Source organism: Sceloporus undulatus, chromosome 1 (assembly GCF_019175285.1).
Source record: "Sceloporus undulatus isolate JIND9_A2432 ecotype Alabama chromosome 1, SceUnd_v1.1, whole genome shotgun sequence".
NCBI classification, from domain to species: Eukaryota; Metazoa; Chordata; class Lepidosauria; order Squamata; family Phrynosomatidae; genus Sceloporus; species Sceloporus undulatus.
In genome coordinates, this window is record NC_056522.1 from 40,160,570 (window position 1) to 40,232,321 (window position 71,752).

A 71,752-nucleotide genomic window follows, 5' to 3' on the forward strand; every position below is an offset into this window, starting at 1 on the left:
CATTCTGAGGCTGAGAGAGTGTGACTTGCCCAAGGCCACCAAGTGGATTTCCATGGCCAAGCTGGGATTCAAACTCTGGTCTCCAGAGTTATAGTCTGATATTCAAACCAGTACATCATGCTGACTTCTCTAATATTATTAATAGTCTAACTCAATGTTAACATTTACATTTTGCATGTTTTTAACTATGTTCTAATCATTTTAATTTGTAAGCAGACTTGAGTCCAGTTTGGGAGAAAAGTGAGATATAATCAGCTCACAGAAGTATAGATTCTTGGAGGGGTCACAAAGATCATCCGATCCAACCCCCTGCCATGCAAGAATACACAATCAAACAACTCTTGACAGATGGTCATCCAGCCTCTGTTTAAAAACCTCCAAGGATGGAACATCCACCATCTTTCAAGGCAATCTGATAGTTGCTCAGGTCTTCTGTCTCTCTTTTTTTATACTTCCTTTTTTGAAGATGGGGACAACATTTGCTGGGATCCCTTCTGTCCTCCAAGAATTCATAAAGCGTATTCAAGGTGGTGGTCATCACCATCATCATCATCGTCATCTATACAACTGGTCCAGGACTCTCTAAACTGGGCTTTGCCATAGCTGTAGTGAAAATTGTTGTCTCCCATTGTCAGCAGTGAAGGAAGAGTCAACTGCCAGCCTTGTCATTTTTTGTAAGTGGATTAGGGAGTTATTGGCAGGAAGGGAATCTTCTCCTTCATCTCAGGCAGTAAAATCTCTTGGTTTTGACTATTTCAGATAACTCTGCCCAGCTATTTGAACCATAAAGTTCTCCATAATAAGTGTAATGGGATGGAACCTGATGAGCAATCCTATGCACGACTGTTTATTTTTTTAAAAAAATAATGAGGCTCAGGGCTTATTAGGAGGAGTAAAGCAGTCACCTCAGGTGAATTTCATGTGCACCTAACTTCTTTGTTTTCTAAAACTATTAAAGAAGTGTTAAGAGAAGCCTCCCACAGGCATGAGTTACACAGTCTTGATGCTGCCACTGACCCTGTCTCAAGTCACTAATGTTGGCTGGTGGCTCCTGTGTCGATGCAACAGTGAATCTGCTCTGGCTTTTAGTCCAAATTTGAAAGGCGCCATCCAAGGTGCTAAACTATTCTCTCTAAACAGATCCAGCAATTTGGGTAGTTTCTTTAAAGTTTTGATTAAAATTTGTAGTAGATTCACCACACCCACTAATGTGGGAACCATTAACCTCCACTGCAAGTCACTAACTCTGATGGAGTATGAAATCTAATGGAAGAGAAAGTTGGACCAAGGAGAAGGGCCATGGAATGCTGAAGTCCCATCTTTTTGCTTTCTTTTCTCTTTCACTTTCTCTGCCCACAGAGTCGTATTGCTCTGGCCAGACATCTTAACTGTTAGGCTCCATTCACACTCACGGCTTTGCACTGGATCGGTTTGAATCACTCCATCAATTCAATATCAAATAGATGTTCAAACTATGCTTGCCATGATCAAAGCTCTCCATAGCAATTTAACCCACTTCATGTTCACATTTAATTTGGAACTGATTCAAAATGCCAATCAGAGCTAGCATTTTTAAAAAACTATCATTCAAGTGACGTGCATCTTTGTCACTGTGATGTATCACAGATCTTGTTCAACAATAAGCAGAAATTGCACAATTTTTTAAAAAAAGCATTGTTCTGCAAAATCCATGCATGCTAGGGAAGAATCCCCCATGGCATCCACAAATCCATCCATGCCAGGGAAGAATCCTCCATGGCATCTACAAATCCATGCATGCCAGGGAAGAATCCCCCATGACAGCCACAAATCCATTCATGCCAGGAAAGAATTCCCCATGCAACCCATGAATCCTCCCCACAAAGCCATGCAAATGCAATGGTGCACAAAAAACCATCAAAGTTATTTTTTAAATCACACAACACCATGCCCCCCCCCCACCAGGAACCCTCTTCCTGACTTCCCTGACCTCTGGTCAACAGGGAAAAGGGAACCAAATCACCAGCAGAAGCGGAAAACAGCTGCACAGAGATTTAAAGGGACCATTTGACATCACGGGAAATTTGAATTCACAGGATTTAAAGAGCCATATCTTTCCGCACAGAACCACAAGCGCTGAGAGGGGAAAAACAAGACTGTGGGGTGGGTATGTTCCGCCCCTCTGCCCACCCTTTGCTCATTGCCCCTCTCTCCTGGATGCCCCAAATAGGATCGGCAGTGTGTTCCCATTGGTGGCTCCCTAAAATAACCTGGTTCTTTTGAAAAGATGTGGCAAATGCCTCAAAAGAACTGGGTTAAGGGGGATTTGCACCCCCCCCCAAAAAAAAAATTGGGTAGGGAAAAACTGGTGCAAGTATGAACCACATCCTTTTTAAACCAGTTTCCAAATTGGTTCAAAATGTAGTGTGAATGAAGCCTTAGAGAGCTTTGGACAAGGAATACATGTGGCTCCAGGACAGGGGTGGAAGTCATGCCCTCAAGATGCCATTGGACTGCCACTCCCAACAGCCTTAGCCAGCATAGCCAGTGGTAAGGAAAGATTCAAACTGAATACTCCAACATCAATGGGAGAGATGTATTGTTCCCATCTGAATTCCAGGGCCACAGGTTGTCCAACTGCACATTTAATCAGAGTTGGAAACGAGTTGGTGTGGTAACTCCCAAAATCCCATGGCCAGGCTGGATGATTCTACAAAATGTAATAAGGACATAACTTCTCCAGTCAATTGATTTTACTAACAAGAATTTCAGGGGCTTATCACATTGGCTTTGCTCCCACAATAGATACATTCTTGAAAAGTTGCTGCGGGAGGAGCCCAGAGAAGCTCAGGTTGCAAACAGGGAAAATGCAAAAAGATCTGCCTTCTTAAAGTTACATCCTACGTCTATCATGGGAGCAAAGTTGACAACTTCATTTTGATCCAGCTTCTGTTTACAAGAGTAGCCACATGTAGAGAATACTATTAACCTTCCCTCTCAGTGGACATTGTAAGAGAATTTGGCTGATAATGCTGGATAAAGTGAAAGGCAGTAGGAAAAGAGGGAGACCGCACTACCAGGGGATAGACTCAAACAAGAAAACCACAGCCTTGAGTTTGCAAGACCTGAGCAGGGCAGTTCATGATTGCAGCTCTTGGAGACCTCTCATTCATAGGGCTGCCATGAGCCAGAGCTAATCGGACAGCAATTAACAATAACAAATCATGTTCCAAATTCCTTTTCAAGTGAGGATAAGCAGCAAGTGATTTTGTACCCAGGACCTTCTGAAGGGCCAGAGGAATCTTTTTTTTATATAGGCCAGGAAGGAGAGAAGAGAGAAGGGGGCTTTCCCACAAAGTCAGCCTCCTCCAAGCTCAGCTGCTTCCTCCTGTTCTTCCTCAGCTCTTTCTTGATACAATTAATTTGGGCCAGAGGACTCTATAGCAGTTGAGCTGATGTAGAATATGCTGTGTTTTGTTTTTAGAGGGGAAATTATCTCTTGCTTTAAGAAATTCTTTAAAATAAATTTTCAAAATTTCAAAAGAAAATCTGATTTATCACAATATTTCTTCAGTGGTGCAGCTTCCTCTGTTAAGTTTGCTTCTTTGTCTCTCCATAAATTGTGTGCTGGCAAAATGGGTGCCTGCAAGAGGATTTAGGATTAGCCCTAATTCTGGTTCTTGGTCATAGCAGTGGGCTGGAAGATTAGGGACAAGTGTGTGTGTGTGCGTGCATGCGCGTGCGCGTGCGCGCACACACACACACACTTCCCACCATCCTTAGTTAATGATTGTCTTAGAAATTATTAGTAGATTTCATGATACATTCATCTTTATTTATTTATTTTTAGAAGGACTTATTAGTATGGATTCTCCCCCTCCCATCCTCTTTCAGTGTCCTATTTTCCTTGCTGTCTGCCCTTAGGTTCTGTGAAATATGAACAGCTACAGCTCCTGGAAGCAAACGGCTGCCTCATCCATCGCCTACTACCTATAGCAGGAGTGATACATTGAGACTAGCCTCTCCACTGACATTTCAAATCCCAGCTTTGCCACGTCTATATGCAACAGGATCAAGTGATAGCTTCAGGGGGTGCATTAAAACAGTAAACAGGTATATGGGCTCTCCAGAGCAGATGCTAACTAGCTACTCCAGGAAAGTCATATGAAACATCCTTTGTCTTTCAAGCTTAACTTCACAACATATATGTTCTTTATTATCAGATAAAATAGCAACAACCGCAAGCAATACATTTTAGATTTATAAATCATTCATGCTGTCCCTTAGCATTTCAGAGATGGAACAGTAAGTAGTACTTGCAGACTTCTTTGTTTTCAGAACCTGTTCATGCTTATCAGGTGGAGTGGCAAGATGTTGAGAAAATGGCACCTGCTTCACTAAAAAGACACAAACACTCCACTACACTGCTATTTTTAGGGATACTTCTTTCATGAATAAGCAGCTATTGTACTGGATTTTAACTTTAAACTGAGGTGAGCAACTTGTAGTACTTAGCCTAATTCCAAAAGTCCTCTACAAACAAGCAGTTCAGACATGTGGCAAAAATCACATCTTCCCCATTAGGTGAGGTTGGAGAGACAGAGAGAACAGATGACAGAAAAGAGAGGGAGGAAAAATGGAAGGCAAAAAGGAGAGGGAGGGAGAAAGAAGAGATAATATGTCTACTTCATATTAGTATGAATGGAGTGTGGCTCTCCACAAATCATTGAATCTTAGAGTTGGAAGGGACAGCTAGTCCAAGCTTCTGTCATACAGGAATATACAACTAAAGTACTCCTGAAAGATGCCCATCCAACCTCTTTTTAAAGACCTCCAAAGAAGGAGAACCCACCATACTATGAGGTAGTCTATTCCACTGTCAGACAGTTCTCACAGTAAAGAGGTTCTACTTAATGTTAAGGTGGAATCTCTTTTATTCTGAATCCATTGGCTCATGTTCTAGTCTTTGGAGGATCAGAAAACAAGTTAGCCTCATCTTCTACATAACTTAACTTCAGAGATCATGGTTATCATGTCACCCCTCAGTCTCCTCTTCTTCAAGCCAAATGTATCGAGTTCCCTAAGATGTTCCTCATAAGGATTGGTCATCCTTCTCTGGACATGTTCCAACTTGTCAGTATCCTTCTTTAACTGTGGTTTCCAGGATGGGATACAGTATTCTAGATGACATCTGACCAAAGCAGAATAGATGGTGCTACTACTTCCCTTGATGTGGACGGCATACTCTTGTTCATGCAGCCTAGAATTGCATTTGTTTTGTGTTTTGTTTTGTTTTTGTTTCTGCACCACACTGCTGACTCCTGTTTAGCTTATGATCTACTAAACCACAGTTCACCAAAGTTCACAGAGTTCAGCATGTTTCCCTTAATGGGAACTATAGGGCAAAGGGAGAAAGGGGGACAACTGTTTGCACAAGCTGTCACACATTATTATTATTATTGTTGTTGTTGTTGTTATTCCTGCCTTTCTCCTAGAATTGGGGCTCAAGGTGTCTTATAATCTCAAAACACAATCCAACTAAAGATAATGCTGGATTTCACTGTTTCCTTTCACAATGCCATAGAAAACAAGGCAGAGACGTGAGTTAATACTTCATCTTCTCTCCAAAGTAGGTCCTTTTCACAGTTTGGTTGGAAGAAAATTTTAAAAGGGTTTTCTAACATAAAGAATATGTCAGTGTTTTATATCACTGTGCACTGCTCCTCTTCCAAATTTTATCTTTTGAATAACTGGCTCCAAACTCTGTTGGAAAGAGGACATAAATAAAGCAGAATGGCTAATGGACTTAAAACACTTATGATCAGGTTTTCATAACTAACAATATTGATAGCTTCCTTTGAACACACACTCCCATGCAGTGCAATTTTCTTTTCTAAAGTAAGATTTAGAGCCCTATTTGCAATAAAAAGGCTAACAAATGCAAATAAAAGAAAGGAGAGACTCCATTACATAGTTACATGCTTGGGACTCATACAGCGAATACAAAAGAACATCCTCTTCTGAAGGCATCAACAAAGCAGCCTTTACAAGGTTTTATCAGGGGTTGTCTCACACACCTCTTATAATTAATTTCATTTTAAAAAGGTCTGAAGAATATTTTCTTATCTTTGTCACAGTCCTGAAAGCAGAGTCAACTTTCCCAGCTGCATTTGGGGATGAGGTCAGAAATCCTGTATTCATTTCCTAATACAGACTCTCAGTAAAATTTCTAGGTACTTAAGTTCCCCTGAGGGCCAGCCCTGCCACTGGTCAGAGTGTGGTGGCTGCTTCAGAAAATAGATTTGGGGTGTCATGAAGTGGCATAAAATTGTTCGATATTTTGTTTTTTATTGATTGCTATTTTACTGCGTTGGAAATATTTGTGAGCCAAAATAACATGGGTAGCTTTGTGCGTTATGCACCTTGACTCAGATGGGTGTATATGTGAGCGAATGCAATTTTACTGCCACATCTCAGGCAGCAAAATGTCTTTGATCATCTTGGTTCCTCTGCAAGAAAGAGGAGAAGGAGCAGCAAAAGTCTGAAAACATTTTGAAAGAGATTTGAAACAGAAGTACAGAATGGAAAGCTTTTCCTTTTTTTAATAATAGTTTTGATTTTCAACATACTTAAAACACAAATTTATTTACTTACATACATCAAACCCCTTTTCCATCCACTCCCGCTCCCCATTGCGTACATTAATCCTATATTCTCATTCAAATTGACTTCTTAATAAGATAATATGATAGTTCATATTTACTTTCTTTTACACCAGTTGATTTGTCCTTTATAGTTATCCCCCATAACTTCAGTTAGGAAGGGTTTTGTTTCTTTTGTCCAGTTCTTTTATGTCGCTCCCTTGTTTCTTTCATTATATTTTATCATGTGTATCTTCATCAATGATTAATTTGATACCTCCCATAGCTTTGCTATTTTTCCCCATTTCCCCCCTCATATTGTTGGATCGATTTATCATTAATACAGTATACATTGTTAACCTATCCATCAAAGCTAAGTCACTTAGCTTTATAAGCCATTCTTCCACTGTAGGCACAGTTCTCTCTTTCCAATACTTTGCATATATTATTCTCGTTGTTGTAATCATATATAATATTGTTGATGTTTCATCTTAGTTTAGTTTGTCATCTATAATATCTGCTATATTCAGTAGAAAATTTTTTGGCCTTAGAGGGATCTTCTTAAACAATGTTGCTGTAATTTGCCTATGAATATTTTTAACCACTTTGGACTGCCACCATATCTCTCTCTCTCTCTTTCTGGCTTTGCTTCGCGAACGAAGATTCAGGAAGGACACATCCCACACTTTGTACAAGCGCATTGGTGACTAAAAAGGCCAATTCGGGATAAACAGGTCCGGTTGCAGAAAGCACAGCAGAAAGTCTCCTTGGGTGATGTTTCCAAGTTGCGGTTCTTTCTGTGTTGTCATTTCTCTTCGAGGCTCGTTCAGCGTGAGCTTTCGAAGAAGGCTGCAGTGCCATGGACAGTGCGTCTCCATGCCTCCCGATGCGAGGCCAGGGAGGACCATTGTTGGTGATCTATCTGGCCAAGCCTGAGATGTTGTTTCAGGGAGTCCTTGTATCTCTTCTTTGGGGCGCCCCTCTTACGCTGACCCGTGGCGAGTTCACCGTAGAATACTATTTTGGGGAGGCGATGGTCTTTCATCCTAGGAATATGTCCTGCCCAGCGCAGCTGCGTCCTCAATAGCATGGCCTCAATGCTGGTGATCCCTGTTTGCTCGAGGACACGCAACATTTGTCACATAGTCAGTCCAGTGTATATTTAGAATTGTGCGTAAACAGCGCTGATGAAAGCGTTCAAGGAGTTGTAGGTGTTGGCGATAGGTGACCCATGTTTCAGACCCGTAGAGGAGAATAGACAGTACAATGGCTCTATACACACTGATTTTTGTGCTTCGCCTCAAGTGTTTGTTACTCCAGACTCTTTTGTGAAGCCTTCTGAATGCGCTATATGCCTTTGCCAGTCTGTGATCGATCTCTTTATCAATCTTGGTGTCTGAGGAGATGATGCTTCCCAGGTAGGTGAACTGCTGGATGGACTTAAGCACAGATGTGCCTACAGTGATGTGGGGATGGTAGTGTTCTTCCTGTGGTGCCGGCTGGTAGAGAATTTCCGTTTTCTTCAGACTGACTTCCAGCCCAAAGAGCTCTGCAGCTGTTGCAAAACAGAATGTTTGTAAAGGACCAGCTTGGGATGTTGTTTCATTTTAAAATGGTTTATACAGTTTTAGCTTTTTAAAATGTATTTTATTCTTTTACTATCTACCTATTTTAACATTGTAATAATTAAGTTCCTTTTTAATGCACCTCTTTTCTATGTTTTTAATCGTATTGTTCTTTTAATATTGTGAAGCAGCTCTGGGTCCCAGTTCTGGGAAAAGAGTGGGATACTACTACTACTACTACTACTACTACTACTAATAATAATAATGGTCCAGTCTAGTAAAGTCCATATAGAGAAAGCTAAGCAAATGTCTGAGAAGAATTCATAGAATCACAGAGTTGGAGTACATAGCGTAGATAGACTGGATCTTCTAGTCCAGTCTCCTGCTGATGGAAGAAATCTGCAGCTAAAGAAACTCTAACAGGGACATCCAGCCTCTGCCTTAAAACCTCTAATGAAGAGTGTCCACCACTTTCTAAGGTACTCTTTTCCAGCACATATATCAGGAAGATCTTCCTAATGTTCAATGGAAGTCTCCTTTCTTCTCATTTGAATCCTACGGTTCGATTCCTACCCTGCAGAATATCAGAGGCTCAGGATGGCCTTTTTCTGGTATCCCCATCTAATATACCCAGGAAGATGGTGAGAGGGTGAGAAGGGTCTCCCCCCAAAGATTTTAGAGCCTGGGCAGGCTCACATGTGGTCCTTCAGTAACATATGCCTTAGCTATATCTTGTTTGGATTATGATACATGGGGCTGCCTTTGAGGAGTGAAAATTCTGGGTCTGTTACTAGGAACACACAATCCTTTGTTGCAACACCTCTGCTCGCATACTTCAGAGTGCTGGTGATGACACCTCTAGGGTTGTTTTTGTTGTAAATGGTTGTAGATCGGTAATAACCAGCACTTGAATTATCAGCAGAGCTGTTTTGCAACAAGGGAATTGTTGTGTCTAGTAACCCAGACCCCAGAAGAACAAATTTTCACTAAGGCAGCCCCATGTATCATAATCCAAACAAGATATAGCTAAGGCATGTGTTACTGAGGCCATATCCAACCTCAGACAGAGTTATGTCAGAGTTCAATGCTGAATCCAGGAGTACACCAAACCATGACCCCGCCAAGCATAGGCTGGATCTCTGTTCCCTTTCAGCTACTCAAGAGGACGTCTGTTTTCTCTGGATTAAACTTCAATTTGTTTGTTCTTGTTGATGTGGAATACTGGTGAGGCCAGATGGTCTTCAGTACACCTCACTTGTTACCTAGATGTCAAACATATTGCAAATTCTGCTTGCAGCTGTACTTTGCCTGAGAAGACAGGCTGTGGTGGGCACAGTGCCACACAAGAAAACTTACTGCTGATTAGCCTCTTTAAAACATTGAAATGAACAGGGTCAGCTAAAGGTATTTTTCTGGATGAAGCTATACACAAGATGCTGGAGTGTACAAGTCAAGTGGACTAGCATTTGAAGCTTACTTCAACACTGGCAACGTGACAATATATTCCACCACACTTGAGGCAGCAGGTTAAGGGGTCTTTAACAGGCTGCGTGATATACATCTGTCCTCTAACAACGGAACTGCTAGGGACTCAGGAACAGCAGCCAAGGTAATGATTCTCTCCCACCCTCAGAATCTAATGCCTCAGGTGATTGCCTCATTCCAGTGATACGGCAGGCCCTGAAAATAATACCATTCCTGATATAGTTTAAAAGTCATAATTTAACCTTCTTAATTTAAAAATCACCTGGATAGGACTGCTGGAAGAGACTGGTCTTTAATGCTGTTTTAAATTCAGAGAAGAGTATTCCTCTGGGTGACAGTTGACAACCTAGACCTGGCTGATTGTAGTAAATGTCCCCCAGAGGACTTGTGTACAGGCTGATTATATGGGAGAAGGTGATCCTGTAGATAACCTGGGCTCAAATCATGTAGTGATTTAAAAGTAATAACCAAAACTTTGTACCTTGCCTGGAAACTAATTGCCACTTTGGTGGGAGGGCAGTTTTACAGAAATAAGAAAAAGAAAAAAGGCTCCTTCCCTGACCCATGCCTTCTTATGAAGGCTCCTGCATCCCCACTGTCTGTATGGCAGGCTTTCTTTGCCCTCTGGTCAGGAAATCTGCTTTTCCAGCATTCTCAGCTACATGGGGAAAGCCATCACAGAATGCAATTGTGCATACAAGGACTCTCTTCACTTGAAATGAATACACATGGGTCAGGGTACTACAGTTACAGCCTTTTTGTGGCTCCGGATGGAGGCTTCTTGGAACTTTAGTCCAAGAAAGTACATTTTTCCAAGTTCTGGCTACAACCGGAGCATCACTGGAGGGATGCGGACGATAGTGGGTAACACCTCAGAAGGGGGTGAACACTCAGTGGGGCCGTCACTCACCATCCATCTCAAGACATCCCCCAGCTTCCACTACTCAAGGTATTTCTGCCATCCGCTTGCTGCAGCTGATGGTGGGGCTGAGGTGTGGGTGCTGTCTGGCAGTCCCTTACATGTCTATCGCCAGCAAACGGCAGAAACAGAGTTTTAGGGCATTCTTTGGTTTGTATTCCTGGGAGACTACTTTTATGTTCACATTTCCAGAACCTTGAAAAGCTACTTCTGCTGCTGCTGCTTCTTCTTTTTAAAAATTTAGCTCCCAGCCAGCATGGCCAAATTGTAGAATTCAGGGAACTTTCCTCCCCTCACCCCAAAAGAAACTTTTTCAAACTTTGCACATTAGTTTCTAGTGCTAAAAGTGGAAATAAATAATAAAAAACCATGACTTGGACCTGTTTGTCCATATTTGCCATTGAATCTTTTAAGTACAAATCACAGTGATTCTATTATAGTCTCCCAATTCAACAGCACATTTGTATTCTGGCATTTGCCCATGTTTTTGTTGTTGTGTGCCTTCAGGTTGCTTCTGACGTACGGTGGCCCTAAGGCAAACCTATCACACAGCTTTTTCGGCCTTCAGGCTGAGAGAATTTGACTTGCCTAAGGTCGCCCAGTGGGTTTCCCCAGCAGCCCAAAATTTCGAACCTTGGTCTCCAGAGTCCTAGTCCAAAGCTCAACCCATTACTCCCCAAAGCTACGCCCTAAAGATACTACATCCATCTGATTATAGAAGCTAGGTAGAATCAGCCCTGGTTATTACTTGGGTGGAAAACTGCCAAGAAATACCAGGTGCTGTAGTCTACATTTCAGGGGAGGGAACTAATAAAACCATCTCTGAGTATTTCTTGCCTTAACAAATCCTATGAAATTCACGGGGTAACCATAAGTCAATAGGTGACTTGAAGGCACAAACACCCCATGATCATTATTGCTGGGTCAGATCTTGATTGTCTCCCTGAATCTCTCATTTAACTTAGGAGATCTGACAAGTTGGGCACTCATGAAAAAATTCCACCTTCCCTTGGGACATGATTATATTTCTTATTATCTGTTTACTGATTTTGATTTACTATACATTTACTTCTTACTCAGCAACAAGGGAGCTCTTTTCTTCTTGCAAGAATATTTATGATGGAAGCAAAAGAAGTCACAATATTCAGAACAGTATGTGAAAGCATAGATTAAATTGTAAATCTTTATATCGTGAAGTGGATGCAATAAATGTTTTATTTGTCCTTTTATTGATTTTCTGAGTAAGTTGCAAACAGGGAATAATTTCAATATCTCATTCTTTCCTTTGTATTGGATTCTTTTAAACTGAACCAAGCCTAATGCAGGGCTTAGATGTGTTCTTCGTGTAAATACACAGAACACAATGAATTTACTCCAGACATGAACATTAACTCTGCAATACAGAAACTGATAGGCAACATACTTACAATGTGTATTACCTTCATTGTATTTGTGGCACTGCTGACATTTTAAAATGCATATGGTATATGCATTAAACTACAATATGTGACAGCATCTTCTTTGTATAAGATTGCTCCTTATCTATATTGGCTCTTATGGGAATAAAGAAACATTATTTTTAAAAGTTAGCTATTTTTATTAGTATACCTGAAATGTATAAACAACAGATTAGACTCCAATTCCCATCAGCCTCAGCAGTGGGACTTATGATCCAAAAATGCCTGGAAGGCCCATTTCTGGAATATCCATGACCCAGGAGAAAAGACTGATAGTCCTGGGCGGGGAGAAGGAGATGGCAAAGAGGCAGATGGGAAAGAATGGTGGAAGCCAAAAGGAAGGGGTAGACTCGTCTTGCTTATCATTGTTGTGTATAGATTACTCCCACAAGAACATGGTGTGCATGAAAAGTAATTTTCCACCCTTGCCATAGAGACAAGACAGCATTATATATCAACTCAGTGGGAACTTATTCAAAGGAGGCAAGCCAAGACCAGTTAAGTCATGCAGCACATTGGTAGCTTCCCTGTCCTTATCCCATCCATGGTTGCGATGGTGCGAAAGACTTTCATAATGTAGCGTTAATCCTGTCATTGAAGCGGAATTGTATCAATGCAAACTCCTGTTAATAAAAATTCCAGGATAATTCCACTGTAATGATGGGACAATGATAGGATCAGTACGTCGTCGTATGAGTCTTTTGCATGATCGTGATTAATCATGTTTCGCAGGCAGGACAATGTCTGGATGAGCATGATGTCGTGTGAAAGTCCTTCCCACGATTGCGTGGGAAGAACGGGAAAAGTACGGGACAAGGATGTCCTTTTCCCATCTGATAATCTTCGGAGAGGCAGAAGTCACCAACAAAAAAGTGGAGAATAATATTGATAAAGACCTGAGGTTCTTGTTGGTCATTGCAGAACCAGGCAGGTGGACAGGCAGCTGGGAAGAGGGGACAAATGTTAAGAGTAAAGGTTATGAGATACTTGATGAGGTAGTGAGGGAGAATACCTTTCTCATAGTGATCATCACCAATTTATTTTCATGATGATCAGATCCTTAAATATCTGCCCTTATGGATTTCCTGTATTTTCTTTATCTTGGCTCATGAATCAAAATTGAAGATGTAGCCAAGAAATCAGAAGACACTCTTACCATATATGGAGTCAGAAATGCCAAAAGTGGAAACCTGTAACGGAGTATTTACAAAAGATCTGGTCAGTTTAAGGACTGGACGATGCAACGAGGGGCTATAATTGGGTGTTATTTAGAATGTAAGAGAATTGTTATTTAGATATAGCAGATAAAGGATTGTTATGATATGTTGGAATAATTCGAAACAGATAGGACCGCCGAGATATGAAATTGAAGTGATTACTTAGTATTAGCGGATTAAGTCAAGGTAATCTCAACAACTCTTCTTATTTATATATTTTAGTTTTATGTAAAGGGGTGAAGTTACAAATGATATACTGGAGTATAGAAAGTCACTATTGGTTATACATGATACAAACAGTGGGAAAAGGAAAGGAAGTTGTATGAATGTTAGGATGAATGAAGAAGAATGGAAGGGGGAGGGTAAGTAGAGCAGAAGATAAGCTGGGGGAATCTTTTAAGGTATACTGTAGGAAGTAAGGAAGAAATTAGAATACTAGGTGTAGAAGATGTTAGGTATGTATGCCATAATGCCTACATCTGGATTGTAATTAGGTTGTTTTTTCAGTAGTTAGGGTATAGATGTTTGATATGTTTGATATGTGATAACATATGTGTATTTGTATTTGTAAACATGTTTTTTATTAATAAAATTTATATTAAAAAAAAAGAAATGCCAAATATCCAATAGGCACTATAGAACATCTTGCAATTGTATGTCAGCTAATTGACCACATAGAAGAATTTCAGAAGAAAATCATCCTGTGTTACCCATTACAGTAAATCCTTTGACTATGTAGGCCATGGATTGCTCTGAAGTCTAAATAAAGAAGATGCCACATTTTATTATCCTGATGCATAACCCATAGTCTGCACAAGAGGACACTGTCAAAACAGAATACAGTGGGCCCTTGGTATCCACTAAGGTTTGGTTCCAGGATTCCCGTGGATACCAAAATCCTTGCATGCTCAAGTCCCATTAAATACAATAGCATAAGACAAAGGTGTTCCTCGCATAAAATGGAAAATAAAGGTTTGCTTTTTGGAATATATATATATATATATATATATATATATATATATATATATATATATAATTTTCCAAGCTGTGGATAGTTGATAAAGAATTATAGATAAAGAATCTGTGGATATGGGAGGCTAATTGTATGGACAAACAGAATAGGCTTCAACAGGCAAGGGGTCAAATAAAGATGCATTTTATCATCCTATGTGTTAATTCAGATGTAGAATTTATACAGAAAGTGAGATTAGATGAAAAGAAGGAGGCAAGAAAATGGGGAGAAGGAAAACGATTTAAGATATGCAGATAATACATTACTGCTAGAAGACACGAAACTACTACTCAAAGTGCTGGAAGTCACAATGACCTATAAAACCCTACATGGCTTAGGTACAGCCTATCTGAAAGACCATATCTCCCTATACCAGCCTGCCCAAGTTTTATGATCTTTGCGAGAGAACTCTCAGTCCCACCATCTTCAAAGATACAGCTGGAGAGGACCAATGACACTTCTGGGTGGCTGCTACCAGGCTATAGAACTCTCTGCCAAGGAAGGCTTGGTCGGCCTCCTCCCTAATCTACTTTGGCCGGCGGTCAAGATCTTCCTATCTAAACAGGCCTTCAGTCTTTAGCCTGGTTGGGGTGGTGCAACAGGTAGGCCTTAATGTGCTTTACATTGTTTTAAACTAAGGTTTTATTTAAGAGGATTTATTTATGCTTTTTTAATTTTTGTATTCCATATTGTTTTCAGCTGTAGTCACTCTCTCTCCGCCTCAGAGGGAGGTAATGGCAAACCCCCTCTGAAGAAACTTGTCAAGAAACCCAGATGATAGGGTTTGCCTTAGGGTCATCCTAAGTCAAAAATGACTTGCAGGCACACAACCACAGCAACACTATAACGGATCAGCATGGCCTATATTTACAAACCATGCTCCATCCCCCCCCCCCCCAAAAAAAATATAATGCAAATGTATCATGCACAACGTAAACGTTACGAAGTAATTTGTTTCCAATAGACACCAGTAAGACATCCCTGTTGTATTACAGACATACGTTGGAGACAAATGGCTTTTTGTGGGAGCCATCATGGTGTAGTGGTCTGAGCAATGGACTACAACTCTGGAGACCAGGGTTTGAATCCCACCTTGCCATGTAAACCCACTGACTGACCTAGGACAAGTCACACTCTCTCAGCCTCAGAGGCAGGCAAAAAGCAAACCCCTTCTGAACCAGTCTTGCCAAGAAAACCGTGTGACGTTCATCTGAGGTTGGAAGCAACTCAAAGGCACACAACATATTCTTGTTATCTTAGCACTGACCAACCTGTCATTCACACCCAAGGTGATCAGATGTCATAAACCTAAAAGGAGGACAAAGCATGGCAAAATGTAGGCCATTCAAGTAGGACAGGAGCAAATAAAAGCTCAAAACACTCATATAAATGTAAATTCATGTTTCTTAGTCCTGCTCAAAATGGAGGACATTTTGGAATGCCTCATGCATAGGTTTAAATGTAAGGCATGTCTTGAAATAGGAGGATATCTGGCCACCTTGTTCACACCAACAAAAGAGCTAAATATATACGTGTGTGCATCTGTTTTGTTGGTGTGAGCAGGGTGACCAGACATCCTCTCTTTCCATGACGTGTGTGTGTGTATATATTTTCAACTGCCTATTATGGGCAGTGCAGTGGTTTGAATGTTGGAAGACTCTGGAGATCAGAGTTCAGTTCCCAGCTGAAGCAGAAAAAACCCACTGGGTGACCTTGGGCCAGTCACACTCTCTCAGCCTCAAGAGGAAAGCCATGGCAAACCCCTCTGAAGAAACTTGCCTATATATATATATATATACACACACAGACATCTATAACATTACACCTATTAGATACACACACACACACATAATAGCATATGCAATATAACATTATATACACTATTCTACATATTATATACAATAGCATATATATGACATTTAATAGTGTATGCAATATAATATTTATTATATACACTTTTCGACATATATATTTTTAAAAATTATTTTAATGTGTTTTTATATTGTGAGCCGCCTTGGGTGCCTCTTGGGAGAAAGGCGGCACAGAAATAAAATATAAATAAATTTTATATATGTGTGTGTGAAGAAAAAAACCACTTTCACCGATCAAAACCATTAGAAAACCCTCCCTCGTAAACCAACACGCAACTAACGCAGCGACTGGGTCGGGCCTATATATAGCCGACTGAAGTCTCGCGGCTAAAGAGCCTCTCGCGAGACTTCCGGGCTGCGGCGAGATCTCGCGAGATTTCCCTCGAAGGCGAAGGTTTCCATGCGCGGCGCCAGTTTTTACTGTGGAAGCGTGCTTTTCCGACTTGCCTGGAGAAGAAGAGGGAAGAGTGGCTGCTGCTGCTGCTGCCGCCGCCGCCATGGAAACCGCGGTCGGGACCGAGGGACCCTTGGAGTTTGGTAGGTGGCGGGAGGCGGCCGAGGGTCTCGTCTTTGGAGATCCCACTCTCGCTATTGGGAGCTCAACATTCTGGCTGCGTCCGCACTGCGGGAATAATTCGGTTTGATCCCGCTTTAAGTGCCTTGGCTCAAGGCAATGGCATTCTGAGAATGGCAGTTTGTTGTGACCCCAAAGGTTAGGGTTAGGCACCAAAGCTGCCACAACAAACTGCCATCCTCAGAATGCCACTGCCTTGAGCCTAGGCACTTAAAGCGGGATCAAACCGGATTGTTCCCGCAGTGAGGATGCAGCCTTCTATCTGGATCTCATCATTGTTGCAGTTCTTGTGTGCCTTCAAGTTATTCCTGACTTATCCCGAGCCGATGATGAGGGTTTCCTTGGCAAGGTTTGTTCAAGAGGGAGGTTGCCATTGGCATCCTCTGAGGCTGAGAAAGTGTAGTAATAATGATCATAATAATAATAATAATAATAATAATAATAATAAAATTTTATTTATATCCCTCCTCCGCGGTTGGATCAAGGCAGCTTCCAATAAGAATAAAATGCAGTACAGAATACAATGAAACGCCCAGTGAAACCCGTCCTCCCTCCCTCGCAACGTAACACTTTAAAACGCCCCAATTAACAGCCACAATGGTAAAGAACATCCGATTGTTATTACATTTTTATATTCCGACTTTTCCAGAGGGAATCAAGGCGGATCACAACGCAAACGTTAGCAATAAAATATGATGAGAATAAACATTCACAACCATCAACAGCCCCGTATCCCAACCCTGCCCCCCGATCACAAAGGCATTCACCCAAGAACAAGAAAACAGAAATTAGACTAGACCACAAGATCAATTATACATTTCAAATACAGATTTGCTAAAATTACGGGTAGATTTCAGGGGAGACAAGTATCTTCTTCTGGGGAGGAAACGGGGCCAATGATGTCGGTGACAGTGAAGGGGAGACTCATCTGGAAAGGGTCCATATTAACGGGGGTCAAGTAAGTTAATCGGGACAGTCGTCAATCAAGGAAGGCTTGCCAGAAGAGATCCGTCTTGAAAGACTTGTTTTTTTTAAAGCCTCCATGATTGTCAATGTTCCGGATCTTGTCCGAATAGCCATTCCATAGTTTGGGAGAGGCAGATGAGAAGGCCCTCTGGGTATCCACAGCCAGTCTGGTCCCTATGTGAAGTGTCTGGAAACCATGCCCTATGAGGGATCTGGGGATGTTTAGCCTGGAGAAGAGAAGGCTAAGAGGTGATATGATAGCCCTGTTTAAATATTGAAAAAATGTCACATTGAGGAGGGAGCAAGCTTGTTTTCTGCTGCTCCAGAGAACAGGACCCGGAACAATGGATGCAAGCTACAGGAAAAGAGATTCCACCTCAACATTAGGAAGAACTTCCTGACAGTAAGGGCTGTTTGACAGTGGAACACACTCCCTTGAAGTGTAGTGGAGTCTCCCTCCTTGGAGGTCTTTAAGCAGAGGCTGGATGGCCATCTATTGGGGATGCTCTGATTGAGAGTTCCTGCATGGCAGAATGGGGTTGGACTGGGTGGCCCTTGTGGTCTCTTCCAACTCTACGATTCTATGATTTGGTGAAAGTCACCCCATGGGTTTTGATTCTTGAGCAGGGATTTGAACCCTGGTCTCCAGATGCATAGTCCAACATTCAAACCACTACCCTGGCTGTCAACACATATACAGTCTGTAATAACTTCAGATTTATTTCTGAGAGGTCTACCAGCTCAGAAGGAGTAGGTGTTGCAACAGACTGAGAGCATGGCTGTCTTCTCAATGCAGAAAAGACGCTGTTGGGAGTCCCTGGCTTTCCACTCCACCAAACTCATCTGAGGAAGTAGATTTAAGTCTAAAAAAGCTCATGCTACTAACTTCTTTCTTTCAGTTAGTCTGAGAGGTACTACAGTGCACCCTTGCTTTATGCAGGGGATTAGTTCGGGACTCCCCCGCGTAAAGCAAATCCCGCGCATGCTCAAGCCCCATTTAAATGAATGGGGTTCGTGCATGCAGAGGTAGGCGCACACCCCATTACTCCCAATGGGATGTGCACTCCTTCCTCCCCGTGTGGCTTTCAGCGTATGCTGAAAGCCACGTAAAGCACGCCCACGTCATTTTCCAGACTAACATGGGACTTGATCAGATGGGAAAAATCGGGGTTTAAGCAGTGATTAACCAGTCTCAGGCCCAAACACATTGCAGAAATAATCCAGTTTGAGACCACTTTAACTGTCCTGGCTCAGTGCTGGGGAATCCTGGGAGCTGTAGTTTATTGTGTGCAAAGGAGCCATAATCCCAAAAATAACGAGGGAAGAACCAGGCAATAAACCGCAACAAATAATTCACAGGATTTCCCCGTGATTGATTTGTTACTGTTTATTGCCAGTTTATGCCCGGGATAATGGCACTTTAAATGTCAACGTCATGTGAAAATCTTAATTGCAATTGCATGATATTCATGGGTTCATTGCTGGTTAAATCCGCGATTTTCCCCGTGTGATAAAGTCCATGGCTACATTTTTTAATTCTGCCACTGTTGAGAGTAGTAACTAAAAGCTGCTTTTATCAAATTGGATCAGTTGTGAAATTGGTATTTATATGCTGAGGCTGTATCTGCAGTGTGTTAGTAGCCAAAGTGGATTGTGTCAATCTGCTTGTTTCAAGCCACTTTCCTTATGTGATTTCAACACTAGATGTCAGTGTTGCAATTTTAATCTTTTTTTTGGTTAAAATCAGATTTTTCCCCCCTTGAAAGGGATGCTCTTACCCTAAACATTTTCAGCTATAAATTACTGAGCTTCTCCACTTTTCATTGCATCTTTTAAAACCTCTGTTCAGAGGAGAAAATGTCTGCACAAAATGTATCTTCATAACTTCCTTGAAATAATAATTTGTTACACATGACATTCGTTACAAGAAAGGGCTACTGAACTTGCTGTTTTCTCTCAGACTCAGGGTCAGACATTCCAGAGGACAGCTTTTCATCTGGAGATGAAGATCTGGATGGGGATGATGAAGACGAGCCTGCAATTCTGGACACTAAAGTTAAAAATGCTGCAGATTCCAAAGACATGGAAAATGCTGGCTGGGCTGATGCCATGGCTAAAGTGCTTAATAAAAATATCCCCAAGAGTAAGTCCACTATATTGGTTAAGAACAAAAAACGGGACACAGAACGAGAAAAGGAAAAAGAAGAGAGGCTAGAGAGGAGGAAGCAGGTAAGTAAGTAAGCATAATACTAGAAGTACGTTCAACAAACACTGTCAGTGTTCCAGACCTGAAGAAGAGAGGCGAAGGTACACCTAAAGCAGTGCTTCCCAAGCTTTGGTCCTCCGGGTGCTTTGGACTTCAACTCACAGAAGCCCTAGCTATCTTGGTCAACATCCAGGAGTTCTGGGAGCTGAAGTCCAAAACATCTGGAAGACCAAAGTTTGGGAGTCACTGGCCTAAAGCATTAGTTCAGTAAGTAAAATAAAGCTACTCTCTATAGTATTTATTCTATAGTTTTTTCTGTTAGTGTCATTGCCAGGGTTGGGAAAAGGTTTTTTGTTAAAAAAAAATCCTGTTTTTTGTTGTTGTTTAAGCCAGGATTTTTCTTTGTTTTTGCATTAATGTGTAGGACTACACCAATACAGGATTTGCATTAACATAATGCTGGATTGCCTTAACTTGAAGGGTAATGTAGGTCTGCAACCAAACAAGACAATACGGAAAATGTGTGAGAGCATTTCATGTCTCTTTTATTCTGGGGGAAAAGAGCACGAGGGGGTGGAGGAGAGGGGAAAAACTGGGACCACCATAGGCAGAAAGGCAGACTTAACCTTCCAGTGCCACAACCTAATAAAAAAATTGCTTCCGGCTATGAAAGCTACTACCAGTTACTGAAGTTACTGCCAACTATGGAAACTTTCATTCTGGAATGGATAATAAGCAAAATGTGTGTGGGGAGAAATCAATAAGGTATATTTCTTTAAAACCCATAGGGTTGCCATAAGTTGGCAGGTGGCTTGAAGGCATATACATACACAACATGTCATTAAGTGCTTGTGTAAAGGAAATGTACTGGAAATATGGTTGCTCTTTATCAGACATTTTTGGGTATGAAGATACTCAGATGAGTTTTCATGAGTCCCTCTCTTCCATGACAAAAAATGCATAAATTTGATAGTGTACCATGACTCTTATTGTCAAGCAGGAGTCTAATGTGGGATCTGCTGGTATCAGCCACAACATTGTGAGTTCAATCCCAGGGCTCCAAGGTTGACTCAGCCTTCCTTCCTTTCATAAGTCGGTAAAATGAGTACCCACCTTGTTTGGGGCCAGTTGGCTTATAGACTGTAAACAGTTTAGAGAGTGCTGAGTTCACTATTAAACGGTATAGAAATGTAAATGCTATTGCTGGCCTGGTACTGCTGCAGATCATTTGGGGAGTAGAATTGTACACCATCTCTGGCTCATACCCTCTATATCCTTTCACCTCTTATTTAATAATACAGTATACATCCTTTTTTTAAAGAGCCCTATGGTCCAAACTAAGTATACCAAACTTGCATAAGTTCTTTAAAAATTAACTTGTTCAGAATACAAATCTTGATGTCATATTGTTGCCTGAAAGGTGAGCTCTTTGCACAGAATAAATAGTTCCTTGACAGGATAGCACCTCAGTGGCAACTTAAGAAAATGTTGCTTTTGATGGCTGGCAAACTTCTGTATCCCAGTTTAGGAAACCTGTTTGAAGAACTGTTGTTGCTAATATAGTTGGAGAGATTGAGTGGTGAGCCCATTTTTATCTACAGAAATGGTTTGTAAGCCTAGGTGTATTCTTTCCATTCTTGCCTAATTCTGCCGTGCATGATTTATCAACTTCACTCTCTTAAGAAACATTCTATATAAGTATCCTGAATTTTTAAAATGCCTAATGTGCTTTCACGTAACAATATTTATGATGCAGCTAGATAAAAAGCGGGAGTGGGAAATGATGTGCAGAGTGAAGCCAGATGTTACCAAAGACAGAGAAGTGGAGAGAAACCTTCAGAGAATTGCCACGAGGTAAGAGTGTGTGTTTGCGCTTTTGAAAACAGATCTAAAGGCATGCCTCAGTAATCTGCTTCTAATCAAATTGAACTCTTAAGAAGTGACTCGTGGGAGTCAAATGATTTATTCTTGGTCCTGTCTCGTACAGTATCAAGTTCAACAAAAGATTTCAGAAGTCTTATGAAAGCATAAAATCTGGACAAGAATATAATGTGTTAAGTGTTCACCCAGCAGGAGTTCTGGGCCTTAGCTCATCGTTTTGTTAATTCCATGGTTAAAAAAATATACAGATCAATCACTTCCTCCACTTTTTGTATTTCTCTAAAGTGCAGTCACCAAAACTCACTGTTTTTGTGGTCAGATTACTGTCTTGCATTAAGCTAGTGCAGGACTGCATGGCTCTAGTCTAGCACGTAATCAATATATTCTCTTGATCATATCAGTGAGCTTTTGTTGACATCCTTACCTATAGAGTGGGTATTTTATAAGCTTGAACGTGACTTTGGTGGGTGTCCAAGTTATTGGCTAAGTCTTCTGCTGTGAGCTATAACCTTGTGCCAAAATTTTCAGTTTTAGTGGGTTGTATTAAGCAAGAATGAGAATTGTGTGGCCCTCCAGATGTTGAACTACAATGCCAAGCATTCCTCACCCTTGGTTGTGCTGCCCAGGACTATTGACAGTTGCAGTCCCACAACATATGGAGGGGCAAATTATCCATTGCATGGCTCACAGAAACAAGTGAAATGATTATGTGTCTGGTTACAAGGTGGGAATGGGTAATGCTTCGTGTTGTATTTCTCCACATGCATGTATGTTAAAGTATTAGTATTCCTGATAGTAATTCTCTATTAAAACTAATAGAATGTAAAAGAGCAACATGATGAGTTCTACAGTGTGAGAGCAGAATTTTCTTTCCATTTATTTATTTATTTATTTATTTATTTGAGGGTGGGGGCTGGTCTGAGGGATTGTCCAGCAGTCAGAAGACAAAATATGTTCATGAGTCTTGATGTCTTTAAATTAGATAACCCCATACTATAACACCACAATATTCCACATTCACAGTGGAATGTCTTTTAAAACTGATTTTATTACTTACACTACACTGACTGGATTTATTTCTGTTTATGCCTTCACAAATTGTGGGTCAGAATTTTTTTTTACTTCATGTTTTGGATCTGTGGCTGTACAGGATGTTCTCTGTGCTTTACAAAGATACAAAGAACATAGTTAAATTTAATCACCTTTGACATAATAATGATAATTGAAGGACTGCTTTCTCCCATACCACCTTACTCGTACTTTGTATATGTAAATTTGCTTTTATATGACATTTTGGAAGGCACATTGAGATTGCTTTTCTCTTAAAGGCAATAATAAAACAACAGCAGTACTCTAGCACTTCTTTAAAAAATCAATTTATTGCCCTGTTTTTATTACTCTTTTCATCCTTGCATCTGTAGTACATTGTGTCTGAAAGATTACTCTAGTAAAGTTTTTCCCATAATGATATGTGTGTACCTATATCTCATTTTTTCTTTGATCTTCAGGGGAGTTGTGCAGTTATTCAACGCTGTCCGGAAGTATCAAAAAAATGTTGATGAGAAGATGAAAGAAGCAGGGAGTTCTGACAGAAAACGGGCTAAATTGATCTCATCAGTTTCAAAAAGAGACTTCATTGATGTACTGAGAGGAATGGACGGAACAGAAATGGAGCAAAATATTGCCAGGAACTCCTTAAAAAGCAAACAGGTATGCAGTGCTTCTTGGAGCTACTTTCTGTCATAGCAAATTCAGCCATTCAATTTGCACTTCCACATTATTTTGCTTCTCTGCTACAAACATTCAGTGCTGTTACAGACAAGAGATTTGCTATAGTTTTTTGAGGGTTTTTCGGGCTATGTGGCCATGTTCTAGAAGTGTTTCTTCCTGACGTTTCACCAGCATCTGTGGCTGGCATCTTCAGAGAATGCTTGGCTGTAAAGGAATTTGGTATGTATATACTGTGTGACCCTGGGAAGGCAAGAGTGATTTGCATGTATATTGTTCTGTTGCTAATGGCAGGCCTCAGGGTGGGGGTGGTCATCCAGTGGGTTTCCATGGCTGAGCAGGAATTTGAACCCTGGTCTCCAGAGTCATAGTGTTAGTGCTCAAACCACTGCACTACACTAGTTCTCGTTTTCCTTTGGTTCTCATTAAATGGACCCAAACTATGGTTTGCAAGCAAAGTCAGGTTCAAACTGTATTTGAACCGTAGAGAGGATTTGGAAATCAAGTGCAGATCGTTGGCAATGTGCACTACCATATTGTTTGTTACCACAAAGCCAGGTATCTTGAGAATCCTGGCTTGTTTTAAAACCCAAATATGGTAATTTATGCAAAATATGGTTATCTAAAATTCCAGCTTGTAGCCAGTGTGGTGCAGTGGTTTGAGAACTGGACTATGAATCTACAGACAAGGGTTCATATCCCTGCTTGGCCATGAAAACTCACTGGGTGACCTTGGGCAAGTCACACTCTTTCAAAGAAAGCCCTTAGACACGTTCATCTTTGGGTTGCCATAAGCCAGAAATGACTTGATGGCAACAACAAATATGATATGTGTAATCACTTCTCCAATTATGGATAGTTGAGTGTTGATACATTTATTCAACCTAGTAGGATTGCTGATATTCTGAGCAGGAAGATCAAGCTACAGGAAAGTGAAATTACATGTTGGTTAAGTAAGTTTTCTTTGAAACTTGATCCTTTCTGTGTCTCATCTGGCACTTACTCCATCTGGGACTTATTGCTGTCTTTGGTGGAAATCTGGATATTTTGATTTTGGGGTTGATCCTAGAAAGATAATTGGGTACACTGCCTTCATTTGTGTGGAGACTCTGTCCGTGGTGGTTCGTTTGTTTTTATTAAAAGCTGTGTGGAGCTATTTTCTTTCTCACTACCTGTTTTAGGCTAGTTGCAAAATAGTTGCTGACAATCCTTTCCAAGAGAAATGTCTGTTTAAAAAGTCATATGAGGACAAAAGACGTTGGACCAGTAGGAATCTTAAGGCAGCAGGGCCCAGGGTTTGAGAATCTAGAATTTCAGAAGCTGCATGTTTATAATGCATATTTGCATTCATGCTTGAACTTTGTACTCAGTAGTGGGTGGAATACTTCTCTTGGCCCCAAGCCATTGGAGTTAACTAAGAGCTTTCTTGTGCCAGCAAGAAATACTTTAATCAGTTGGGAGACAACAGTTTGTCATGTGTTCTTTGTTTAGTGTGCTTTTGGGAAGCATGCCGAAACACTCCGTGGCATGAAGAACCCTCTGAATCTCACTCAAGTGTACAATTAAAGTATTTTAAAAATTCACTGGGTAATAAGTATAACTTAGACTGTCGCCAACCATTCCATTTTTTTTTGAAAATCTGTTCACTTTGCTTGATTTGAAAGGTTGAAAGATTACAATAATAGTGTTGCAATAATCGGAATTCTTTACTGGAAATGCTGCTGTTCAGAATCAGTCCATTCATACATTCAGACTGAAAACTGATTTATAGGCAAGTTGCATAACCAGTGTTGTGGTCAAACCTGGTTCTTTGGCCACCTTCTAGTCCTGCTAAAAATCTGCAATGCTGTCTAGGATGGTAAGCCTGAGTCAATATGGAGGTATGAAGGGATAATGCTGGTGTGGTAATGGTAGAACTTTAACAAAGTGCATTTTTCGTACTTGAACCATGGTGATATGTAGGAGGACCAAGGGGCTTGATGCTCTAACTTTCTTGGAACACTACAGGAAGAAAACCAAACATCCTCTGGTAGATTAAATGGAGAATACTCAAACTACCAGCATATTCAGGCATATTGTGTATATTACCTTTTTGTTCTGTGATTTTTCCTAAGTAAAGACAATACATAAAAGAAATTAACTTTATGTAGGAAAAATGGAAGCTTGCATTTTTATAGGCTGCATTTCCATAGTAAACTTTGGCGGGGTACAGACCGCCGCTTTGCCGCCGCCGCCAGTAGGTCCGCGGGGGAGCCGGAGCCTTCACACGGCCCGACTCCCGCGCGGACCGAAAAAGAAGCTCAGCGTCTGATACGCAAAGATGGCGCCGGCCATGTAGAAGGGCTGGCGCCATCTTGTACGGACGGAGTCCGTACTAGGCCCAGGGGTGTCTATAAGAGACGCCCCTTTTTTAAAATGGGACGTCCGGAGGACGTCCCAAATGGCGGTGCAGAAAGCACCATAGTCCACGGTAGCTCACAAGAGGCATGAATGCATCAGAATACATAAATCCTTTTTGTTCATATGTTGCAAAATATATTCAATTCAATGAAAGCAAAATCAAATGATTTAACAAACATAGGATTGATTCAATATTATGAGTGAAATAAACTAGATATAAGTTTGATTCGCTCTGTATTATGTATATATGAATTGAGAAGTGCCAGTGATGCAAGGTCTTCTTTCCCCAGGTGTTCTGGCTGCTCATGCTGGTCTTCCTGGAACAGTCCTGGTAAAACTCATAATGAAGGAATGCTTTAAATTTACTACAGCATTTATGGGAGTAGTTAATATATCAACCTTTGAGTTGGACCATAGAAGATAGAAATCCCATGAATACCTCCCAGGGTAATTGTATTTCAGTTGGAAATCCTGCTGTAATATGTTAATATGTGGAAGGCTTTGTAAAGTTAGATTGTGGCCACCGATTGGGAATTGACCTTCAGAGAGATCTGATGGTCTCCTCAGTGTCATAGGGACAGAGTGAGTAAAACTGAAGTAAGAATTGTGTTTGCATTTTTGTGCAGAACCATCTTGTGCTTTCGTTTAGTATGGGTATGCTTGTGAACATATGGGTCTTAAGTTTCACAGCTGCTTTGAACGTACCCATCTTTCTCTGTTTTTAATCTGGCAAGTGCAACACCTAAAGATTATGGAGGATGGGGGAACAGAAAGAATGTGCTTGAGTACCAAAAAAGAAAGAAAGAAAAGAAAAAAGAATGAATTCCTAACCTTCCACAGGAGGCCTGGCCACCTCCTTCAAGACAGGATTGCCATCATAGGTACTGTCACACACAGAGCTAAATCCAATGTTCTGGAAGTTGTAGTAAGGTCTCTCCCCACCCCACCTTGCCTTTGTTGTCTGATAACCACATCCAGTAGGTTACCTTGCCCTCCATAGCCAGTTTTGAGGATGCAAGAAAAACCATCCTCCCATTTATGTTAGATAAACATAAGTATACTTTAATCAGTTGTGAGACAACAGTTGGTCATGTGTTCTTTGTTTAATGTGCTTTTGGGAAGCATGCCGAAACACGTGAAGAACCCTCTGAATCTCACTCAAGTGTACAATTAAAGTATTTTAAAAATTCACTGGGTAATAGAAATAACTTTTTTTTAACTGTTGCCAAGGACCATCCAGTCCAGACCCCTACCATGCAGGAAATCACAGTCAAAGCACCCCCCAACAGATGACCATCCAGCCTCTGTTTAAAAACCTCCAAAGAAGGAGACTCCACCACTCTCCAAGGGAGTGTATTCCAAACATACAGGTTTTCTGCAATCTGAGACAGATTGTAGAAGTCATAGTGTAAAACCTGATTATTCCTTTCCTGTTAATCCTATTGACACCTACAGTTTGTCACAAAAATTGTCACCAGAAACCCTTTTGAGATCAATTAGAAATTGTTGACATGCAGTACTTTGAAGTATAAAGCACACCATTATGTAAACGGGGGGGGGGGGGGGATATACATGATGCGAGATAAATTCTCCCTCTCAAGATATATTTCCCCTGTAAATTGGTGTGAAGAAATACCTCCTTTCTCAGCCATAGTGGTGACTTGAAGTGATATCACATCACTTCCCATCTCCATTTTGGCTGGGATACAGCTGAAAAAGGAGATACGGAGATATTTGAATGCCTTTTTATGTTGGGGTTGGGGGGCATTCTAATTCATAAAATTTTTTGGAGAGCTTTAGGAGTTTTCACATCCAGGGGATATCTGCATGTCATACATTCCCTATTCTGGTGTAAGCCTTCCCATTTTCAGATTTTGAAGCAGCAGAGTAAGTATTCTGGTCAAGTTTTGGGAAACTGGGGGCCAGATTTCTGTCTTCAGAACACATTGGGTGCCTTGGAGACCTCTAAATCTGTTTTAAATAAGCAAAACTATAAATATAAAAACACTTTCTAAACTTCAGAAAAGACAGGCTGCACCCTATGTAAAAAGAAAATCTCAGCTTCTGGAGGTAATTCCATTGTTTTGCTGAAAATATCTTTAGAGATGGGCTAAGATAGGACTATAGTCTGCTGAAATGGCCTGGAGGGCATGTGCATCTTACAGTCCCATATTCTTACCCCAGGGAGTTTTTGGGGAGTAGTATTTTATGTTTCTTGGGTGGGTTACAGACCGCCGAGAAGTGGCGGTCTGGCTCCGCCTCCACTTGCAGCATCCGGGAACCGCAGCCTTTAAACGGCGTGGCTCCCGGACACTGCAGAGAAGGAGCGTGGAAATCGCGCTCCTTCTCAGGCCCCGGAAGAGGCGCTGCGAGTGCCAAAGGGCGCACTTGCGGTGTCACTTCCGCCGTGCGACATGCAGACGCAGAGCGTCTGCTACATCAAAATGGCGGCGGCCGTGTGGAACGGCCGCCGCCATTTGTCACGGACTCTGTCCGTGATAGGGTAAGGGGCGTCTGGAAGAGACGCCCCTTTTTCAAAATGGGACGTCCTAAGGACGTCCTTTATGGTGGTCTGTAACCTGCCTTGGTCAGTCACATGATACCTTCATTTTACGAGTTGAGTTCTTCTGTGCTGCTAATTCTTCAAATGTCACCAAAGTTTTGCAGCTGTTTAGGATTAAAGTGTGTCCCTCCAGATTTTGTTTGGACTGCAGCCCCCAGGGGCCATAATGAATCTAGCCAATGGTGAAGAGTGCTAGGAGTTGCCGTCAAACCACAATAAGCGTGCCCCAAGTTGACCACCCTCAGACCAGGGTGTAAGCCATTTGCAGAAGAATGTGGTGATATAGTCATTAGGCTTTGAAATTGACCATACCGCTGCAAATGTGCAGTATATTCCAATAGCAGGAGTGGTTAGGCTGTGGCCCTTTGGCTATTGTTAGACTATAGTTCCCATTGGTGGCAATGTTGGTTATAGCTAATTAGAGTTGGAGTTCAGTTATATCCAGAGGGTCTCAGTTATCCATCCTGGGCTTCAGTAACTTGCTTCCTAATATAGAAAAAACAACATTTTGGAGAGGGAGCAGCAGCTTCCCCCCTTCCCCCCCCCCCCCCATAAATTAGAAGCAGTGCACCCCTGTTTGTATTCATAAATCTAGTCCTACCATGCTGGTTTATGGTCACCGGGTTAGTGGGTTTCCCCATTGCTTTACCTACTGGTCCATTCTGCTTTACATTTGTAGCCTCTCCTGCTTGTTTTATGTGTTCAGGTGGGAATAATTATGCTTTTGAATGGGTTCCAAGGGCTTTGCCTTTCATATCATTAACGAGTCATCAAAGTATTACTTAATCCTTACCGAACCTGCCGACTTCTGTAACATCCTCCTCCACTCCTCCCAGAGGTACATCATGCTTGTTTCTGGATAGGATCTTCTGGTCTCTCCCTCTTCCCATCTCTTATCTGGAAAGTCTGCTAGGAGGAGAAGGCTGAAATCATTTGAGTAATGCTATTTAGGGTGGGGTGATGATGAACGATGGGAGACCTGAATGTTCATATTCTGAGAGCGTGGGGAGCACAGTTATTCGGAGCATGGCTTCTTTCAGAGATGGATTGAATTGTAATGCTTGCTTCACCTTTTCTCCCCAGTTATGATTCTTAGGTGCTGGTATCGAGCATGTAGTGTGTGTGTGTGTGTGTGTGTGTGTGTGTGTAATATAAAATCTTCAGTCTTAATAGCATAAGACTGAATTTGGTTGGCTTGCCAGAAATACCAGCCCTGCATTGGACATGGAACTCATAAAGTTCTAAGATACCAGCTTCTGGGAGAGCCAAGAGATTCTTTGGGAGTGTGGGAGCAAGCAAGCAAGCATTTGGCAAAGAGGAAGAATAGGGCAGATTGAACATTTGCCAAGGAAGAGGATCATGTTGACGATTCCAAGGTGCTTTCTGCTCTATGTTTTTCAATTAAGGTCAGATAATAAGAGAGTCCCCTTGTTCACTGAAATACAGCCCCCCTTACACTTCAAGACAGTTTAATTTATTACTTTGTTTTTAAGGTTCCCTACTTCTACAGATGTGTTGCATATACCATTGATGTCTGTGTAGTGGAGGAGCAGGGAATCTATATACCATAGATGTCTGTAGTGAAGGAGCAGGGAATCTCAGAACCAGTAGGTAAATCCAGTCATCTGAGGGCAGCAATCTGTCAGTCTGAGCTTTCCCAGGTGGTTATGTACCTGTATCATTGCCAGTTGATTTCTGAACACAGGTTTGGTCCCTCTTCTGAAAGACTGAAATGGTTCTCCTAAATCTCTGTTACTGTTCATTTGCCTCCAGCCATCACTGGAATGCCACTCCCAGCTTCAGTTTAGAGACTACCACCTGTTTTATTTTCTTTTGGAGAGTGTGGATGAACCAGAAATGTCAAAGCTTTTATTCTGCAAATGTGGAGACCACATGCTTTCAAATAAATATCTCATGCCTCTGCTGTAGGTAATGTAGTTGCTTATTTGCATACTCTAAACTCTACTTCTGCTTTTAGAATGTATGATCTATGATGTTTCTTGGAACTACTGTAGCAGTTTGGAAAGCAGGGTTACACTGTAGAAATATGTAACCATAAAAACATACTGAATTATGACTGTGGGAAATCAACTACTTGATTATCTCATCCCCAAATGATCTGTTTTTGAGCATGTATACATACTTAATGTTCAAATCTAAATTAACAACCAGCACTTAGGCCTGGTTCAGAGCGCCCAAAAAGGGCGGTCTGCCGGTGCCCTGGTTTGCTCCGCGAGGAAGCTGCAGCGGACAAACTGCACGGTTCTCTTGTCGAACAAAAAGAAAAAGAAAGCGGGTTCTTTTTGTGGTGCTGTCATTATGGCGCTGTGACATGAGGACATGTCAAAATGGCAGCGCCCATCTGTACAGGGCGCCGCCATTTTTGACACCCTCATCACGTGCTAAGGTTGAGGCACTAGTGGGTGCAGCCGGACCGGGCCTTAGTTTGGAATATTTTTCAAGGGAAGCTCTGGTTGTTACCTTAATTCCCCCAAGTATTCTTGCCAAGATAGTTCTTAACAAAGCAGCATTTAAATAGGCACTGGGAAGGGTACTGTGGAACAGCCTTGCACTTCTTTTGATCTTGTAGGTGCATTGTGCTCAGATGTCCAAAATATCTAATCCAATTAATATTGCTTTATTGAACTGTAGAAGAAGAATAGCAATATTCTTTCTGGAATTTTCACTTGACAGTAAACCAGCACCTTTACTTACTCCTGTGATTATGGTTGTCTTGAGATACCTTCTGTGTATATGCTCAGTTTTTAATTCAAAATTGTCCTCCCTCCCCTCATTGAGGTTCAAAAATGGCAATGCCAGATGTATGAAACCATTCAGGTCTACATTTAGTCAAGTTGCTGTAGAAGACAGCTAATACTCCAGAGGACAGGATCAAAATTCAAAACGACCTGAATAGATTAGAAAGCTGGGCCAAGACTAACAAAATGAATTTCATCATGGAGAAATGTACTTAGGATGGAAAAATGAAATGCATAGATATAGGATGGGTGACACCTGGCTGAACTAGGCTGGCTGAACTAGACGACATGTGAAAGAGATCTAGGAGTCCAAGTAGACCACAAGTTGAACATGAGTCAACAGTGTGATGCGGCAGCTAAAGAGGCCAATGCAATTTTAGGCTGCATCAGTAAAAGTATAGTGTCTAGATCAAGAGAAGTAATAGTGCTAATGTATTCTGCTTTGATGAGGCCCCACCTGGAATATTTAATACTAAAATAGACTTGGTGAAAAATGGATGTGAAGCCTAAATTTGCTGTGCTAAATATTTGTGTTGGATCCCATTATAACTCCCTGCATAAAGATCTTACAGCGTTTTTACTTTGGCTGCCAGGCATGAAATTGCCAAGGGAAAAAGATACAGATTAGAAATCTTCATAGGAACCCCACCCCCCACCCCCTTTTCGTTTGTTTTGTGAATCAGCTGAAAAGTAGAGGCAGCAATCTCCGATCTAACATAGTCATGTTTGAGATTATAGTGTTGATTGAAATATATGTGTATTTGGGGTTCTTTGTCTTAATTTGTGCAGCAGTGTTGTTTCTTCATATTGGAAAACACTGTTTTTCTAGTAATTTTTTTCATTTAAACATGGATGTGAAAGCTCCCTTTCTTCTCTTTGTGGCCATACTGGAACAGGCATTTGGAATGGAGGGAGGAGTGTTGGAGCCTGAGGTTTGTTGAGCTTCGTTCCTTTAAGAATAAATAGGGTATTTAATCTGAATACAGCCAATGAATGGATATATTGCCATTGAAACAAGGTAGTTTTAAAAGCTGATCTCAGCTTCTTTGATGGCTGCAGTTTTGTTTAATCCTTCCGTGGGTGGAGGTGGACTGAACAAGGTTTATGCCTAGTGATCTATACATCTCATATACAACTCTTCTGGTGTTCTTTCACTAATATATTCACAGTTCTTTAAAAATGAAAGTTTTATTGAAAAGTCTAAACAAACAACTATAAATATCTTTGTCCATGTTAAAACATTACAATTATTCTAGCAAAAAATATTTTCAAGTTAAGCTTTGAATTACAGTGCTTCTGTGTCATACGCAGGCGTGCTTTACGCGGCTTTCAGCATATGCTGAAAGCCGCGCTGGGAGGGGCGGCACGTCCCATAGGGACGAATGGGGTGCATGCCCATGGTGCTGCTGTGCTGCTGCGCCGCCGCATGCATGAGCCCCATTCATTTAAATGGGGCTCGAGCATATGCATTATTTGTTTTATATGGGGGGAGTTTGGAACGGATCCTCGCGTAAACAAAGGACACACTGTATTTGAACAACAACACAAAATTAAACTGTAATATGTGTGTGTTACTCTTTCCTTTCCTCAATCCCCATCTAGAAGAGAATTGTTTTACATGTATGGAGCTTATAGAGGGAATACAGCAAACGTTCTTAGTTGTATTGATATATTTGTTAAACATGCTAAATTTAAGGAACAATGGGCTCTTGGTATCTGCTGGGTTTGGTTCCAGGACCCCTGTGGATACCAAAATCCATGGATGCTCAAGTCCCATTTTATACAATGGCATAGTAAAAAGGTGAGCCTTATATAAAATGTGTATGTGTGAGAAAATTTTCAAGCCATGGGCGATTGAATTTGTAAATGTAGACTGAGTGGAAATGGCAGGCCGACGGTATTACTTTTAAACAACATTCACATCAGGCTTATATTGCAACACAACTGTGTCTGATCTACTACCACCCAGTGAAGATGATGGGTTTTGGGAGTGCACCATTCTGGAAGATTCTAAGTGGACATCACACACACTTTAATTCTAAATAGTGGGCTGGGCACTTTGTGTGTTGGAATGAGTGGTTTCAGAACATACTTACTTCAGCTCTCAATGTTGAAAAAATTCTGCGCCCTAATGTAGAGTGAGTCCTCTGAAAATGAATCCATCTCTTTCTATCTCTCCTTGATTTCAGTTATATATGTCAGCTTTTCTGACATATTATACCCTTTATATGGGGTCCTTTGCAGTATCCAGTCAATGTGGGATTCCAGAGGCCTCTTTGTACCACATTTGCAGTTCAGTAAAGGATCTACCCATAGCCAAAGCACACTGGGAAAATTTTTATCTCTTTCTTTCCTTAAAAAAAAATGCTTTGTAGAGCTAATAACTTAATCCTAACCTAGAAAGATCAGAGAGGCCTTGGAATTTGTTGGCAAAGCACAGTCTCTCCAAGCCTCATATATGGCCCATATCACAAATTGGTTCATTTAGGAAGCGGTACGGAATGGTCAGGATTTGGCAGGCGCTTCTCCAAGGAGGCCAAGGGCTAAGCTAGCATAAAAATGGATTCTTTCCGATAGACGGCCTGATCTTTCCAGGTCAGGATTAAGATGTTCAACAAAGCATTATGGCTTCATTAACCCTACCTGGCTCATGAACAGAGAATTTAGACCCTAGTACTGCCAGTCTCTCTCCTGGCTCTGCAAACATTCCCCTCATCAGGAGTACATTCTATTTTTAAAAATGAATACTGCACAGAATCTTAGGTCGGTTGGGAAAAAAAACCTTAAATTTAGTGATGCAGATGTAATGTGTCTCCCCCTGCAAGGTCTTTTTCTCTAACTACTGTGCTGTACAAATTTACATTCTTGATCATAAAGTCACCTAGTGTGATACCTAATGGGATCAAAATGAACCCCATCAACTGTTTTGGGTACCTCTTAAACATTTTGGATCTCTATATTTTTGGCTGTATAATCCACACTTATTTTATTATCCCATTTTCTACAACCATTTTGGTTGTCTAGAGAAGGGCAACCAAAATGATGAAAAGTCTGGAAACTATGCCCTGTGAAGAGTGGCTTAGGTTGCTGGGCATGTTTAGCCTGGAGAGAGAAGTTTAAGAGATGACAGGATAATTGTATTTAAATATTTGAAAGGATGTTCTATTGAGCATCCTCAATACAGTAAGCTTGTTTTCTGCTGCTCCAGAGGCTAGGACACAAAGCAATGAATTCAAGCTACAGGAAAAGAGATTCCATCTAAACATTGGGTAGAATGTATTGAATGTAAGAGCTGTTCAAGAGTGGCACACACTGCCTCAGAGAGTGGTGGAGTTTCTTCCTTTGGAGATTTTTTAAAAAGAGGCTGGATGGTCATCTGTCAGGAGTGCTTTGGTTGTGTGTTCCCACATGGTGTGGGGTTGGATTAGATAGCCCTTGTGATATCTTCCAGTTCTGTGATTCTGTGAAGACAAAGTACAGTATGAAGAGATTTTGACCAAACGTGATACAGTTGGCCCTTTGTTTGCACGGGCGATCTGTTCCATACCTCCTCCCCCATGTGAAAATGGAGGCTTGCATGTAAGGTGTACTGCCAGGTGGGCGCACCATTAGAATTAATGGAGGTTGCCTCTCCGCTCATAATCGAGGTCACGGATCTTAGATCCGCGAGTTAGAATGGGCAACTGTATTTACATGTAGATTGATATCCCAGTCTTCATGCAAGTTTAAGACAGTAAGACTTTGTGCAGAGTTTTGCGTAGAATATGATGTGATGCAAATTTTTAGCATTGTAAGTGATCCCTGTCAAGCTTCTGTTCCATTCTAATCATTGCCAAAGTCATCAATGTCAACATTTATGATAAGAACTACAGAAGTCATAATAAGATTCCATTCCCTGCCCTATCTTCCAATGTTGGGATTAAGTTAATAGCCCAACAGAGTATTATTTCTGCAATGCCTATCGGAAGAGATCCATCTTGACCGCCTTTTTAAAGCTATCGAGATAGGTAATATGACAGGTCTTCTCCGGCAGGCCACTCCATAATTTAGGAGCAGCAGAAGAGAAGGTCCTCTGGGTAACCGCAGCCAGCTTAGTTTTTGGTGGCTGCAATAGATTTTGCCCAGAGGACCTAAGTGAGCGGGGCAGATTGTATGGAAGAAGGCGATCCCATAGATAAACTGGCCCCAAGCCATGAAGGGCTTTAAAGGTCATAACCAACATTTTGTACTGTGCTCGGAAACTAATGGGCAGTCAATGAAAGGACTTTAAAATCAGCATTATATGGTCACACCTGGAAGTACTGGTGACCAGTCTGGCTGCCATGTTTTGGACGAATTGAAGTTTCCCAATTAGGCACAAGGATATCCCTATGTAGCGTACATTACAGAAATCAAATCATGAGGTTACCAGTGCATGTACCACAATTTTTAAGTCCCCAGGCTCCAAAAAGGGATGCAGCTGGCATATCACCTGAAGCTGAAAACAAGTAAGATCATCTGACCAGTAAATGATAGATGGTGAATGTTTATTTTTGGAGTATAAATTTGTTTGAGACAATAAAAGGGCAAGGGATCAAACATTATTGATCTTCAGTTCTATTCCAGGATACAGGAAAGTAATTTAAAAGAGCATGCAAATACAAGTTGTAACCAAAAAGAAGTAAGTGCTGAACATGTCCACATTATATGCTGCAAGAAATCATAGTCTGCATTAGATTGCCAGTATTTAGTTGAAGTAGATAATTTCTTTCTCAAAAGTCCCTAACCTAACACTCACTTCATCTTAATCCAGAGTAGCAATTTGCTACTTGAACAGTCATTCATCAGTGAACTGTAATTGCCCATTGGCAAAAGGATGAGTAGTATCCTGGATTAAATGGAGGCATCTGCTGCTGCCTCAGCACTCATAATCTTATAATCTTCAGTATGTGTATTTGGAAATGACTCTGCATATATTTTTCCTATAAGGTGGAGTTCTGCCTTCATTCCCCCACCCCCGAAATAAAGCTGTAAAATTCCTATGAAATTGTTGATGGTCTACTTAGAAGCAAGTTCCATTAATTTTAGAATTTTGGTTCCCCAGTACAGATTTAGGGTTACATCCTTTGCTTACTCTTTGTTTTGTATGATGCAAGTCCTTCTCCTTTCTTGGTATACCGGAAGAGCCATGGTCCTCCTCCTGGGCCTGAAAGTGAAGATTATCTCTGACCTCCCATCAGGTTTCCTAGACATTTATGGTTGCTTGGGAAAATTCAAAGACCAGCTTCATACCCCCAAGAAGGAAGAGGAACTAGCAGTCAAAGATGTTGATTGCTTACTGAAATCAAAACTGGGATATCTGAACTAGGTTTACAACAGAACATGCTTTTTGGATGCACATCCATGCACACTACCTCCTTTCCAGCCTTCCTGACTTGTTAATACACAGATTAGATGAAAGAAAGAAAAATTGCCTTGCTGAATGACTTAAACTTCCTGTCTCTAGGAATAGCCACCCTGATCATACACCTGGTGGTGTGCCTGATGAGGGTTTTCTTGTATTAGGTAGATTAGCTGCTTGGCTTTTTATGGGAAGGGTGATGATCATTGCCCCCAGCTTCTATTACAGATGATATGACTATACAGACACAGCTTACATATAGTTATTAATAATCACAGACCTGCTTCGTATTAGTCAAATATTCCTGCAAGGAATTGTCAGGCAAGAAGATCTATTCTACAGTTAGGTCTGTAGGAATGGACACACTAGCATGTGCAAGAGGTAGAGCAGAGATAAGAGAGGGATGAGAACACAGTATATGAAAAAATATACATGGCTCTTGAGCAGATATACCCAAGGTGTTTATTGTTAGTTCTTACTAATGCTACAATTCTGTATTTTATATGTTATTCACTTTGGGATACTCCAAGATAGTTACTTTGTGAAATGGGATCTTCCAGTTCTTAAAGCATTGTAGTTCCTGTGCAGTTATAGATGTGACTAATGTGGTTGAATGCCTTAGTAAACCTGGAGATTTGTGCTGGAGTTTTAAAAAATGAACATTTCACATGTTGGTGGGGTGGGCGGTGTATACTAAATGGTTAATCTGATCCATTGACACTTCAGACTGGTGCATAAATAAAGGAGCAAGAGCAAAAAATGTTTGTAGAATTGTCTTAGGTTGCCAGTGAAGTACAGTCAGCCCTCTGTTTTTTGCAGAGTTGCGAAAATGGTAACTCACAGATATTGAAGCCCCATAGGCCTGAATGGGTGTGTATGTGTGTGAGTGGCTGCAGGTGCACACCCCATTTTACCCCCCACCCCCATTCCCGTTTGCTCTTTGATAGTAGAGGTATTGGATCTGAAGTCCACGTAAATGGAGGGGCAACTGTAAAAATGCACACTGATAGTGTTACAGAAGGATATAAAGTGTATTGAGTAACCACAATGTATTCTGTTTCTATATTTTGAAATCGGGGTGTTGTATACGTGAATTAATGACTCGTCTTAAACTGGTGGAACGTCCAGTTGGGTGTGTGTAGAAATGAAGACAAGGCATGAAGTATCATTTAATTTCTTTGGTGAGGAGGTCATGATACTTTAATTTCAGGGTAAGACTAATTTTATATGAGTTTTATCCTTTATTATGGAATGTCAACCTGAAGTATGGATTCATTTACCCATCTGTCACTGCAACCATACCAACAGGAGGTTTTAAAATATTGGGTTCCTTTCTTGGGTGGTCCACCCAGAAAGGCTCAAACTGAAAACCTGTGTTTGTCCGGTCTTAATTAACCACACAGTGATGGAATTGCAACACTTGCTGTGTGCTGACAATGAGGTTATCCAGGATGGATAGGATGGAGACCAGGTGCTGTAAACAGTGCTTTGTAATATTTGTTGCTGGAAATGCTTTCCAGCAGCTGCAACAGACCTTTTTGATTAAGCACCGCCAATGAAACTGTAGATGATCACTTCTCTACTTCCTGTCTCATATTTGTGTCTAAAGCTCGCTGTATCTTGTCATACTTCTACTACTTGGGGTTTGCTTTGCTTAAGATAACGGTAGCATTTCCCTCTTGCAACTGATAGGCCTCCAGATAATCCTGAGATTCATTGTTAGGTGTCTACTAATTGAAGGCATTTTTAAATGGATCAGTAATCTCTCCTAAGTTAAGTCTAGGCAAATTTGCACATCACCAAAATTGCAGTGCCATTTTATAGCATTTGTAGGAATGATTTCTCCTGTATAGGAAGTCTTACAATTTATAAAGTTATCACATGAAAGAAAGTTATAGTAATATTGCTCCCCCCTTTCAGAGTCTGGAATACAAAATGGTCCCTCTTCTAGTTGTATGCCAGAGTCAATATGGAATAAGCAAAACAAGTTCAAATCCCACTATTATTAAAGAATACTCAAAGTAGATTGTAAGAAACCATAGTTTGCTTCAGTTGACTATTTTTCATTCCTGATATGTGAAGAATCGGCTATTGACAGGTACAGATTGGAAGGAAGCTATTTTTTAAGTTGCCTTTAAGTCATCTGTTGTTTGGAGCAGCAGGCTGTTAGGGCTGTGTGGAAAACAGCAATGCTGCTTTCAGTCTCAGCACCATTTTTGTATAGGAGCAAGATACTGCAGCCCTTATACACATATTTAGTGTTGCATTCTCCCACATCTCACCTGTTGTTTTGCCCAGGAAAAGCAAGAAGTTTTAATATCTCCACAATGTTCATGCAATAGGGAATTAAAGAAAAATAATGAGCAGAGGCTTCTTAGTACTATAGCTTGGAAATCTCAGTAACAGCACTTGAGTTCTTAGGTAAATTCTCATTTCAACATTTGGCTGCAGTCCCGTACAAAGCAGTATAAAGACTTTGCATTCCTAAATTGGATGTGTCACAAGGGGCTTTCCTAACATTGGGTGAGGGTTTGGACTCATTCTCTTGACTTACATTTAGCCACCCAGTAAAAACTGTAATGTCTCAGCTGGGTTCATTTTATTGTCTGCAATGGGATGCCTTGGCTTTATTTTTATTTTCTTAATTGAGCTCAGAGTGCCAAATATGTTTCTAGTAAACTGAAATTGTAAATGAGTCCTCAGAGTAATGAGCAAAAGGCCCTTAACACTCCACTCCACTTCACTTCACTCCACTCCAAAACATGATTACTTGTAAGTACCATTTTCATTTTAGTAGAACAGCTTAAGCAACTGTATTTAGGTTTGAAATTCTGAGAATTATTTTCAGTGTACACATTGGCTTGGTTCAGATGTTAACAGTAAACCATGGTTTGTTACCATCCATCCTCCACCCATAGGGTTGCCATCCCTGGGGACCTCCAAAACGGGGGAAATGTAGGACAAGGTTTAAAAATGTAGGATTTTTTTGTTTGTTTGTTTGTTTGTTTCCTGGCCAGGAAATTTTTTAAAAAAGGTCCTACATTTTTAAACCTTGGACCAAGGCCTCGCTGGGGCCCCCAGCGCAGGCCTTGGAGGACTCCGCGATGCGGAGCCCCATCCAGGGCCTGGCTGGGGCTTGGCAGGCAGTGTCTCCAAGCCCCAGCCGGCCTGGGAGGACTCCGCGATCGCGGAGCCCCATCCATGGCCTGGCTGGGGCTTGGGAGGAGCGTCCTCCAAGCCCCAGCCGGCCTGGAGGACTCCGCGATCGTGGTGCCCCATCCAGGGCCTGGCGGGGCTTGGGAGGAAGCGTCCTCCAAGCCCCAGCCAGGCCGGCCTGGGAGGACTTCGATCGCGGAGCCCCATCCCGGGCCTCCGGGGGGGAATCCCGGGGGAATCCCCGCCTCCCCGACGCCGCGCCACCTTCCCCCGCCTCCTCTTCCTCCCTGCCGGCGGGGAGATGCTGCCTCCTTCCACCTTCGCCTCCTCCGCGTGGCCTGGGAGAGGGGGGAGGAGGAGGTGGCACAGGCGCGCGGGGAGGCACGCCTCAGCTCGCCTCCTGCGCCCCAGGCAGGCCTCGCTGCCCTCCTCTTCCTCCCCGCCTCCCAAGGTGGAGGGGAGGGCAGCGAGGCCTGCCAGGGGCGCAGCAACCAGGCTGCAACCGGGGTGCCGGTTTTGGGGCTGCACCCGTGCCGGGAGGGGCCCCGGGCCCCCAAAATTGGGAAGTTCCCGGTTGCAGCCGGGTTATGGCAAGCCTATCCACCCACCTAATGAGCCAATGAGAGTTAAAGCTTCCTCCATGAAGGAAATAGTTGTTTACTACTCCAGAAGCAAGGCTGTGAAAGTCTGGAAGTTTTAATACATTTTAGAGCTTTGGTGCTTTAAAAGGCTGGCAGGCATCTTCTGGGGCAGCATTGATTCCCTAGAAATGCTATATGGTGGTACTGCCACTGTTGAAATTTGAAGTTTGTAACTAATTTTTAATTAATTAATTAATTAATTAATCTGTTACATGTGAGGTTTTGTGGATCCTAATTCCTTCTGTATTGCAGTGCAGTGATATGGACTATTCTGGCTTCTCAGGAATGTGCTGTGTTCTAAGGCAAGGAATGCAAACCTCAGGTTAATCAGGTAGAATTTAAGCTCCCAGGTTGCAGGTGCCAGCAATAGGTTTGTTTGTTTTTATCTACAGGAAGTCAGAATCTGGCATTAGATAAGACATTTTTGCAAAGAGAGGGAAATGTGACCTAATTGCCAATCATGCAGAAAATATGCTACATGCTTTTTTAGGACCTTACTTTTTTCCCCCAGTGAATTCTTTTTCTCAAAGAGTGCTAGGCCATTTCACATGTTTCCTACACAGAAAATATGGCTTTATAGTGAAGCCAGAACCAAGATCATTGCATTAAAAACATGTGGTGGCTTTTGATAAACATAAAAGTTTGTGTGATGTAATTGTCCTTACTGATTTTCAGTCCAAGGTTCACCTTGCACAAGGTAAATGTTCTTGATAGCTGTTACTTTCATATAGGAAGTCACATCTGTCCTGTATGTATCCAGTAATTTATAAGAAACAAATTTCTGTTTGCCATGTAGGCATGGTGCAGGAACTCATGGCTTCTCATTGTATGTAAGCACAGTAGAATACATGTGTGCGCTCATCAGAAAGTATATTCATAAGATAACTGCAGGGTGTTTGTTTCTTTTCCCTATAAGAAGTATGTTGAGCCATGGATTTATTCCTTCATATATGTTTCATGAAGTTGGAGAATCTCTAATTTCCCACTCCATATGCTGTCTTGAACTATTGGATAAGGCATTCTGTATCTTCTTAGTCTATGGGAAAGGTAGTGTACCCATGTTTCTTTAAATATTAGTCCCATAGAATGAGAGGAGTAGAGGATAGGCCTTTGTAAGGTTTTTCTTCAGCCTCTGTGTATGCCTGTATGGGAGTACACAGAATAAAAAGGATGCAGTTAGAAGCTTATAGTTAGAACTCACTGCTAATAGTTAGATCAATCTGAAAGTTAGGTTTGCTTTGGTTTTTACATAAGATGAATATAGTAGGTGAGATTTCTTTTTGTGCACTTTTATGTGTTGTTTAGCTCGATTTAGATATTCTGTAAATATGCACATGATAATAACTTCACAAGCTAACCCATTCTTTAGGTGTCATTGTTTTATTTTCCTTATTTGTTGGCCAGGTTTTTTTTAAAATTAGAATTTGGGTGTATTCTGTGTCTATAGCTTGGAGCTATTCTATTGATACATCATCTGTTGCTGCTGGTTTATTTCCTCCAAGTGCTTTGAGAACCTCTTTCTTTTCTAAAATGGCTGTTTCATCCCCAAAAGGTTCTTCCTTGACAAAATCTGTTTTCAGAAATCTGTCCTTGAAGGATTCTGCCTTTCATATATCATTCTTTTGTGCATGGCTTCTATAATCTTTTCATTTTGGTCTGATCATACAAAATGTCCACTGTTCACAGAACATCCTTACTCTTGTTTTAAATTTCCCTTTGATTTCTCAGGAATTATAAAATATGTCTCTTGTTCTACCTCTTTGTTGTCTTCTGTTTCTTTGTATTGATTATTATAATAGATCTTTGTCCCTACACAGAAGCTGCTGAACTGTTGCATTCAGGATTCTAATCCTGTTTCTGTTATCTTTTACTTCTTATCTGTCCTTAATAGTTGGAAGAATTTCACCAATGAGGCTTTTCTTGGTGTTTTGGCTACACATCTCACCCTATCGCTAGCAACAGTTCCAGTTCTGGTATGCAATCAGTTCCCTCCTGGGTGCCACGATAGTGCTTCATTTTCTTCCTCTTCTGTTTCTATAATTGGAGCATAAACTTGGATTAGTGTTATTCACACTATTCTATTAGTATTACTGAGACAGATTTTGAGTATAGCCCAATTGCCTCTCCTGCATCTATTAATGCCACCCTATTTCTTCTCTGATTGTCATTTTCAGCATAGAACACAATGTAGTTAATCTGACTGAAAACATCCCATTCCTGTCTACTTTAATATCACTCAATATTGCTATGTTTATACATTCCACTTCTTATTTTACACTTCCAAATTTCCCTAATTCATGCTCCCTACATTCCATATTACTACTGCATACATTGTGCAGCTTCAGACTTTTCTTTCACCTCTGACTATGCCAGCAGCTGAAATTCCTTTTGGCTTGAGTTCAGTTGCATTAAGAGACACATCCCCACTCCTCTGTTCTTTTTATTTCTGATGGGGCGCTGTCTCATCTTCCAGCACTGTCTCTTGCTTTATTTTGGATTTCAATAGGACTTTCATTTCTTTTTAAACATATTTTTGTTGACACATAAATTTTAATAATGCACAGCAACAAATAGGGTAAAACTACATTTTCTTTTTTCAAAATAATTTTTATTTACAATTCATACTTTTTACATGTGCACACATTTGTCTAGTATCCTAAACAATTCCATTATCAATATATTATAACTATTTCAAACAATAATAAAATATGCTTCTAAAGCATCTCACTTGCATACTCCACATTCTAAAACTCCATCTCTTCTCTTCCGTAATTCATCTCATTCCTATACCTTCTTTTCTGTGTTTCAAACTTTATCTTATTTCTTCTCTCTCTGCTTCTTCTCATCTATTTGTTCACTTGCTCTTTTACCTTCTCACATACCTCATCTTCCACACCAACTTCCTTCTTACCAAAACTATCCATTTATCTCTTTTTCCTATGACTATTTTAGGATTTTTATATTATTAAGACTCAGTTCTTTCTCTTTTTTTTCATTCAAACATAATATTTGCTTATGTAATACTTATATGTAACTTGTAAATTAATATTGTAATTTCCTTTTCCCCTTCTAAGATAAATCTGTTCAGTTCAATTTAAAGCTGTCAACCTATATATCTTTTAAGACAGTAGCAATGCTATGTCCACACAGCCTCTTAATCTTATGGGAATACACAATCCTACCATTTCTGCCCCATGAGAGAGGTAAACAGGGTAAAGTAAGTAAAATGAAATAGTTAAAAGAGATTCTGGAAGGGAAAGTGGGTGGTGGAAAGCTGGTGTTTTCCATGACTTTCTGTGTAGAAGAGCTAGAAATGAGGTGGAGCATTAAAAAGATGGACCTTAAAAAGGTGTAATAAGGAAAACACTTTACCCAGACCTCTTGAACAGGGCTTTTGGGATGTATAGGTGGCTGCATTAAGGGAAGGGATTTCATTCCCCGTATATATATAAGGCTGTGTAGTCGAATTATCAAAGCATGGTTTAAATCAATTTTATAGCTTCTCATTTACATATCATGGAAGCCTTTATGTGAAATCCATTAATTTTGATGCAAGAGATCCATGTAACAAAGATTTTTTCTGTACACCCCAAACCCCTGCTCTAGAAATTTGGAGAATCAGGCACCAATTCATGGTTGGACAAGAAATGCAAAGCCAAAGATATCCATGGAGAAATAAACAGCAGAGATATCTTACACAGTTCTTACAAGGAAAAAAAAACACTATAAGAAAAAAATATCTGTTTAACATCATAAGAAAAGCAGAATTAGAAAAAGGAGGAGTTAAGATAGGAAGCAACATTGACAACCTAAGATATGCGGACAACATCATATTATTAGCAGAAGAATATTCAGGGATTGGAACAGTTAATAAGGAATGACAAAAGATGAAAGTGCAAAGGCAGGTCTGATGTTGAACATAAAGAAAACAAAAATAATGACCACAGAAGAAAGACACAAATTCAATCTAGACAACAAGGAAATTGAAATAGTTAAAGCATTTCCATATCTAGGATCAATCATTGACCAGAATTGAGACTGCAGTCAAGAAATAAGATCAGGAATGGGAAGGGCAGCTATGAAGGAACTTGAAAAGATACTGAAGAGCATAGACATAAAACTGAGCATTAAAGTCAGAATTGTTCAAGTCATTGTATTTCCAATTACCATGAAAGGATTTGAGAGCTGGATAGTGAAGGAAGCAGACAGAAAGAAAATCAACTCATTTGAAATGTGGTGCTGGAAAAGAGTACTTAGGACACCATGGACATAAAATAAATAATATAATAATTAAATAAAACTTTAATTTATATCCCGCTTTTTGTTTCCATAATCAAAGCGGCGTACAACCTTTTAAAAAAATACAATATATACAATTCCCCCCTTTAAAAAGGATTAAACAATTCCATCCATTAAAATTACAGACGATAAAAATCTAAAAACAATACTACAATAATAAAGTAACGGTGGGCAGAGTCTTCAGTTTTATATGACTGTGGGGGGAGCGTTACATGGACAGCCAAGAAGACAAACAAATGGGTTCATGAACAGATCAGACCAGGGTTCTCCTTGGAAGCAAAGATGATCAAGTTGAGACTATAGTACTTTGGCCACATCATGAGAAGCCATGGATCACTAGAAAAAACAATAATGCTAGGAAAGGTGGAGGGTGAAAGAAAGATGAATACCACAAACCAAATGGATAGGCTCAATAAGGGGAATTATGGGCAAGGCCTTGCAGGATCTGGCAAGGCAGTGGAAGATAGGGATTCTTGGAAATGTCTCATCCACAGGGTCGCCATGAGTCAGAACTGACTCGAGAGCAGCTAACAACAACAATAGAAGTGGCAAAAAAAGTATAGGAATTAACTGTGGACTCTATCTAAAATTATGCAAGCAGGAAGAATGATAAGCGTTGGCATTTTTCTTTCTGCTTTTGTGTTTATGGATTACTAATACGTAAATGTGTCAATTATACAGTTTTATAAGTTGTTTTTAAGCATTAAATATGTTTAGGCAAATATCAAAAAGTATTGCATATATTCCCATTTTTACCAAAATATCTGGAGTTTTTTATGGTTTCAGAATTTCCAAAAATAATGGTTTGGGAGTTGCATTACGACTCTGGAGACCAGGCTTCGATTCCGAGCTCGATCATGAAACCACTGGGTGACCTTGGACAAGTCACATGCTCTCAGCTTCAGGAGAAGGCAATGGCAAACCTCTGAACAAATCTCGCGAAGGTACACAACAACAACAAACAAACACGATACACTTTGAAACTTTGATATATGACTCAGAGCAAATAATAGAATTTATATTTTTCTCCACCTTTGATCAAGTTTTATGTTCCAAGTATTATACTGTGGCTGAAAGCTGCAAATGGGTCATTGACCAATCCTTTGAATTCATGAGGTGTATTTTTTAGTAGACATAGGAAGCTGCTTTATACCAAGTCAGATCATACTTCCATCTAGCCCAGTATTGGCAGCACAGACTGACATCAACTCTGCAAGATTTCAGATAGGAATCTTTCCCAGCCAGATTTGGAGATGTCAGAAATTGAACGTGGAATCTTCTGTTTGTGTCTGCCATCAAGCTGTGACTCAATCCTTGCAATTTAGAGGATTGCAATCCTCTTTGAGTTGAGCATGGGTATGTCTTACTTCATTATAGAATGAAAACTCCCCGTGACAAATGTTCCATTTAGAAAAAGACAAAAAAATACTTTGACCCAATAACTTTAAATTGTAAGGTGCCATAGAACTTTTTATTTTATTTTTGCTGCACAGGTTTCCATGATGTTTCTTGAGTGATGGCCACTGAGTGGTGCTGTTGCTCTGTATAAAATAGCTCCTTGGTTCTTCAATCTTGAAGAACTGGCAACAAGTCAGGCTGCAAAAGCTGAGCTAAGGCTCAGCTCTTTGTCACCTTCTTATCATTTTTTTCCCAACTAAACAATATGAGTGTTTTGTGTTTGTACACAGAAACAAATTTAGGAATAAACTTCCTGGTTTTTTCTTCTGTGCTAGGATTATTATATTTTTAATTAAAGCTGTATTACATTGACTTGTCAAAGTGGCAAAGACAGTCATCAGAGGATTTGAGTAACCAGTCCCTGGCTGTGCTAGCCCTGTATTCCATGTGCTTTACAAATCAGTATCCTAAGAGTAATAAAAGAGGTCATTGGACAGTTTAGACTGCTGTAAAGAAATTATTCCCTGGTATAACTATAAATTATTTATGTTGGGGTGTGCATGTGTTACCCATTATCTCTGACAACTTTAAATATAGTATTCTTATTAAGCCTTAAGGAACCCTGGTGGCACAGTGGTTAAATGGCTGTACTGCAGCCACAACGTTGTGAGTTTGATCCCAGGAGCTCCAAGGTCCACTCAGCCTTGCATCCTTCCATAGATCGCTAAAATGAGTACCCAACTTGTTGGAGGCAATTAGCTTACACATTGTAAACGGTTTAGGGAGTGCTTCGTTCACTGATAAGCAGTATAGAAATGTACTTGCTATTACTATTGCTATTGCTACATATGTTCTTTGCTTACAGAAAGGCAGTAAAGCTGACTTCACACTTTGCATAATCACACTATCTGTATCCCTTTTTATTCTCAAAGACTGTTCTTGTTTTGGTTTAGCAAAACTAATCACTAATCACTGCAAAGAGGATTTCCCTATCGCCACACTCAGCTCTAAACAGAGTCCTTTTCTGTAGATCCAGTTGCCTTGTTCAACTGCAGAGCATTAAGTACTGAAAGATTAAGTGATATATGTGTGTGCCTGAACCAGCTGTCAAGTTACAACTAAACCTCTTCATTTCTCAAAAAGGTCAAAATAAGCTCCAACATGCCTGATATAAGAGTGCTCTGCAACCAAAGAATGTGATCTATGATTAAGCTTAGTGACCAAAGACATCTCCAGTTAAAGATACTTAGGGTGTGGAGATGAGAATTGCCTCTGTGGCCTTGGAAAGTTTGAATATGAGATTGTCAGGCATTTTCAGGCATCTTTGTATGACAGGGAATTTCTAGATCGATGTCAGTTGGGCTTTAGGCCTGCTTCTGGCACAGAGGCTACCTTGGTTATCCTGGTGGATGACCTCTGCCAGGAGAAAGCCATCATTTTAATTCTCCTGGATCCTTTTGGTGACTCAGGATAATTGATTTTGGTGTGCATTTTTGGCTGCAAATTAGAGTCATAGAATCATAGAGTTGGAAGAAACCGCAAGGGCCATCCAGTCCAACCCCCTGCCATGCAGGAAATCCAAATCAAAGCATCCCTGACAGATGGCCATCCAGCCTCTGTTTAAAGACCTCCAAAGAAGGAGACTCCACTACACTCTGAGGGAGTGTGTTCCACTGTCAAACAGCCCTGAGTCCACCAACATTGTCTTCTGGAAAGGGCTAATTGGGTAAAGCCAGAACTTTTTAAAGATGGTACCTCTGTCACACTTGTATTTTTATTTTCTAAGGCTTTTAAATTCAGTTTGATTTATTGCTTGTACTGGTTTTAGTTTACCCATTCTGTGTGCATGAAACATTTTTTTAATTGTATCTTATATCTTTATATTGTGCCTTCAGGTTTTTCCTGATGTATGGTGATCCTAAGGCAAACTATCACAGGGTTTTCCTGTCAAGATTTGTTCAAAGGATATTTGCCATTGCCTTTCTCTGGGTCCATGAAGGTGTGATTTGCCCACAGTCAACCCGGTGTGTTTCCATGGTTGTAGTGCAACACTCAAACTACTACACCATTCTGGGTCTCCCTTTATGTTTTAAACAACTACAAAAATCTTTTAGTGGCACAATAGAAATGTGTGCAATTACTGTCAGGCAAAGTAATGGACTCATGGTAGTTTTCTGTTTGAATTACATCTTTGTCATCGAACTTTTTCTCACCGTTGTGTCAGTTGAATTTCTGTGAAAAGCTGACTTAAGGCTGCTTGGTTTCTTTACACACAAAACACTACACTCAGAGAATTGTAAGAGCCAGGACTTTCAGTGCAAGAATGAACACAAGTACAGACACAAATTCAAATCCCACATGTCCGCCTACATCCATGTGTGATATTAAAGCTGATGATGTTTGTGGAACCATTATCCTTTTGAGAGTAGTCAATCTGTTTCATTATCTCATCCGTGACTGGGAATGAGCAGATCAGTCTGTTTCTAGTTCAAGTCAGATTTGCAGGTGAATGTCCATAAGTACATTCTGTCCTTCTTCTATTTCATTTATATTTTTTAAAAGCAAAACTACATGTTTAAATATATTTTCAACATACCTTCCTCATGAAACATGCATTTCTAAATATATTTTACTCTTAAGAACATTTTTGCTATATGCTGTGAGCTGAGAATTGCATCACAGAAACTGATGAACTGCAAAATCTGAGGGACAGTTATATTCCAAACTACATATTCCTTCCAAAGGTTGCACCTCTGAGTCAGTTCAAGTTGCAGTGGGTCATTTCATATTGGACTTCACAAAGATTCAGTTTCACCAGCATCTCTGGGTGTGACCAAAAGCAGAGGGAGCCATAAGGTAGCTCCTCCTGGGAGTGAATTTTGGGTTCTTTCGTATCTGATTACGAAATGACCAGGTCTTAACTCATTGAACAAAAAGTAACTTCACAATAGCAAACTAGTGTTCCTTTTACATAGTAGAGAGTATTGCTGTTAATGATATTCCTAATCTGTTACTTGGTATGTGTTACCTTTATGATCATATTATCTCCTTCAGTATTGAGAGGATCTCTGGGTAGAAAGTGTTAAGTTAATGGTGGGCAAGATGCAATACAGGTTATGTGCCTCTGAACCAGAATGACTTGGACTGATGCTGACTGGGAACTTACCATTATGGAATTCTCTTAGGGCTTCCCTTCTGCATACTGGTCTGAAGCTTGAGACTACTTCAGATTCACCAGGTGTTCCCCAATAGCTTTTATTCCTCTCAGTTTATTTAGCATCCTTGCTTTCCTGCTTTTCCTGCAGTGTTGAATTCTCAGATTTGTTTCACTGGGCAAAGCAAGTGCTCCTGCCACACATGTTCAGCAATAGCCAGCCAGGAAAAAAAGTGAGAATCGGGGCGCATTGTTTAATTGCTATGCCACAGAAATGTGTGTGGTGTGAAAGGTCATACTGCATGTGGTCAACTCCACTTAAAGCTTTCTAAAATCCAAGCCTTTCCCAAATGTTTGAGCAAGGTAGGTATTAATTTTTCAGATATGGGAAGTGTCTTGGAAGATTATTTCCCCCTTTTGCTTCTAAGGCAAAGTAATCCAGATTTGAAGTAGCATGCTGAAACTTTCTTCCCCTCCCCATGTAGCCCTCTGTGCCACTGGAAGACTGACTCTAAGGCTTTTAACAGTCTTCGAAAGCAGATTTTTAGGAGTGCAGGGCAGGCTGGAGGAAGAATTTGCCTCTGCCCACGCACACACAATTTTGCTGGTAAAAATTCCATTGGCAAAAACATTCTGTTGCCTCTATGGGTCAGATGGTTATAGTATTTGGAAGTGATACAGTATATCACTGAAGACTTGGATGCTTTAGATCAAGGAAAATTAGATAATGTTTCTATTGTGTTTTACACACCTTTCCTTTACTTACTCCCTCCCTTTCCTAATTCTCAGGGTGAATCTAAATTGGAAGAAGGGCCAACATGGAGTATATTGCGAGATGACTTCATGATGGGCGCGTCAATGAAAGACTGGGATAAAGAGAGTGATGAGGAGAATGATGCTGAACAAGAAGATGGAATTAAACAAGAGAGTGAAAGCGATTCAGACCGATAAAATCCAAAGTGGTTCAAAAATCCATGTGTATTATTTGTTGCCTATCAGTAGGGTTTTTGGTTCAAATAAGAATACCTGTATATACAAAAGCAAATATCACTTTAAAAATGGAACAAAATTGAATCTAATGGTCTCAAGATATGCTGTTTCTCCTCTCAAATGTTTTGAGTCAAAGCAATGGCGGCACCAACCTGATTGGAAAGGGAGGGTTTTGCAAAAGGGACTGAAAATTTAAATACTGATTTAACATTGATGGGCCACTGTGCTTTCCATTGCACTTCATTGTTTGTAACTTAGCTAAGTATTTATCAGTTCCCAAAATAAAATAATGAAGTATCTTTTTGCTGTGTTAAAATTATTTATTCCTATGTAACTCAAACCTTTTTTTTGTCTTAGAAAGGCTTTGTAAGTAATAATGTGATAATGGCCCTTAATTTTAAAAAGAGAGAGGAAAAATAAGATTATATAGGCCTATGGAGTATGAGTGTTGGTGTGAAAGAGAAGGGAGCTAAAGGATTTGGATCTTTATACATGAAGTTTGCATACTGAAATTTGAGATGCAAGGGCTGAGATTCAAAGACATGCATAAGTAATTCCAATACATCAAGGGAACACAGGACTTTAGTATCCATGATGCTTCTTTAAAACTGAAGTCTCAAATTTTTTTATATGGAATGAGATAGAATGACTGTGCTAATTTTTAACCAGAATTAAGTGTATCCATTTGTCCATGCATTCTGTTAAACGTTTTGGAGTATTTTAAGTACCTCTTCAGACCCTAGTTGAGCAATTTTCTGTTTGAGGAACAAAATAAACCCATTTGTTGGGTGGGAGTTATAACAAGAAGAAACTTGGAAAATGGAACACATAGGAGGGGACATTCCTCCTCATAGTAACCAAGGGGACTCAGGAATGAAAGGCAAACAAGAGAGCTCTCACATACTTTAAGATGGGAACAGGGAGGATGGTGGTGGCGGCAGCAGCAAGTTGCTTTTTGAGCCAGAAGTAAGTGATAGAGTTCTGAATTTGGTCTGAGTTTGATATGGAAGAACTCAAATGAGCTAGCTCTCTGATTGTGCTTTTTTACCCTGTCACCTTGCCTCAAGCATTTGTTCTTTTCTGAACAGCACAGCAGGGCCAGAGATTTGAACGACTGCCATGCAGGGATGTAGCAGGAACAGTCTGCTCATGCCTGTCCTCCAGTGGTTAACTTCTTTGTGCCACTGAGTAGATAAATAGGGAGTTGCTCCAAGAAATTGTCAATATGTGCAAATGCCTACCTGACCACCAAGTCGCCAGCTAGCCAATAAAAGGTACATGTAAACTGGCCAGTCCAGAGCCTACATGGTGAAAATGGTTCAATTTTAAAGCATTCTATGGCGGGGTACAAACCGCCGCTTTGCGGCGCTCCCCCGCCGCCGCCATTTGCTCCGTGCGGGAGCCGCAGCAGCCAAATCGCGCGGCTCCCGCGCGGAGCAAAAAAGAAGCTCCATTTTGGAGCTTCTTCTTGCGGCGCCTCTATGACGTCGCGAGGCGCCTGGCGCGGACTCACGACATCATAGGCGCCGCGACACATCTGGACGCTATGCGTCCAGTACGTAAAGATGGCGGCGCCCATGTAGAAGGGGCGCTGCTATCTTGTACGTATAGGATACGTACTAGGGTTAGGGGGGTGCGGAAGCACCGCCCCTTCCTAACCCTAGTACGTATCCTATACGTACTATATGGCGGTTTGTATCCCGCCAATGCTACTTTCCTCACACAAAAAAGTCAGCTGATCAGGGAGCTAGCAGATCATCCCTCATCATACTTTTATGTACTTACATTTTGTAAAGGAGTTCCTAGATACATAGTTGAATGTGGATCCAGTTGTTTTGCCCCTTAACATAGCATCAAAGTCTTTGATTCCTTTGTACAGTCGGCCCTTCTTATACACGGATTTCTTATACACGGATTCAAGCATACACTGTTTGAAAATGTTCAAAAAAAGTATAAATTTCAAATATCAAACCTTGATTTTCCATTTTTTATAAGGGACACCATTTTGATATGTCATTATATTTAATGGGACTTGAGTAATACACGGATTTTGTTATACACGGGGGATCTTGGAACCAAACCCCAGCGTATAACAAGGGTCCACTGTATTTTTGCCCTAAACCAGAGGAGTCTCTGGCACAGAGGCCAAATAACACCGGCAAAGGTTTCTTATCCCACCCGTTAGCTCATTTGCACCACCGTGCCTTTGCTAGATTTCTTCACTACAGAAAAACCTGAGCTGAGGATAAGAACTAGGATTCCCACCATTTTGATCAGCATTCACACTTTCCCTCCATATTTTAGCTTCTACTCTGCTGGTCTCTTCTTGGTGATTGAGCCCATCTTGGAATATTTCAATCTGTTCATCGTCTATTTAAAACCATGTGGATTGTCTGTGGTCATAGTTTTTGTTTTCTTGATGTTCATCTGCAAAACTGCCTTTGCACTTTCTGCCTTGAACTTCTTCAGTAATACCTCTGATATTTTCTAATATTTTTATGGTGTTATCTGCATATCTTAGATTGTTAATGTTCCTTCCTCTAATTTTCACACCTTCTTCCTTTGAGTCCAGTTCTACTTTTCATATGGTGTTCTCAACATACAAGTTAAATACAGTAGATACAGTGATAGGATGCTGTCTTGCCTGATCCCTTTTCCAATTGGATAACATTCCAATTTTTCTGTATTCTGATCTAACATAGCCTCTTGTCCTGAATGCAGGTTGTGCATCAGGGCTATCAAATTTTGTGGCACACCCATTTCTTTTAGGGCGATCCATAGTTTCATAAATCCATAGGACTTGGAAGGGCAGCTATGAAGGAACTAGATAAGACACTGAAGTGTAAAGATATTTCATTAAGTACCAAAGTTAGGATTGCCCATGCCATCGTATTTCCTATTCTATGTATGGTTGTGAAAGCTGGGCGGTGAGGAAAGCTGTCAGGAAAAAAAAATCAAGTCTACTCTTTTGTTGAGTCAGTGGTTCTTAGCTGCTGTGATAGGTTCAGGATTAAAGGACAGGTGATAAGCAAGGCATTTTCTGACCCTCTAAGCCCAAACCCATGGCAGGTCCCCCCCCCCCCCCCTTTTCCTGGGGGGGGGGAAGAGTGTACCACTTATACTCTTGTGTCTGGATGCTACAACATTTATAGCAATTCTGGAAGCTAAGGGAAGAAGGAATGGATTTTGTGACCTCTTTCTCCCCAATCACTCTCAACTGATTTGTGGGGAAATGCTCAATGCCTTCTGAGTGGTAGGACCCTCATCTTTTATACAGCATCCCCTCGCTTTATGGTAGAAGTGGTATTAAGGGTCAGAAACTTCCCTTGCAGTTGGCACAACCCCATGTACCTATGCCAGGGGTTCCCAATCTTTTTGCCTTGTGGAGTCCTTATTTCTATGGCGGAGCCCCTAAGAGGCCTATCCTCTATAGTGAAAATGTTTTTTATATTGTAATCTATTTTAAATTGTTTAGGATTGAGATGGGGGGGTTGGGAAGGGATTAATTTTTATATTGTTTGATTTGTGATGTATTATTTTACTGTTGTAACCTGCCCTGATTCTCTGTGAATTGGGGGGGGGGGGCTATAAATATATTGTTGTTGTTGTTGTTGTTGTTACTCCATGTGTCAAAAGTTAATGGTGTTTAGGAGTATATATAAGAATATATTATTGTTTTTTAATTTCATTAAATTTTATTTCTTTAATTTTCCTGGAGTGGCTGAGGAAGACCAGGGAAGTGCATGCGGAGCTCTAAGCCCTTCTGGGAGCACAGGTTGGGAACCTCTGTTCTAGGCAATTCCAGTAGTAAGGAAAGATAAGATTCAACTGCCACTGCCACCTCTTTATCTTTGCTTTGGCCCATGCTTAGGACTGAACAAGTGAAGTGCTTTCGGCAGTGGTAGACAACATGATGCCACTAGATGTTGAACTACGATTCCCATCATCCCTGACCATTTGCTGTGCTGACTGTCTGGTGGGAACATCTGGAGCTTCCTTTTACTAACCATGTGGAAGTTTTGGGGGAGTTAAAAAGCCTTTGGCACATGCAGGTGTCCTCCCTTTCTCTGCATTTGCTATCTTATGTAGGAACCACACAGAAGATAAAGGCAGGAGTGCCAAAGCCCTTCAAGTTTTGTTTCATTTCAAAGTATGATCACTCTTGAAAAATGACCTGCTTATCAGCCATCTACTGGATTTTAGGTGAACAGTAATCTTAATGGTACATTCAGAATGTGCTTCTGGATGTATAAAGTCTTCCATATTTTTCCTACTACAAACCCTTTGTAACTGTTATTATATGAAACTAAATTCTTATGCCCAGATGTGCTTTTTATACAAGTTTGAAAGTGGCCTTTTGCATCTTTAGGTGCTTGATGCCAATGTGAAGCAACTGATTTAAACTGCAAAGCTACTTGCACACAAACAAGCCTGCTTTTGAATTCCGTGGAATGACACCAATCGTACCTCTTTAAATCCTTGTTTGATGTACCTAATGTTTGTAGAGGTGGGGTTAATCTCCCTCTCTAGAAGGGCACAGAAGGAAAATTGCATTCAGCATCTGGTTGGCAAGGTAAATTGCCAGGTATTCAAGCATGCTTCTCCTATACCAGATGCAGGCTCTTTTTAAAATTTATTTTATATATGTATGTGTGTGTGTGTGTGTGTGTATACACACACACACACACAGAGAGAAAGAGAGACTCATACACACACATATATTTAAAGGCTTAGGGCAGGTTGCAACAGTTCTTACAAGCCAAAGATTAAACAGAAACAGCTGAAATATAAAACATCAGAGTGAAACCTCACACAATGTCAATACCAGAATCCTGACTACCAGCCTCAGCTTGACCACCCTAAGGCAACCCAAATGATGTCTTATAGCAATTTTCACCATGCTTCTGTTGAGAATTTTCAAAAGGAGGGGCTGCATTAGTCACACCTCTGTGGGCTTTGCGCATAGATGACATAGTCAAAAGTGAACACTGAGGAGTTGTGATCAAGAAAATGGGCTTTTAGCAATATGGCCACCTGTAAGGCAAATTGTTACCTTGCATTAGAAGTTTATGTGAGTCTCTGTGTATAGCAGGGAAAGGTTATGAGAGAATTGTATATTTAAAATTCTGTGTTGCACATGCAGGAGTAGGATTTGTATTGTGCACGCCCATGAGTATACTATCACATTTCTATGCAGTTCAGACATCTGGTCACCCTGGTCTTGTCTTCTGATTATTGATATGTAAGCAATTCTGAGAGCTTTTCCAGCTGTACATAAGGGTATGAATGGAGGTGAAATAAAACAACTTAATTAAAGTTCATGATAAATATTCATTCTTTTATGTAGTGATTTGTAGCAGTGCAAGATGAAAGGTGATTCCTAAAATACAGGAAAAGTCATACTGCTGACTTTTTTTCTCTCTTTCCTTGGCAAACTCTTAGAATGAGCTTTATGTAGCTAAACTTCCAAGTACATGACCACCGGCCTGTCACACTGCTTAACAGAATTGTGTCCATTGGACCTCTATGGAAGCTGATCCTTGGATTTTCCTCTTCATTGAAATTCTAAGTACAAAGGGGAATGTTGCACAAAATCATTGTATTTTTGTTATGTACCTTCCAGTCAATCCAACATAATGGTCACCGTTTAAATTTCTCAAGATTTATTGAGAAAAGGTTTGACATTTGCCTCCTTAGGCTGAGAGCATGTGACTTTCCTGTCACCCAGATTTGAATCTCGCTCTTTTGGACTCCTGATGCCACCACGATGTGTAAGTTTTAAATGATTCTGTGAACCGCTTTGATCACCTCGGAAAAGCTGTATAAAAATAAAGTATATTATTATTATTACCCCTTAGCCACACTTTTGCAATTGTCAGCAACAGACATATGTCTAGGTCACGTGATTTATTGTTTCACTTGGTTTAGATGGGTGCAATAAGCATTCTTGCTGTGGACAATGGCTTACTTGAGACAAATGGGGGAAATAACAGATTTTTGTAGAAAGAGTGAATATTAACATCCTGTCTGTTACTAGGTTTAGGGGAGTTCCACAGCTAGCTCCCTTGAAAACTTCTGGTCAAAATGCTGCTTTTAACATTTGTTTCTAAGCTGAGTTACTCAGGCCTACTAACATTAAAAGTTCTTTTCTATGCTCATGACCAGTTGGTATACAAAAAGCTCTCACTGTTAGCAATTTGGTTCTAGAAAAGGGGAACAAATCACTTGTGACAGAGGGTCCATCTTAAGTAGCTTGTGCATTTTCTAGACACACACATGAAAATATGCACTTGGATTTAAAGGCCAGTATTTAGGTCTTGAGTTTCATTTGATTTCTAATATTCATACAAAATAAAATCTGGCATGCTAACAGTAGCTCTGGAAGTGATCATACCTTAGATCCTATCACATGAATGGATTGCTCATTCATGTTGACTGCAAAAACAAAACCAGTAGCTGTAGTTTTTAACTGCTTTAATTTTTTCCCCATCTGTCTCAGTAATCTTGAAAAAGCAAAAATTAAATATTATTAATCAGATTTCCAAACTATATATGTTTAAGGATTGCTGCATATGTTCTGCCTGTCTACACATGCACTGTAAAGCATCAAATCTGATGTCTTTTTATCAAGATTCTTTCAATTCAAATTTCAGAGCCACTTCTGCGAAAGCAGTAAGCTGTTTGAATTTCATGGGTTTTGCATGGTGTAGTACACAGGACAAATATGTGAGGTTTTTCTGTGAATTGACCAAAGAAATTGTGAAGTGTTAAGATTATATTGCCAGAAAGGTGGGGAGATTTAAAAGTATCACACCCAGTTTCTAGGGATCTCAAAAACTAAATTTCTTTACATTTCTCTGAATCTTACCCTCATTTTAATCCTGTCTTTCATGTTAAGTTGTGGAACTATTTCTTCTGCCTGATTAGAAATTTGTAACTATGTTGGTACATATTTTCCCTATTGACTTAGTCATATTTGTGCATTTTTTCCCCAATGGTATCTATTCTTAGTTTTAGTAATTTTAAATTTACACTTGTTATTATCTTTATTCATACTTTTCCCCAAAACTGGAGCTCATGATTTGGTCATCAGAAGCCTTACAAGTGTATAAATATGTGCAGACGCACTCTGTCTTACACCAAAATTCAGGAGATGCCATTCTGTCACGAATCATGACTGCAATAAATTCTTTTCCATCTCTCCCAACATACAATGAGAACTTTAATCTTACAGAACATTAACTTGAGTAGTTTTATACCGAGGCATCAAATTTGTCTGATATGTAGAATTACACTTTAATTCCTTTCTCAAAACAAAACAAAAAAATCAAGTCAATGTTAAAACAACTTGGTTGTCAAAGTCTGGTATCATCCTTTCTCTCTCTGTGTGCTACTACCAGTATTCTCACAAATATTAAAATGAAAAAGAGCTTTTTCTCATGTTTTTTGTTCCAAACTTCTCAAGAATGCTGAAGTGACTAGTGGAAAAGGATTTTTTGTTACATTACTATCTCCTATATTCCCCAAATATATCCTAGAAAATCTTTGGTCTTCAGCATTTCCACTGTGTGTGTTAATTCAATATTCTGGCTCTATGTTTCTAGTGGTTTCCTGGGACATTTTGCTAGGTCCTTTTCAACTTTCAGAGTGTTGAATGGCACACTGAAGGTTCTGAGTAGTGGTGGGCAGCTTTGTGGGTCCCCAGATGTTATTGGACTGTAGTTCCCATTATTCCCTGCCAACATAGTAAGGATAGTATTCTCAGTCCAATAAGGTGTGTAGGACCACAAATGGCCCACCCCTATTTTAAAAGAATCCTTTGTTAATTTAATAGTCTGGTACATTCATTTTCCTATTTCCAAAATATCAGTTATTTTCATGTAAGCATGTTAATTTGTATCCAAGTGTATTAAGGCCTGAAGGCACCAGACCATCAGAGCTTGGAAGCTTGGCAGGATCAGGTTTGGTTACCACTTGAATAGGGGACCGCCAAAAATACCAGATGCTATAGGCTATATTTCAGATAAGGGCAATGACAAACCACTTCTGAGTGTTCCTTGGCCATGAAAACCCTATGAAATTTATGGAGTTGCTGTATATCTATAGCTTGAAGGGCTATGCACAGTGTATGATGGACTTTTTAATGCAACATCTGAGTTGTTTTGGCTGGTGATTGTTACTGATATTTTCATTACTTTATGGTAGTTGTGTTTTGAGAACCAATGTGGTGTAGTGGTTTGAATGTTGGACTGTGACTCTAGAGAGAGAAGGGACTATGATAGGCATCACTGTTTTATTCTGATTTAAAAGTGGTATATTTCAGTATTATTGTAAGTCGTCTTTAGTCTTTCTTGGAAAAGATGCCTAAGAAATTATTATGAACAGTAACAACCACATTCAAATCCACAAATCTATGGTTGGTCTTGAAGGCCAACCCCAACATTGTGGTTGGCAGGTCCATAGTCCTGCCTCAAGACATGGGTTCCTGGATCTTACGCTGACAGAAGTGACCCCTTCTCTCCTGCAAAGGAGAATGAAGGCATCATGTGCAATGCAAAAACCTCTAGCCATTCCTTCCATTTCTGAGCTGTCAATTTAAGATGTTGCAGCTGCTGGGCACAGGCCTTGCTTACCTCTACATCTCTGAGGCTTAAAAGAAGACAGGTAAGTCATCCTACTCACTAGTAAGTGGTGCTCTTTTGCAGTGTTGACTGAAAAAGCATGGAAAACTGTTGGCTACGGGGAGCACACAACTCCTTTACTGCAACAGTTCCATTGGCTGCCAGTATGTTTCTGAGAACCATTCAAAATGTTGCTTTTAACTTATAAAGCCCTATACAGCTTGGATCCAGATTATTTGAAGGACCATATCTGCTTCCCTAAGGTTGTCAGAAGACACTCTTCTCTGTGTCTCACCACCCTCTCAGGCTTGTTTGGTGGGAACAAGGGAAATGGCCTTCTTGGTGGCTGCTCCCAGGCTTCCTCCCTGGAGGCGGTAAGTAAAAACATTTTTGTGCCATCAGGGTTTGAATTGGGCTTTTAAATACTATGTAATGCTGACATCAAGGTTTGTTTATAGTTTTTAATACATTTTAATATTTTTAATGTGCAATGTTTTTAACTTTGTTAAATAGTTGTTTTATAAACTTTAATTTGTTCGTAGCTGCCTTGAAATGCATAAATATGTTTAAACATGGGCTTAAAGGTGACTTTAGACACATAACATACTGAATTTATTTATCATTTGGGGAATGTTATGAAAGATGTTTTATAAACCCTTTTTTTAAATGAGGCAAATCTATCAGCTATGTAGTTTGTTTCTGTTTTAGTTATTTACTTAATACATTTGTATTAGTTTCATTCTGTCAGGGAGTTCTGGATAGGATACAAAGTTTAGCCCTTTTTATTCTTATACCCTGAAAATTAGAGTAGAGGGAGTCTGAGTGGATAAACCTGTTGAGCATCATGACTGAGTGAGGATTTGAACCTGAATGTTCACTATTTCAGATCCAATACTATTGACAATACAATGCTGGATAATTTGTTTTATTGTTTTCAGGCCTTCACCTTATTGTCCATAATTTCCTACGTGGCAATTTAGTGGTTCTGAAGTGCGTTCTTGAGCAAAGTCTTGTTAAATCCTTCATTTGATCAGTCAGGGATGACTGATGTTCAGAGGTTCTTAGGAGTGCAGTTCCCAGTGCTTTTCACCATTTGCTATTCTGGCTGAGATTATGGGACTTGCAATCCAGAAACATATTGGAAGTGCATATTTTAATTTGTTCAGCATGTCTCAGTATGAGTATTACTTCATTTAGCAAAGCAGATGTGTTTCTAGGCATACTTTAACAGAAAAATTGGGATCAGAAGGAGAAATAACATGATAAGATAAGGGATAGGTTTATACATAACAAAAAAGAAGATCACTTCAGCATGTGTTAGCCAACTCTTTATTCAAAGCTAACAATAGCCACATGTGAAGTGAACCAACGTGAAGTGAAGAGATCCAGTAACTCTTGTATAAGTAAACAAAATATTTTGAACCTTCTAGAGACTGCATAAAGTCTTCTTCCATAATGAATCCATGGATGACCTTTTCTTTCACCAGCCTCCACCCTTCTATGAATTCCTCTGTAAGGCCAAACTTACAGATCTTTGCTTTTTGACATACTGAGGTTATTTATTGATGCAGACATATCTTTCCTCCTATTTTCTCTCTGTTTTGCTGTTCATACAAACTGAAAGAGATTCTGGGGGCAGATGCTATTTACCTTGTCTGTTGTAGGCAGGCACACACACCTACAGTAGAATCAGCTGCAATAGAATCATATTGCTTCCCAGCTCAACCTCTGTGTATTGCATTGTCTTTTGCAGACACACTGCTGGACCCCAAAATTTCCTCAGCCCTCCTGCACCATCTTCCCAATGATGATGTTACTAAAAATCTTAAACTTAGACAGAGGATGAGGAATAAAAGGGGTGGGTGGGAATACATCAAGTTTTGATGTCAGAGGCTTTTTTTTAAACAAGTAACTTTTTCCCTTTTGACCCCCTTTAAACCTACACAAGGACAACCTACACAAGGCCATTGCACACACCCCAGCTCCATGTGCTATATGAATAAAATACTTGGTTTAGTGTATTTATTTTCATTCGCACATTAATGTACATTCATATATTAACACTTTAAAGGAAATAACATCAATCAAATTAGAACAGTCTTATTTAAATGAATTCAATATTGAACTCAGCATGTGCATATGTTACATATGCTGTCTATCACACAACCAATCACATAAATAAATGCTCACAGCTATGTTCTTTCTTTCACACACATACTCATTTACTCTCAGATATACAGTTACAGAGAAACATTCATTCTCTTGTGCAGGGGTAGGCAACCTGCGGCCCGCGGGCCGGATGCGGCCCGGCGAGGCCTTGGGACCGGCCCCAGCCTGGTCCTGCCGCCGATTGCTGCCGGGGCCTTTAGCCTCTCGCGCACAGGGGCAAGGGGGGCAATTGTCTATAGATGCCTCAGAAACATGCATTTATATTAACATTTTTTTTAAAAAAATCAATTTTTTTGCGTGTCCTCCACTTTTTTTAAAAAAAGTATCCACCATTTGAAAATGTTGTCCTACATTTGTCCCGGTTTATTTATTTATTTAATTTTAAAAAAAAATTATTTAATTATTTATTTTTTGGCTTCGGCCCCCAGTTGTCTGAGGGACAGCAACCCGGCCCCCGGCTCAAAAAGGTTGCCAACCCCTGCTCTTGTGCATATGCAAATATGTAAAAAACATGAAGTGGGAGGTACCAAGGGTGTGGGATGGAATTAAATGCATCTGTGATTGTGAGAGAAAGTGTCACAGTGTGTGTGTGTGCGAGAGAGAGAATTAGTATGTGCGTCCTACACCACAGTTTGATAACCACTGCCCTAAAGGCACCAGATCGTGTCTGAACTTGGAAGCTAAGCACGGTCAGCCCTGATTAGTACTTAGAGGGGAGACTACCAATTAATGTTAGGTTTATCGTTGTTGTTGTTGTGTGCCTTCAAATCATTTCTGACTTATGGTGACCCTAAGGCAGTGCTTCTCAATTATTTTCTGTCATGCCCCCCCTAGGAAGAAGAAAACATTTCGCGCCCCCCCGCGCGACTGTAAATAGTATCATTTGTCTATAAAATTGTTATAAGTACACCTCTGCATAACAGAGCTTCGCGCCCCCCCTTTACGGAGCCTCGCGCCCCCCCTGGGGGGCCCGCCCCACTATTTGAGAAACACTGCCCTAAGGCAACCCTATCATGGGGTTTTCTTGGCAAGTGCCTTCAGAGGAGGATTGCCATGGCCATCTTCAGGCTGAGAAAGTATGACACACCCAGGGTCATCCAGTGGGTTTCCATGGCTGAGCCGGGATTCAAACCCTAGCCTCCAGAGTCAAAGTCCAAAACTCACATCACTACACCACACTGGCTCTCAAGGTTATATTTCAGAGGAAAGAATTGGCAAACCCACTTCAAAGTATTCCTTTCTTAAGAAAACTCTATTAAATTCATGGGGTCACCATAAGTCAATCAGCTAATTAAAGGCACATATAAATACATTCATACAAATACACACACACACAACACTAAGATATTAGAATTTGGTTCTGGAAATAGAAAATCAATATGAAGTCATTCTGCCCACAATAATTATCTGAAATGTTCCCATTATACAAATAGGGAACTGAGTTTGATGCAGGCTTGAAACCTTCATAAGACTATAGCTGGCTGAGAACATGGGCCCAGACCTTCCATGTCTGACATGGAAAGGCAAACATTTTGGTTTTACCTCAAATTTATTGCATTGATACATCATGAAGTTAGCTCAGAGTGTTCTCAGCCAATTTGAGATTAGTTTTCTAAAGAGTAATAATAGACACCTTGCCTTTAAGCTTCTAAAAGGCTGTGAATAAATCTTAATTATTTTTCTACCTTCAGCCAGCCATTTTTAAAAAAAAGTACTGCTGATGTGATGCAATCATATGAATTCCAGACCATTCCTCCTCTTAATTAACTTGCTTTCATCATTCCAATAAAGTTCTCCAAATGGCAATATATAATTTAGATTAATTTGTTTCTCCCTGCAAGACATGTTATTCAAATAGTTAGATTTCCCAGCAAGATAGTATGTGCAGTTGGTGACAGTAAATGTGAACTTTATGTCAACAGCAGGGAGCAAGGGAATAGAAGAGCAACCAAATAAATATTATTAGGGCCAGGGTTTGAGTGCAGTGAACACAGCTGAACATTTTCTTTAAAAGGTGCGGCGGCTTGTGCACTACCCTCCAACATTTCACAGATGAAAACCAGGACACCAAGCAATATCAGTATATGGTCAAAATGGGAAAAGATATTAATGAGGAAGAACACATGCTGCATCAATTTGCTTTTGCCAGAGCTTATGAGGAAAAGAAAGATTCCACCCCTCTTTTTCTCTCTCCTTCCAAATCGGTATTCATGCTCCCTTCAACTTTTCTACATTTTGTGTTAAAACCTGGAACTGAAATTAATTTCATTGGCATTACTAGCCCTGTATATGCCCAAGATGCTCAACACTGTGCAGGTACAAAATCTCTTTATTGTAGCATAAACATTAGGTTCAAAAAACCAAATTAACATTTGCTGATTGCATAAATATTTACTCCCTTTTCCTGTCACTAACCTAAATTATTGCTGGTGCAACCCACAGCTTCCAAAAGTCACAGAAGTAGCTGAATTGAGTCTTTTGAGTCCCGTTCCAATGCCATATGATTTCAGTTTAGAGATAACGGTTTCCAGGAGGATCCAGAATTTCTTGAAGGGCCTATCTAAACAAATGTCATCACGAAGACCCAAGGAGCTTTCAAAACAAGTTGTGAAAAAATTGTGCAGAAGCAACAATCGGGGTTGGTTTGGAACTATGCACATCCCCCACAGTACTGTTAAATCCTTTATGTATTTATTTATGCCCAACTTCCTCCTAATTTGGGATTCAAGGTGGCTTACAAAAATCCTAAAACAAGAGAAAGCGAAAAAGCTGATAATAAAAAAGGTGAAATACAATTAACCAAGTTATCCTATTAAAAGTCCTGATGGTGAAGTAGTTAAATGCCTGTACTGCAGCCCCTCACTCACAATACCAACCAGGAGTTCTGGGTCAATTCCGTCTGGCATCCTTCTGTAGGTCACTAAAATGCGTACCCAGCTTGTTGGGGGCAATTAGCGTACACTTTATAAACTGCTTAATACATCAGTAAGCTGTATAGAAATATACTTGCGGTTTGTTTTTTGTTAACTGCCCTCAAATCGATCTCGACTCATGGCGACCTATTGCTAAAAAAAATTCAATTTTTAAAATGTAGTCATTTGCAAAACATAAATAAAGCTAAAAATATAATACACACATCCTGCAACCAGTTTATCACTAAATGCTAAGGGCTTTGCCTGATGGTGAAAGGATTGAAGAGAGGGGAGCAGCCTAGCCTCCTATGGAAGAGAATTTCACAGCAATGGCTGCATCTGTACCTCAGAAATAATCCAGGTTGACACCATATTAACTGTTGTCGCTCAGTGCTATGGAATTCTGGGAATTGTAGTTTTGTGGAACCTTTAGTCTTCTCTGTTAGAGAGCCCTGGTGCCACAACAATCTACAATTCCCAGAATTCCATGGCATTGAGTCATAGGTAAAACAGTGTCAACCTGGTTTATTTCTTCAGTGTGAACCCAGCTGAAATGGGGGAAAGGCAAGTGAGAGATGAATACTTCAGCAAAGTACTGTAAATGTCTTTAAAAGGGGGGTTAGATAAACTCGTGGAAGTTAAAGAGTCAGTGATGTAAATTCGAGTCAGTTGACTTGGACAAGTCGGACTCAAGTTGCTTCTATGACTACATTTGGACTCAGCTTGGCAATAAATAATCCACTGACTCGACTTGTGACTTTTATATTTTTAGCGAGTGACCAAAATGCATTGGGCAGAAGGATCCTTCTAATGCTTTTGACCCAGTTTAGGTCTTCTCAGCAGCCTGTCCCTGCTGCTCATCGGAGGAGTCTTCTAAAGCTTTTGAAAAGGATCCTTCCACTTCAAGCTAATTACCTCATGTTTGTTGTTCCCCTTTGAGAAATTTGCCCTGCTGACCCACACTATGAGGGTAGGTCTTACCTGTTGCTGCTCCTAGGAAAAGCTTTTGATGTGTAGCGAGAACAGGCTGGTAGACCTAAACCAAGTCAAAAGTGTTAGAAGGATCCTTCTTCCTCAAGACTATTGTCCAGTATGTTTGATGTTTCCCTCTTAAATTTTTTAAACCCTGAGTTTATACATTTCTTCTTGCATTTTTAGTTAACAAAAATAAAAACCCCACACACCACTACGATCTCCCCCCCCCCCCCATTAAAGTTGGCTCCCTTACTTGAGGCTTGACTTGAAAAGATCTTGCAAGGACTTGAGATTTGACTTGAGACTTGAAAGTAAAGATTTGAGATTTGACTTGGAATATATCATTGGTAAGAGTATCTGCCAGTGTGAGTTAATAGTGGTTACATGTTACCTTCAGTGTTTTCTGAATGCAGGTGGTTGGGAAAAACAATAGGAAAAGACTGTTGTTCTCAAGTCCTACTTGTAGGATTTCCCAAATCATCTGGTTGACTACTGTGAGAAACAGGATGCTGGCCTTTGATCGGATCCACTATTGCTTCTCTTACAGAAGTATAGAATTTCTGGGAAATTCGAATTGGTGCAGAACCAATGCCTGATCATTTCAACATGTTTTCAGTATGGCCTAGTTTATGTAGAGTAGGGGTAGGAATCGAGTGCCCCCCCCAGACAATGGGTTGCAATTCCCAGCAGTCCTAGTCATATAGCCATGGAAAGGTATGCTGTAAGTTGCAGTTTAATAATGTCTTCAGAGCTACATGACTGCCAGACCCAGTCTAGAGGGCAGCACTAGGCCTTAAGAAGATCATGTTATAGTCCCCACTGAGCTATGGACACATACGTTGGCTTAAGTTCATTGGAGGAAGGGTGAGTTACAAACTTAACTAACAAACAAAACTCCCTGTCACAAAACTGAAATGTCGACTGTTCAAGAAAAGGAGTTTAATGGGGAAATTTGTCCCCTGAACCATTGGCATAAATGCTGGCTATATTAATTTTAAGTGATTGATGAAACCCATTCTGTGGGCCAGGGCACACAGTCAAGAGTGCTTCCATCCAATCTGACTTGCATTGTCATCAGTTCTGCATATGCTTGCAATCAAGCTGAAAACTTAACTTGTGCCCTGGCAATGCCTTCAATCCCAGCAGACTTCAACAGACCATTGCAGTCACAGGACTCAACATCAGCAGCCTGAAGCGATCCGCCTGGATGTGCCAGACTTCACATTATCCTTGATTGCATCCTCAGGGATGGCTGAGAGGCATCATGCAGAAGTTCTTTGTTCACTCCTGCAAACTGGTTCTGAGAGAAGTTGAAAAGCACTCAAGGTATCATAAAGGTGTTTTATGTATATTGCCTGAAATGTGATTGGTTAAGCTTGCTCTGATCTTAAGATTGCATTTTTGGAAACTTAAGTTAGCTGATGCATCTATTTCCTTTTCCAAATTAGTCTCTTCATCATTAATCAAATATTTTGGCAAGCAACTAAATGGGCTGCTTTATGCCAGTAATGATATCTTCAAACACTTTTCTTCTTTTAGCTACCTTTTATAACTGAAATGAAGACCGAGACAGGGATGCTGCTTGACTGGAACTTCTATGATCCTTCACTTTGGCTATGCTGGATAAAGTGATGGGAGTTGTGCCCCAAAAACATTTTGAGGGCCACACATTCCTCTGCCTCAAATAAAAGGATTTATATGGTCAACTTACCACATACAGGCAGACATGCATTTATTGTCCCTCCCTCCCTCTATACATTTATTTTCTGTCTTTCTTTTAGAAAGGCAACATATAAATAATAGAGCCAAAGATAGCTAGAGCTATAAAATTGAAAGGGATCCCAAGGGCCACCTAGTCCATCCCTCCATCAGAGCAGGAATTCTCTGCTAAAACACACTGTGAGATAGAACTGAGGACAGTGTTTCCAAGAAACCATACTGGTCAGACCCAGGCCTGATTATCTGCAGCAACATTTTGGAACACAGTTGGCATCCAGGCTAAAGAGTGAAGCTTTGGATGACTGAGGGGTTCCCCCTCCCCCCTTTAACCCAGCAGATTGAAAGTAGATTTGTTTTCATAATTGCCTTAATATGAATGGCTAATAAACCACTGCTCCTCTTAGTTCTAAAAGACCAGAGTTGGCTACAACCCAATGGGTGCCTCTTAACTAACACAAGTAAAAGCTGGTGCTGTGAAAACAGGGATTGAGAACACATAGCTTTGCAGGACTTCTGAGCTGTTCAGTGCTCATGCAGCTCTAAAACAGAGTTGGGAAAAATGCAGCATGCACTGTTTTTGTGGGGCCCAGAAATCAAATAATTGCTCCTAAATTACTCTAAAATGCCCCCCAAAGGGTGTGAAGGGCATTTCCACCATGTCTGGAGCTCTACTGATTCTCCCAGGGGTCAAAACAAAAATTTCCACATTTTTTTTTCAAAAACAAATTCCCTTCAAAATGACCCAAAATGCCCTCCAGACAACAAACAAGTGGTGTCAAACTGCCAATAAATGTCCCTGTGCCCCTAGAAGTTGTATGGGGGAAAATTAAATTTTTGTGCAAGAGTGGTTGCAGTGCATGGTAGTCCTCTCACCCAGGTCTCCTACGAGGCTCATGTGATCTCCTAACATCCCATAGCTGCCACCCATGCTCTAAAACAAGCTGTGCCCCATTTGTTTTAACAAAAATTACAGGGATTTATTTATTTATTTATTTACTTATTTATTAATAGTATTTATACCTCACCATTCAGCCAGAAAGGCCTCCAGGGCTGCTTACAAATCACTAATACGACAGTTCTCTGCCTTCAGGCTCACAGTCTAATTGATGCTGCTGCTACTACTGCAGAATCAATGCATTTTGATACTGCTTTAACTGTCATAGCCTCATCCTATGGAATCCTGGGATTTGTAGTTTGATGTGGCACAAGAGCAGACAGAGAAGGCTAAATAGCTCACAAAACTACAAATCCCAGAATTACATCGCATTGATCCATGGCAGTTGAACTGGTGTCAAAGTGCATTAATTCTGCAGTGTAGATCTAAGACACAAAACATAAGAAAAAGAGGATGGCAGTGCGGGAGAGGATTTGGCAGATGCTGCCTGTTTTTTTTTTCTCTCTCTGTAGCGAGGGCAGTGGCATTTGGGATGGAGAGAGGGCCTTTCTTCATCTGATGGGCATCACAATGGTGGCACTCTGCCTGCCTCTTCTTCTATTCCTCCAAGGTCACAGCAGTGCCAGTTGGATGGACGGAAGGGCCTTTCATCCCTTTCAAACACATTTAAACTAGTTTATTTTAAAGGGAAGGAAGCTAGAAAAATGACCCATAGACCATATTCCGAATGCCTCTTCATCAAAGTAGGTTTTGAAAACAGGGTAGGGGGAAAGCTACCAGAAGGGGATCCTTGGACCATAATGGGGAGGGTAGGATGTACAGGGCCAGGCCTGTTAGGTTCAATTACAATTCTTTGCTGGCTTTGTTTAAATTTAAAGCAGGATGGAAACTATTTCTTTCCCATATTATATAACCACATTGGCGGTTGGACTATGAAATAGAGTCCGTTGATTGGGAGCATGTCTGTTTCTTCCATGTACTGTAACTGCTGTCTGTTTCTTCAACTTCTAATAATTTGATGAACCACTCCTAAATGGTTGGATTTCCTGATGATTTTCAGTGCTGTTTTATACCATTGAAAACACTGAACAAAACATTTTAACAAAAGCTCCACAAACTCTTTATCTAAAGCAGTGCATTCAGCAATGTAGCCAATTGCTTAATCCATTATATGGAAGGTTGCCTCCAAATTGTTTGAGATAAACAAGTCTGAATGCAGCACCTTCCACAACTACAGATGAAGAAAAAATCTATCAGGAGGGCTTTAAAAAATGGCCGTCCCCCATCCAAGTACAGTGGTACCCCGGGTTACGAATTTAATTCGTTCCGCCGCCGCGTTCGTAACCCGAAATCCTTCGTAAGCCGAAAAAGCCATAGGCGCTAATAGCGAAAGCCGCGATTTCGTGCGAAAAAGCGCCGAAAAGCACCAAAAAAATTTTCGTAACCCGAAATAACCTTCGTAACCCGGAACAGTTTTTTTCAATGGATTTTTTTCGTAACCCGGAAATTTCGTAAGGCGGCGCATTCGTATCCCGGGGTACCACTGTACAGGGTGATTAAAAATGAATGGTGCAAAAGTAAAGGTGTTCTTACTTGGTTTTGCACCATTCTTTTTGAATCACCATGCACTAACCTATCAATTTTTAAATAATATAACTGTAACGCTCTCAAAGATGGCACTCATAAATCATCAGCTACATCTTATCTATAACTGACATTCCTAAACTAGTAGTAGTTTATGCACCATGCAAATCATATCAGTTTGACCAAAGATTTAATTTCTTCTAATTTATTTGTGGACTATGCTCTTTGTAAAACTGCATGTTCATACTTTTTTCAACTGTTACAGTTTGGCAGGGACAGTCCTGATTAATCCTCTATTGTTCCACTTTTACAGTTGCTTTCAAAATGTCCAGCTGCTGTTTTAGCTGCTTTTTCCCATTTTTTCAGCTGTTTTTCAAATGATTTTTAAAATGTTTCTTTTCTCCAAAAGCTTTCCCCTCTTGTTGTCAACTTACTTCACTTGATGAAAATAAAGTGCAAAATAGACTTCACTTAATTCAGCAGGAAGGAGAGTAGGCTCAGGCCAAAGGAAACTGCTGCAGCCTCTCCTAGCTTGTTTGCTCATTAATAACTGTTGTAAATGATTCAAGGGTCCTCCCTATTCCTTAGCAGCATCTGAGGGGCCATTCAGACTACGATATACCCCGGTTTGTGAACTGAGTTAAAAGTGGGGAGTTCATACTGCCGCCGGTTTATTCACAATCGAATCCGTGCTTTGTACACCCGATCCGGCGCAAACCCCCCCCCCCCCCTCAGCCCGGGTTTTCAGAAAGTGGGGTATTTACCGTGTTTTTGTTTTTTTTGAAAACCCGGTGCAATTGAATCTGAACTTGGCTCCGATCATTATCGGGTCAAGTTCAGGGAAGGGGTAAAGGCCAGGGGGTGGAACATGCCTCCCCTCCCCACAACAACTGGCTTTGATCCAGTGCTTTGGGTTTTTATAGCTCCTTTCCCTCCTCCTCCCCCATTAGTTTTTTTTAGCAGCAGGAGTGCTTCATCGGGCGCTTCAGAATTTTTAAAAATTATTTTTACAATTTGACAGCTTATGTGCATGCTACATGGGGCTCTTTAAACGGGAGAGGGAACCTCCAGTCCATATATGGATAGTTGGCTTCCATATATGGACTGGGGTTCCCTCTCTCTCCGATTAAATGCTCAATATGAATGGGGCTGTTTAAATGGAGGGAGAGGGAACCCCAGTCCATATATGGAAGCCAACTCCAAATCTCCATATCGGATCTGTGGTTTTCCTCTCCCATTTAAAGAGCCCCATGTAGCATGCGCACAAGCTGTCCAAATTGTAAAATAATTTTTAAAAATTCTGAGTGCCCGATGAAGCACTCTGCTGCTGAAAAAAACTAAAGAGGGAGAGGAAGAGGACAGAAAAAAGAGGACCCACAAGCCGTCCTGCTCCCCAGCCCCATGCTCCATGCGCATATAAGCTGTCAAATGTAAAAAAATATATTTTAAAAAAGCTTGAGTGCAGATGAAGCACTTGCATGTTAATGATGGCATTATACATCACCATTGGACATCATTTGTATTGACAGAAGAGGCTCCATCTTAATCCTGGTACTTTGGTGAGTATGAACTTTTGTGCGGGGCAAATTGCCCCAATCAGCGCAAGGGTAGTGGGCACTTCTGACCCGGGCAGATTTGGTACCAGCTCAGCGAGTCTGGACCAGATCTACCCAGGGAACTGAAGTTAGTGGACATGGGGGCCTGAGTTTGTTATGAAGTCTCGGGATTTCATTATAACATGGTACCCGGGATACGACGCGCCGCGATACGAAATTTCGGGGTACGAAAAAAAAATAAATTAATTAATTATTTCCGGGTCGAAGGTTTACCGGGTTGCGAAAAAACGCTGGCGCTTTTTAAAATGGAGCGCGGCGGAGCCGCGGCTTTTCCCCATTAGCGCCTATGGGGGATTCGGCTAACAAAGACTTCCGGGTTACGAAAATGGCGGCGGAACGATTAATTTCGTTAACCGTGGGACGAGTGTATTGCTTAGCTTTTCTTTAGAATGCTTCCAATGTTGAATACAAACACTTGAAGTTGCCTGCTTCGGGTGACACGAGGAAGGTGTGTCTAGAGGAGAGAAGAATGCATGCATTGATAATTTAAACATTATTTCAGACTGTTGGCACCCACAGATTGTGTGAGCTGCTCTTTCAGCAGCCGTTGTTTCCCGTCTACTTTGTTGTTGTATGCCTTCAAGTCATGCTGACCTATGGTGATCCTAAGGCAAACAATCACAGTGTTTCTTACAAGATTTGTTCATAAGTTTGCCATTGCTTTCCCCTGAGAGCATGTGACTTCCCAAGGTAATCAGTGCGATTTCATGGATGAGCTGGATTGAACCCTGGTCTGCAGAGTCACTCAACCACTTATGCCATGCAGTTGCTAGAATGCCACTTTCAAGTCCTGTTCCCCTCAAATTCCTCAGAATTCAATCACACTGCACCTGCTGTCTGCATTCTCTTGTGCTCCTCATGCAACGGTTTGCAAGGCATTGAGCCGCTCTGGCGATGTCATGGAAGACAGGCCGGCAAATGTGGAGTTTTCTGATGGACAACAGCTGAGAGACAACCTTAAGCTTGGGTGGGCCCTTGCAGCTGGTTTACCTCCCTTTATGTTTAACGGTGGATTAATTT

At 40.6% G+C, this 71,752-nt stretch overlaps 1 protein-coding gene across 1 annotated transcript; it reads left to right on the top strand.

Annotated features, from left to right (window-relative positions):
* The first annotated feature begins 16,517 nt into the window (after positions 1–16,517).
* Positions 16,518–50,543, top strand: RRP15 (ribosomal RNA processing 15 homolog). The gene is made up of 5 exons (XM_042443629.1): positions 16,518–16,683; positions 19,647–19,915; positions 21,649–21,746; positions 23,282–23,483; positions 50,041–50,543. The coding sequence occupies exons 1-5, from the start codon at positions 16,644–16,646 to the stop codon at positions 50,200–50,202; spliced, it is 771 nt and encodes a 256-aa protein (XP_042299563.1). The 5' UTR covers positions 16,518–16,643; the 3' UTR covers positions 50,203–50,543.
* Positions 50,544–71,752: the final 21,209 nt, after the last annotated feature.

Excerpts from the sequence above, each read along its gene's own strand:
- RRP15 (XM_042443629.1), top strand. The coding sequence starts at position 16,644 with ATGGAAACCGCGGTCGGGACCGAGGGACCCTTGGAGTTTG. Across the intron at positions 21,747-23,281 it reads CTTCAGAGAATTGCCACGAG|GGGAGTTGTGCAGTTATTCA; the intron begins GTAAGAGTGTGT and ends TTTGATCTTCAG. Across the intron at positions 23,484-50,040 it reads ACTCCTTAAAAAGCAAACAG|GGTGAATCTAAATTGGAAGA; the intron begins GTATGCAGTGCT and ends CCTAATTCTCAG.